This window comes from Peromyscus californicus, unplaced genomic scaffold (assembly GCF_007827085.1).
Source record: "Peromyscus californicus insignis strain IS unplaced genomic scaffold, ASM782708v3 Scaffold_10__1_contigs__length_136768540, whole genome shotgun sequence".
Classification (NCBI taxonomy): domain Eukaryota; kingdom Metazoa; phylum Chordata; class Mammalia; order Rodentia; family Cricetidae; genus Peromyscus; species Peromyscus californicus.
Window position 1 is genome coordinate 33,464,431 of NW_026294391.1, and position 72,089 is coordinate 33,536,519.

The following is a 72,089-nucleotide window of genomic DNA, read 5'->3' on the forward strand; positions in this document are numbered from 1 at the left end:
GGCAAAACTCAAGGGTTACAACTCTAAAGTATAGACTACAAATTAATGTCTTCTGTGTATAAGAATGAACACAGGTGAAGGATGAAAAAAATCAGTGCAGCAATTAAATCTTCAAAAAACCACTTTAATAGTTCTAAGTTATGTTGATTTTGCTGGATTTTCTAATATAATTACTACTTTTTCAATTATTAAGTAAAAGCCTTTGCCATAATATCAAGGAAATATTAGGTAGCCTCAAAATCATACAGCCATTTACACTAAGTAGCAATTATTCAAATAACTCTAAATATTGGGTATTTGCCTTTAATGATACGGGCTCTAGAAGCGAAGTTACTTTAATTGAACAAAACTCATGTATATGTTTCAAATAGTACAGAATGTAGTAGTATTAGACATAGTTTTTTAGAGGAATGTAACCAATAACACACATGTGTATAGTCCATCTATCATATATATTATGAAGGTGTATTCATTACCTTAAATTAGCTTACATAGTAAGAGATAAGTAACCCAACAATGGATATTTACATGTTTAAAAGGCAAAGAATTTGGTAGTTGCTGAGTCTAAGAAGCTGAATGTTTTTAAATCATTATGTACTTTCTTGATGTGCATAGAATTCTAATGGCATATATGAGTATTTTGATGTTATTTATTTAATCAGTCATCATCTAAAATAATATCAGTTTAATTTTTCTACTTTTTATTTTTATTCTTTATGTCTTACAACAGGACTCCTTGAATTTCTTATACCTGTGACTCATCTTCATCCAAAAAATGTTTACACTACCCTGGATACAGAGCTATATAAAAATAGACGACATGGAAATCAATCATTTTTTGACAAGTCATAAAGAGTTTTATTTTAAAAGATTTTGGTATCTCTATATAATTTTGGTGTTTGTTAAAGATGAAAGCAAATTTGCAAACTAAGAAGGTGTATGTGCATATTTATTTTTATATAAGGAGTTCTATCTTGGGGCTGGAAAAATGGCTCTGATAGAAGACTTGAGTTCTATTCAGTATCCATGATGCAACGCCCAAGTCTGTAACTCCAGTTCCAGGGGATCAAGCACACTCATATGGCCTGCAGGGGTACCAGGAATTAATGGGGTACACAGACATACATGTAGGCAAAACTCTTACATACAAAATTTAAAAAATATTTATTTCAAAAAATAGTATTCAATCTTGACTAAATTTGTAACATTTAATACTTCAGAACAGAATCTTCAACATTTGGTCAAAGTTGATAAATTTTTTATTTTATATTTATCAACACTGAGAACAATGTTTCACATAAATATGCAGTAGAAAATAGCAGAATTTTGTTTAGGGACACTTCAGATATTGTTGAAAATTGCTTCCTGATCCCAAGCCAAAATTTACCAATCATTTTTTTTTCATAAAATTCGATTCAGTAACGCAAACAGCAATTTTTATAATCAAATAATTTTAACATAGGTCAACTTAAAGATACACTAATTTGATACTGCATGAGTAAGCACTGGTGGTAAGAAAGTCATAAAGGTATCTGTTTCACACTATTAAATCATTATGTTTATAGAGAAGCAGAAAATGTTATAGGTACAGTAAAAATACTGCAGTCCATAAAACAAAAGTTATCAAGTTTAAGTTGAATTTTTTCAGTCAGAGTGCCTGGGTGTTTAGTGGTTTGTGTGCACTCAGAAACCTTTCCATTGTTGCCAGTGTATTCAAGACCCCCGCAATCAGTTCCAGAACCCCACCTAGGATGGCAGCCCACAGTTTAAGAATCTCTACTCTAGCAGAACGTTAAAGAGGTGGTAGCTGACTTATTCATCTTTTTCCTAATAGCGGGAGAAAATATTTAATTAATTTATTATCAATTAGCATTGCTAAATTCAAAGAAGTCACCTTATAGAATTATATGATTATCATTCTTGCTGAAGTGTGTTACCTTTGTCAAGTGTTCCAATTTTGCCCATTTCTCCACATGTATACAAATCAGTATGATATTCTCATGAATCTAGGAAGATCTTCATTTGTCTGAAGTGCAGAGTTTGGATTTGGTTTTGATGGGATTTCTTAAGAGAGCTTTCTCAGTTATGTTTCAAAAGGTTTTTATTAGACATTGTTTCTGAAACAGACATTTACTTTGGTAGAGTTGTTGGTTCTTAGCATGTTGACAATGTTTCTCCAGTTTCTCTTAGAGTTTATCCCATGGCTACTGAAGTGGTATATTGGACATGTAAGGAAATCTATTATATCTGGCTGCTTTTAAGACCTACGTTTTTTGTTTGTTTGTTTGTTTGTTCTCTGTCTTCACTAATGTACAAGTAGGTATATATTTCACTTTACATGTTCTGCAGAGATTCAATGGGCTGTCAGAGACTTGGAATTCCTTTATTAAAATCATTTTGAAATATTCATTTGGTAGATATTCCGGTATTTTCCAAAATCATGTAACTATTTAAACTTTCTCTATCAGGATATTAATAATCTCCACATCTTCTCAGATGCTTAGTATTATGTGATTCTTCCTCATAATCATATATACCTGGTAATAAGGCTGTTATACCTTCTTTTTGTTTGTTTAAAATTTCCTTATGGTGAGGTCAATCACTTTTTTTATATATTAATTGATCAGTTAGATACTTTTCTCTTATGAATTTTTCAATTCTTTATTGTGTTTTTAAAACTTTTTCTTGTTGGTATCTAGGTATTTTAATAACATAATCTTGAAAGTATTTCTTTCTTTCTTTCTTTTTCTTTTCTTTTTTTTTGGGGGGGGGGGTTTGAGACAGGGTTTCTCTGTGTAGTTTTGGTGCCTGTCCTGTATCCACTCTGTAGACCAGGCTGGCCTCGAACTCACAGAGATCCGCCGGGCTCTGCCTCCTAGGTGCTGGGATTAAAGGCATGCGCCACCACCACCCAGCAAAAATATTTCTTATTAGTTATACAAGTGCCAAATGTCATGTATTGTTTATTTAATTTTATTTGTGGCTTCTTTAGTATTTAACATTTTTTTGGGGCTTAAAATGGTGGTTTATACAAGATTTTCATTTAGGAACATAGCATTCTATGCTTTTATTAAATTATTATTCATTATTGTGCCATGTTATTTTGCCTTTCTTGATTAAGGATTTTAGGAAAACAGAGTTGTTTTTTTTTTATAAAATATCAGTTGTAGTGACCTGAATACACTTCCTGCAGACATGAGAGCATACTGTGAACAAGAAATTCTTTAAAACTTATCTTTGTGAAACATCAGTTTTCTTGGGTATGTGGACGTAGTCTTTTTATTCTATTCCATTAGCCCTTGGTTTATCATTTCACTACTGTCAAAGGGCTTTGATTAATATATGTGTATTTAATCATCCTTAATAGATGGCAATAGAGGAAAGGATCTGACCTTATTATGTTCTTTTATTTTTCTAAATTGATTTTTGGATTCTTTCCTTTCCTATATAAACTTGAACTAACTTGCCAATTTTTATCCAAATTATCAGGACTCTGTCACTGTATTAAATGTATAGACTCATCTGAGATAAATGGATATCTTACACTATTGAATTTTATCATCTCATAAAATGATATAGGTTTCTAGTCATATCATCTTTTATATCTTTGAATTAAATTTTAAAGACTCTAAAATGATTATTATACTAAATTTGCTAAAGTTGTTTCCTAATTTACAATTTTATCTGTTAAAAAATACTAGACAAGATTCTCATCCCTATTTTATTATTGATGAACAATGGGAATACTGTAGAATTTTTTTATAAAGTGCTTGATTTTTCAATATACCAAATGATATTTGTGAAAAACAGAAAGTGTCTGCTTTATTACCAGCATTTATAAGACTGACATTTAAAGCACCTACATTGTCTAGGGTCTCTATTACAATGGTAACTATTAAAGATAAGAGTAAGTAAAACAAACTTGACACTTCTACAATTTCAATACTAAATATATTTACTGTAAGAGTTTATACATAGCATTTTCCACAAATGGCTCTTAGTATTATTGAATGTTTTCCCTTCATTTACAAGGAAAATCATTTTTCCTAGTCTTATCTTTCATTAGTCTATTCCATTATATTCCAGACTTTTTTATTAATGTAATCATTTTATTGATTCCTTGGGAATTTCCCATCACGGATCTCAATCCCACTCATTTCCCAGTCCTCCCATGTCTGCTCTCCACCCTTGTAGACTTGCCCCCCAAAAGAAAATTAAGAAAAAAGGAAAACATTTTGCTCCTCTTTCTCACTTCTCCATCACATATCCATTTGTCATAGTGGCCTTTGGAGCTGCGGTGTGTCATGCAGTATACCCTTTTGCCCAAACAGCTTTCTTTGTAAATGTTCATTGCAATGGGTTGTTGGCCTGGTTCAAGGCCTTGGCTTCTGGTACACCATCAATAGTGGATCCTCATTGAAACTCCTCTAGGAAATCCTGCTGTTTTTGCCCTGAGTCATGAAAATCCCGAGGCTATGGTCTGCAGGACCAGTTCCTTCACGTGCTCCAGCAGGTCATAGATGTTGGGATGGACCAACTCAAAGCCCTGAATGTGGGCTTGGGTGATAGCTGAATTGTTCATTCCGGGCCTCTACTGGGACAGCCCCCACTCAGGTGAGGATCAGGGCCAGCTCTCTAGAGCCCAAGCCATTGGATGCCAGCTCTCCTGTTGCAGCAGTCAATGATGGGGGACAAGAGCAGCTATCACAGGGCTGGCGAAGGCCGGGTGCCAGCTCTCCTGCGTCCACACCACTGGGGTCAGTTTTCCTAGGAAGGGGGGCAGGTCTCTCACTGAAGTGGCCTGTGAGGGGTGGGACCGGCTCTCCCATGGGCCCCAATGATAAAAGCAAGCCATAGACATCAACACAGACCTCAGCTTCAGTAGGACCCCAAACCCAGACTTGGCCGCCTGCTGCAGCTTGGACCCAGATGTTACCATGGCCTTGGATGGCAGTGCAGGCCACTCAGATTGGTATGGTCCTCAGACACCAACAAGTCCTCAGGTGGTAGCCTAGATGTCGGGTATTCGTATGACCTTTGGTGAGAACATGAGCCATGGACATCACAGACCCCAGCTGTGGTAGGGCCATGAACCCAGTCATAGCCCTCAGCTACAGCTCCGGCCAGGACATCACCATGGCCTTGGTATCAACACAGGATACTCAGATTAGTGTGGCCCAGTGGCAGCATGGCCCTGGGACAACAACATGGCCTCAAGTGGAGCCACAGACCACAGGCATCTGGCTTCTGGTGGTAACTTGGGCCAAGGCATTCAACACAGACCCTAGCTGCAGTAGGGCCATGGACCCAGACATGGCCTTCGGCAGCAGCACAGTCCCAGACATCACAGGGCCCCAGGTGGTAGCATAGGCCACTCACTTCAGCCAGTTCCTCCTCAGCTTTGCAGTTTTACTTCCCTTTCTCTCCACAGTACACAAACCACTCCATTTCTCCTTCTCTCCCATTTCTTCACCACATACTTGTTCATCATAGTGGTGCCCACCTGCCAAGAACACAGGACACTGAGAATATTCCAGACTGTTAATCTTGAACTATCCTTGAGTTTTGAGAATACATGTTATTATAAATTTGAGTATATGTACTACCACACTCATTTTAAAATTTTTAAAAATTACACGTTATTTACATATTGTCTGTGGTCATGTATGTGCTATGGTATATGTGTGACAATCATAGGGTAACTGCAAAAATTGGTTTTCTCCTTCAGCCATGTGAGTCCTAGGGATATAATTCAGATTCACAAGCTTGGTGGCCAGTGCCTTTAGCCATGGGCCCATCTTGCTAACCTTCCAATTATTTTCAATTCTATATTAATAAATTAGATTTGCTTATAATTTTCTTCAGTTGTACTGAAATTATCTTGTTTGGTTTCATACTTCATAAAAACAATTAAAATATTTATTATTTTGCATGTGTTTGCAAAAGATGAGTTATTTTCCCTCTAAGTTAAAACTATAACTGATGCTTTCATTAGCATTGAAGAGAACATTGGTTAGGTAAAATGGTGCATACCTGTTATTATCTGAGTCTGAAATTTTAAGAAGTACATATTGTAGTTTCCAGACATGTGAGTCTCTTTTGTGATTATCCATTAATTGTTAATTTAAATTTAAATTAATTAGAGAGAGATTTTTCAGGTTCTTTCTGTCTTTAAATGTCCAGTGTGTTTTTAAAACAATTTTATAGCCTCTATTTATTTAATGCATTGTCTAACATATATTATAGATCAAGTATTATATGTATTTGTTCACTCTGTTTGTTGTGATTTGCTAGTTTCTGATAGCTGTATTAAATATTGTCACATGATTTTAGATTTATCTTGCTAGTCAGACTTTCTATGGGTTTTCAGTTAGTGATGGATATTAATTCAATGCTATGTTACTAAATCAAAGCTAAGTAAGAACTCTAGCACTGAGTTGAACTGCTAAGCTGACATCAGTTATTCTTGAATAAGATACAGAAATGAAAGTTCATCTATGTTTAGAAATCATGAACCATATTGAACAAAAGTAGAAAAGTTTATACTTGATCCTGGGTCCTGTTTCTACATTTAGGAAGAGCTTACAAATTACTAGATTTCCAGTTCTAGTCCTGAATTCTATAATGGCATTTTGGTCAATGGCAAACCATGTGTATGATGGTGATCCCAGAAAATCCTATTTTTTAGAGATTTCATGGACATCTTAGTCTGTGTCAACAGACTTTATTATAGTCATAGAAGTGATGAAATAACAACATGTCTTTTGGTACATATTTCTGTTAAGTGACATGTAACCATATATCTAATTGCTTTGTGTTATAGAACTGATCCCCTCAAATGAACAATAGATGCAAACTATATCTGATTTATTTTTGTGGAAGTATTTACAAAAAGATATAGTTTCCTTAGGGTCAAAAAAATTACTATTTTATAAATATAAAAACATTGAAAGGAAAATATGACAATCCATTAATAGAAGCTGGGGGAGGAGGAAAACAAATTAGCTTTATTCATGAATTTTATTTAAGATAGGAGGTAAGGGTGAAAGAGGAGAGAAGTACATACAGTCCTAGGATGAAGCAAAATGGAACTCATTTAAAGAGCATTGTTTTTATACTTTTATTTTTTTTCTGGTGAGAAAGATCATCTTGTGATTCATCCTAGTGAAAATACCAAGTGATTAGGCATTCAATTATAACTTCTCTACTAGGGTAAGACAACATAATATCTATAAAAAAAAAGAAGTATACTAATGGATACAATGTTTAAATTTTAACTAGTAGGAAAATAAAAAGAAGTAAATTCTCCATTAGTTTGTAGGGTTTTTTGTTTTTTGTCTTAGTGGCCCATCACCCAATACACAGAGATTTATTCTTACTTATGAATGTCCGGCCTTAGCTTGGCTTGTTTCTAGTCAGCTTTTCTAACTTAAATTATCCCATTTCTCTTTACGCTCTGCCTCTGGACTTTTTACCTTTCTTAATTCTATATATCTTTCTTTCCTTCTTACTCCATGACTGGCTGTGTGGCTGGGTGGTTGGCCCCGGGCGTCCTCCTCTCCTTCTCCTTTTCTTACTCCTCCTTCATCTTAAACCTGGATTTCTCCTGCTACTTATTCTTTCTGCCCACCAGCCCCACCTATTTCTCTCTCCTGCCTAGCTATTAGCCATTTAGCTCTTTATTAGACCAATCAGGTATTTTAGGCAGGCAAAGTAACACAGCTTCACAGAGTTAAACAAATGCAACATAAAGGAATGCAACACATCTTTGTACCATTAAACAAATATTCCACAGCATAAACGATTGTAACATACCTTAAACTACATTCCACAATACTAGTCTTGGTTAGTTGAGATTTAACTGGAGTAAATAATACCACACTGCATTTTCACTAAGTAAAAATTCTTCTTTTTACATTCACTGAAACATGTGAATATATGCTGCTTAGATTCTGAGTTTTTTTGTTGTTTTCTTTTTTCCTTCCTTCCTTCCTTCCTTCCTTCCTTCCTTCCTTCCTTCCTTCCTTCATTTCTCCCTCTCTCCCTTCCTCTCTCTCTCTCTCTCTCTCTCTCTCTCTCTCTCTCTCTCTCTCTTCCTTCCTTCCTTTCTTTTTTTTTTTTGTGGATAAGGTCTCACTCTGTTGCTCAGGCTGGCCTGTACTCATGTATATCCTCTTGCCTCAGTATCTCAGATGATGAACTTTCATGTCTGTACCACTAAGCTGAGATGTTTTAAATATTTTAAAGATAATTTCAGGCTTGTGGGTAAGATGGTATATTGAAAGCCACCTCTAAGCCAAATGATGAAAGATAGTCAGAATAAAAAAAGAGTAGAATTTATTTCTATGTGAGAGAGAAATAAAGAAAAGAGATGAGACATAAGCTTACATGAGAAGAAGCAGCCAAGGTTGGCCATAAATCAGTCATGCCACCATGATTACACTAGACCTTGGTAAGCAGCAGCTGCCATAAAGGTGTTCGTTCTATGTGGGACATAGATACCTTGGAAAAATAAGCTAGAGAAAGACTGATTAAACTGCATTAATGTAACTGGGAATTACATACATTCTGCACCGAGAGGTGACTGAAGCAGACAAGCTGTGGGGATGGAGCAACACTAGAAGAAATGGTTAAGTTCATAAGCATATGTGACCTACCAAAGCCAAGACTAAACAACTTAAATACACCTATGACAACCAATGAGATTGAAGCAACAAATGAGTCTTCTGAAAGGAAAAGCCTGTGATCAGACAGTTTCTTGGTTGAATTCTACCAAACTTCTAAAAAATTTTTAATTATTATTATTATTTTTGGTTTTTGAGACAGGGGTTCTCTGTGTAACAGCCCTGGCTATCCTGGAAATCTCTTTGTAGGCCAGGTTCACCTTAAACTTGCAGAGATCCACCTACCTCTGCCTTCCAAGTGCTGAGATTAAAGGCATATGCCACCATACCCTGCTCAAATTCTACCAAACCTTTAAATAAGAGCTAACAACAATATATTTCAAACTATTCCACAGAACCAAAACATTACTGTACATGTTCTGAAAGCCAATATTACTATAATACTGTGGTGATATTTTATTTGTGCTGAAATGTGGTGATATTTTATTTGTACTTTAATAAAGCTTGCCTGGAGATTGGAGGGAAAGGCCAGCCATTTTAAGTAAACAAAGAAGTCAGGCAGTGGTAGCACACACCTTTAATCCTATCACTTAGCAAGCAGGGTCTCTGTGTGTTCAAGGCCATGCTAGGGAACAGAGCCAAGCATGGTGACACACGCCTTTAATCCCAGTACCAACCATAGAGACCTGGAGGTCTGTACACAGACAGACACAAAGTGACAGAGCTGCATAGGAAGAGGAAGTGATGTCGCTGGACAGAGAGCTAATCAGATGGCAGAACAGCAAGGCATATAGGTGCGGGTAGACAGGAAGTAACTCGTATTTGGAAGCTGCAGAGTTGGTAAGGTAAAGTTGGTTGGTGGCTTTCCCTATTTCCCTGATCTAAGACTTTCACCCCTATATTTGGCTCTGTGTTTTTTGTTTAATAAGACCTTTAGAAATTTATCTACATAATACCAAAAGCAGATAAGAACACAACAATAAGCCGGGCGGTGGTGGCACAGGCCTTTAATCCCAGCACTCGGGAGGCAGAGGCAGGAGGATCTCTGTGAGTTTGAGGCCAGCCTGGGCTACAGAGTGAGTTCTAGGAATGGCACAAAGCTACACAGAGAAATGACCCTGTCTCAAAAAAACCAAAAAAAAAAAAAAACCCCACAATAATAACAAAAAAAATATAGAGCAATTTTCCCAATGGACATAGGCACAAACTCTCTCAACAAAATACTGGCAAACTGAATTCATGAATACATTAAGAAGATCAAACAAGTTACATTACAGTGGTCAACAAATACAATATAGCATATAAATAGACTTAAGAACAAAAATTACATGATCATCTTTATAGATTCAGAAAGATATGTGAGAAAGTTCAACATGCTTTCATGATAAAAGTCATGAAAATAATAGAGGGAATATATCTCAAGATGATAAAGGCTATATATACAACAAACCTGTCCTCAACACTATTCTAATGACAAAACAACTTTTCCTGTAAGATGTGAGATGAGACAAGTGTACCTGCCCACTTTCTCTGATATAGTACTTAAAGTCTTAGCTATGACAAAAGAAAAAAATAAAAGGGATACAAATAGGAAAAGAAGTAAAATTTATTTCTGTTTACAGATGTCACCATTCTATACTTAAAAGTCTTTAGAGACTCTGCCAAAAAAAATTCTTAGGTCAGATGAATACTCTCAGCATCGTTGTATGCTGCTTAATCACCCCCAAATCAGTAGCTTTTCTACATGCCTATAATATGCTTGTAGAGAAAGAAACAAGGAAAAATGCCCATTAACCATGGCCTCAGGAAAACTAAAATACATAGTAATAAACTACTCAGGAGGAAAGACCTCTACAATAAGCAGTCCCCATGGACTGCTAGTGAGGGCATGAACTCCTGTACCCATTACGGAAATCAGTGTGGAAGTTCCACAAAAGAACTAAAAATAGAACTATCCTATGCATTATCTCAGTGCCTCTTGGTTACATACTCAAAGGAACCTTTAAGTCTTACTGCAGAGATACTTAGACATTTTTGTTTATTTTTGTCCTATACACAATAGGTAAGAACTAGACTCAGTCTAAATGTCCATCAACTGATGAATGCAAAATGAAAATATGGTACATATACACAATGGAATTTTATTCAACCATAAAGAAAAATGAAGTTATGCTATTTGCAGGAAAATGGATGGAAATGGAAATCATTATGTAAAATAAGTCATACTCAGAATGCAAATACTACCTATTCTCTCGTAAGCAGATTCTAGATTTTTACACACACACACACACACACACACACACACACACACACACACACACACAGTGGTGGAGGTAGGTCTTAAACCTAGAAGGAACTATGAGAAGGAAAAATGAGATCTTCAGAAAGTTGAGGGTGGGGGAAGAAGGTAATGATATTTGATATGACTGCTGAGGGGAACTAGTAGGAGGTGGGCAAGGAGATGATGGACTGGTGTAGTAGAAATGAGGTAAAAAGTATTATGTCACAACAAACCCCCTTGGTTTTGCATTCTAGTTTTAAAAACTAATAAAGATACTTCTAAATAAATAGTAGCCATGAAAATAACAAGAGATATTGCCAAAGAAAGTCTGTGTACTCAGTGTTCTTCTGGGGTAAATTTGTGTGTGTGTGCATGCGCGTGCACATGTGCACATGCGTGATTTATAAATTATATTTTAACTGTGTCCTAAACTCTAAATCCAGTAACACACAACTTCAACATATCACTTAAACCACAGGTTTTGAAAGAACTTTCTGCCTTTGAAATGAACAATCAAATCAATAATGACAAAATAAATGTAAAGAAGTATTTTGTAGATTGACTAGAAAAATTAAAGCCTATTCTTGTCTTATGCCTTACCTTCAAAAAGTGCTTGTCAATGTTTCTTTGCTACAGTTACACATGGTCTTTGCTTTTTAGCATCCTCATATCTGTAGAAGAAGCCAATTAATATCATATCCATATACTTCTAATCAAGGCTTCCCTATTAGTGTTCTGTTGAGTGAACTGTTGCTGATTAACTGAAAATTAGTCAGTGAAACTAACGGTTTCCTCTCTAGACCCCGTGGGCTCATAAAATGTTCATCTGAATTAAAGACAGTTAATTATGGTGCATGAGTTGCCAGTAGAGTGAACTTACTAAGTCAGTGTGAGGAGCCCAGGTTGGGGGTGTTTGATTTGATGCAGGTTGGCAGATCTCTCTTTTAAAGTCAGCTGTTTTCCTCTTAGCTCATGTCTCTTCTAGGCATTTCCAGAAGATGATGTCTGGCAGCTCTTTCACTCAGCTTACAAGAAAAACTCCCCAGTGTATCACACAGGGAAAGGTAAAATAAGAATCCTTTGTCCCTAGTAAACCACATCATTCTTTGGTAAGCATTATCATTTGTGGGCTTGATAAAAAAAAATCATTATAATTTTAATGTGCTTTTAAGTTGAAGTACATTTCAACTAGCACAGACAATGTGTATGAATATGCCACTCAGGTTTTGTGCTGCATCTGTCACAAGGTGATGAACAGCTCTAAAGATGCTTTTCTAGATTGCTGGTCCTTGCACTCTCAAGAGAAAGGAAAGAAAGTGGGGACAAAATTTTCACTAAGAGCACTAAGGAGCATATTTAACTCAGCCTGACAAAAGGATGGATGTTTAGTAAAATGTCAAAGGGAGAAAGTGCATATCTAATGACTATACAATACTGGAACTTGGGTTGTCTTTTTGCAGACTTCAAGCTGCAGTTCTATACATGACAGTGCTTTTATACACAGCAGTAGTCATATCATTTTGATACTTCAGTTAGTAAGTTCCTTGAAAATGATTTAAGATGGATCTTTCTCTTAACGCAAGGTGTGAAGGCTGGCATACCTTATAGAGATATTTTGGATCTCTTTAGCATATTTAAAATAGAGATTGCCTAGCATTTTCTCACATATATTATTCATTTGCATTCTAAAACAAGAGGGACAAGATTTCTGGAGCCAAATAAACTGTTTTGCTAAAAGCATGTTCGTAGTCTTCCATTTCTATTCACTGCTCCTGCCTTATCAAGATACATATGGCTGCAAAGTCCTACTGAAGTGTTTTTGTTTTGTATTGTTGTTTGTTTCTTGTTTATTTGTTTTGTTTGGAGGGGGAATTGCAGGAGAGACTTTTCCTTTCACTTTATATTTTAATTTAGAGTTTTCTTCCAAAGAGATTGTCTGCTTATAGATGTAAAGTTGAAACATCAGAGCCTTATTTCAGGCTGGGCAATATTAAATGCAATTTCTCCATTGAAAAAGATTATTGGTGACAGAAAAACTCAACAAACATTCTTTTTAGTTTTGTGTTTAAAATGTTTCTTCAATGACGAATATAGAAGCTTAAAAATTATTGCAGATGTGAGAATACTAGAAATTAGACAGCCCCCAAACTGTTTTTTTTTATCCCTCAGGAGCCCCTTGAAGCTTGTAATGTCATGTCTTTAATGGCCTGTCAAGATAATCACCAAGATCTGTTAAAGAGCAAGGGGCACTCTGCATTTAAACAGAAATAGCTGAAAAATCTGTCAAGCTATCTACTTCAGCTCTTACCAAGACAGATGTGAGAACCAGGAGAATTAAAGAATTAATGAGGAGTTCAATTAACCTAGCTTGGTTGAAGCCCTGACTTTACCACTGATGGTTTGTGTATTATCACTCCTTTATCATCTCTTGATCAGACCTTTATGTAGCTTTATTTCCAAGGGCTATCATATGCAAGTAACTTACCTGTCTATACAAAAATATGTTAGCTTTGACTACTTCAAGTTCAAAATAATAGTTAAAGAAGAATGAGAGAGGGAAACATTGGAGTATTTCATTTCACACTCTTGTTCATCTCTTGCCTTCTCCCTCAGCCTGGGCTGAAGTAGTAGCTTTAAGGTGACGCTACCTCTTATCCAGCAAGAATGGCTACAATTTGACTCTATGTGTCAACATGTACAAAGTTCATTACCTCCCTAGCACCTTACAATTATAGAAAAAGAAAGTAATCTATATCCCCTAGGCTGGGTGGAGCTCAGTGAGAGAGCACATACTCATTATAGACAAGCCCCTAAGTTTGATCCCTACTATCTTTCCAATTCTTCTGAATTGCAGAATTTATGTAAATTCTGTGGTTTATTTTTCATCATTGTTCTTGGGGGAAGGTTTTTCGTAGCTGACAATAGTAAATCTCTCAATGCCTAAGAGATGACTCAGAGGTTAAAAGCACCTGCTGCTCTTGCAGAGACTCTGGGTGTGGTTTCCATCACAACCATCCAGGTCAGTTCCAATGACCTTTCCTGGCCTCTGTGTGCAGGAGGCATATGCATAATGCACTGACATACATGCATATAAAACATGCACACAGATACAATATGAATAAACAAATCTTTAAAAATTCAATTAAGTCTCTCTGCCTCCCTCCCTCCCTTTCTCCTACTTTCTCTAGAACTAAAAAAGGAATCAAGTTGATCAAGTTAGCATACTGTATTTCAATGTTGACAAGGAGTAAGGAATAACAAGTATCAAAAATTAATTTTCCCCATCTCTGATCACATTTCCATTTGACCTACAATTGATAATATATACCAGACTCTTCTTATTGTCTACTTCCTATGCTGTGCACATTTAAAATATTAGTATATCTACCTTATTTGATTTGGGGATTTGGAGTCTTCAGGGAAGGAATACTATTTTTATGTGCAATGCTCAACAAAATATAGTTAAAATTAATGGAATGATCCATTTGTTACTGGTCTACGATGTCAGAAAGGATTTTAAAATCCTGGCAGACTGTAGCCCACTGACCACATTTATTTACTGGCTATTTTTGCAAAATTTTACTGCCACACATCCATGCTTGTATTGTCAATGTCTGCTTCTACACAGCAATGACAGAATTGGATAGTAGCTTTTGGTACTTTGGATAAGGGACTAGTAGGCAAAGAGAGAGGATTCTAAGGTAATTTGATAGAATTGCACAGAGCATCTTAGAAGGGGAATTACATTTAGGAGAGTTATTTTTCAACAGCCAATCAAAGTAATTCAAGGGAGAATTGCATGAAGTAAATGTGTGAATTAGGACAGAATATTCTAAAAGTGTTTGTAAAAAGTTGATTAGTACTCATTATATTATGTGATGAATTCACTAATGTTAATTAAAACATAAAATGTTTGTTTTAATGGCATTTTAATTATTAGATCCTATTACCTTTGCTTTTAATAAGAAAATTAGTAGGTTGTTTATATTACCTGGATAATCCATGTCTTGGGACATGGACTTAACTATAGCAGAAGTTATGATATAACAATAATTATAATAGTTATTAGGTAATTTCATCCATGTATATGATGACTTTTGGTCACTTTATGCCCCTCATTACCCTCTCTCATCTCCCCCTCCCACTAAAACCCTATAAGTTACTTTGCACAAATTGTTTTCTAGAAACCATTATAGAAACACACTTTTAATATCCCATATTTTGAGATTTATGGAGGTGACTTTCCTTTTCTTCAGAGATGATAAATGTGTGCCGACTACTGCCACTGTTTAATTATAGATGGCTATCTGTGAGGAATGTAGAAATGATCTCAGCTATTTAAACCTCAAGGCAATTTCCTGATATGACCTAAAAGGTGTGCATTTTATTTATGTTGCTATTTTACATACTCACCCAGATTCCTATTTGTATTTAGAAATTCCCATGTGAAATGTGGACAATTATTTTGTAAGAGGATTGAAATAATACCCCATCCCTTCCCATTCTTACTCAAGCTGCATTTATGAACTCGTGCACAGGAATAATGGTATAGGTGAAAGAGGACAAGCTTTTGACTGAAGAGTACTTGTAAGACCCCTTGAAATGTTTCCTTGTGTTATGAAACTGAAAATGGCTCAGTAATGCTGGATGACAGTGTGTGTGATTAGTGTGGACAGTGGCATTTCCTGTGGTCAGGAACAAGTGGTTACTGCACAAAGAGTAAGGATCCAAAGGATGAAGGGCATTGTATTCTATGTCTTTTTTTAGACTGGTGAAAAATACTTTTATTGAAGGTGAAGAAATACACAACACACACACACACACACACACACACACACACACACACACACACACACACACAGCAAAGAGAGAGAGAGAGAGAAAGAGAGAGAGAGAGAGAGAGAGAGAGAGAGAGAGAGAGAGAGAGAGAGAGAGAGAGAGAGAGAGAGGCGGGGGGAGAACAAAGTACACAGAAAGACCCTTTGCAAAGCAGAAAGGTGATTCAGGAAGCTAAAGAGCCAATTTATAACCTTCAAATATATTCTGGAGGTACAATAAATGATAGAATAAAGTGGAAAGATGTAAAGAAGGCAGAGATTTGAAAGAAGGAATAGAGTAGAAAAATGAGGTCTTCTAGGAAAGATGATGCCATATGAATCACAAATTGTGTCTGTGAGAGTAAAAGACTGACTTGCTTAAAATATCCTTTTGTGGCTTTATTGATAGAAAATAGCAAGTATTATATGGATGGTGCTGAGAGAAAAGTCAGTTTAGGGAGTTAGATACTTATAATAGGAAATTAAAGAGAAACATTTTGTTGTTGTATATCTAGTGCCTAGCCCTGCCCAATGTAGTTGGCCTGTGATTTGAGCTTAAGAACAGGAGAAAATAGAAAAATATTGGTGATAAAGGCAGATGACAGAAGGAGAGAGGATATATCCTATAAAGACAGTTCACATAGTTACAAACACAGTTGATAACTGCCACGAAAAAAACCTGAGATACCATCTATCTCTTTATACACAATTGCCTAGACAGGGCTTCTTTACATAGACAGTGGTTCTCAACCTTCCTTTAATACGGTTCCTGTTGTGGTGACCGAAAAACCACAAAATTATTTTCATTGCTACTTCATAACTGTAATTTTGCTACTGTTATAAATTGTAATGTAAATATTTTTGGAGATAGAAGTTTGCCACAGATTGACAACCACTGATCAAAGACACTATCCACTGAGTTTCCTAGGACTAAAACTCTCAGGTTGAGATTTTTAGCAGACATTTATAAAGTGATGATATGTTGAATAATAAGAAACAACAAAATAATCCCATATAAAGTATGCTAATAAGTGGCTACCATTGAGGAAAATATAGTTCAATGTTTTTGAAGGCTTATGATAAACTGCATAGTATGTGCCATAGCATTAGCTTTCTTGAGGAGCAAGGGAAGCTGAACATTTATGCACAAATTTTGATTCAACATTAGTTAACCTGATGACTACTATTAACTTCCTAATGTTCCTGTTTTAGTTAGAGTTTATATTGATTTGATAAAATACCATGACCAAAAGCAACTTGGGAGGAAAGGGTTCATTTTGTCTTACAACTTTTAGTCCATCATCCATGGAAGTCGGAGCAGAAATTCAAGACAGGAACATGGAAGAACGAACTGATGCAAAGGCCATAGAGGCTTACTCAACCTGCTTTCTTTGTAGTTCCAAGGACCATCAGCCCAGGGGTGCATCCCACACAGTGATTTAGGCCATCCCCCATAAATAATCAGTCAAGAAAATACAATGCACCAGTCTGGTGTGTGCTGGTGAAATTTTCTCAGCTCAAGTTCCCTCTTCCCAAATGACTCTAGCTTGTGTCAAGTTGACATAAAACTAGGTAGCAAGCACACTAGCCAATCTTGTGCTCCAGCCAAGCATATGTCCTGTGGCAGCCCACGGTGACTCCAGCTTGTGGCTTGATTCCATCTTGACTCAAGGTCAGAGAGTTCAAGCTTGTCTTTGATCCTTTAAGGCTGGCTAACAGGATGTTTGGCCAAAGGTGTGCTTTCCAGATGGCTTGAGAATTAAGAAGGTGTTTATGCTTGTTTGCTCCTTGAACAATGGTGTCCTTGAGAGGGGGAGGTCTTCCCCTGACCCCTGCTTTGCGTATAAAAAGGCTGTAAGAAATAAACTCAGAGCTACTGTAGTATTGATTTGGAGCCCTCCAGAACCTATCCTGTGTCTCTGTCTTCTTGTCTTCTGTCTGTTTTTCCTAGCTGTCTTTTCTCAGTCCTCACTCCCCTGTTCAAGATTGATCGACAGGTTGGGCGGGACTCAACAATGTCCAAGAGCAGAAAAAAAAAAATCCTTGCAACTAATTGTCAGCATAGAAACTGTGAATTTCAAAGAGATATGAGCAGAATTCTTGTTTTTTTAAGATTTATTTTTTAAATTATGTGAGTGTGTAGGGTATGTGCATATGACTGCAGGTATCTGTGGAGGCTAGGAATGTCAGATCCTCCCAGAGCTGGGGTTATTGGCAATTGTGAGCCACCTGACATGAGTGCTGGGAACCAACCTCTAGTCCTCTGCAAGAGCATGCTGAACAATTTTTTCCAGCCCTTGAATAGAGTACTGAACCTCTATTGTATATGCACATACCCTAACACAGGCATTATACCCCATTGAACCTGTATTTTGAGTTTTCAATGCTCGAGTCATAATTAAAATTAGACAAATTACTTATATCAAGGAAGTAGAGTTTTTATGTTTTGAATTTTATCTCACTGCATAGTTCTGTTGGATTTGACAAGACTCAGATCTCAGTGCTTTCTCCATTGCTTATTGATTGCATTAGTAACTGGTGATACAACCTTTGAAACCAATATTGAGACAGCAAGGATAGGTTTGAAAACACAAATACATTTAGTAAAATTTACTGAGCTGTATCTGGAGAAAGAACTTATTTTATACACCAAAGTGATACATTTTCTTAAAATGATGCTTCCAAGGTCTGTTTTCTATATAAGGTAGATGCTTAATAACTGATTGTGAATATCAATAGGATAATATATAACATAACTCAACTATGATAATGTGGGTTTCCCAACTGTATTATTCTGGAGTAGAAGATAAAAAATAAACAAAAGTCCACCCAAGACGGGGCAGGTTAAGATAGGAACTTGAGGGATCAGGTTTGGGGGTAGGTGTAGGGGGAGAGTACTGAAAGAGATAACTGAAAAGGGAAGGCTTTTGGGGGTCAGGTAGAAACCTGGTACAAGGGAAACTCCCACAAATCTACAAAGATGACCTCAGCTAAGACTCCTAGCAGTAGTGGATATTTGGCCTGAACTAGACAACTCCTGTGATCAGATTGGTGACTACCCCAATTGTCATTAAAGAGCCTTCATCCAGTAACTGATGGAAACAGATACAAAGACCCACAGACAAATATTAGACTGAAGTTGGAGAATCCTGTTGAAGAGAGGGAGGAAGGATTGTAGGAGCCAGAGGGGTGAAAAACATTATCAGAAAACCCACAGAAACAACTAACCTGGGCTCATTGTAAGGAGTCTGAACCAACAACCAAGGAGCCTGCATTGAACTGACCTAAGCCCTCTACATATACATGACAATTGTGTAGCTTGGTTTGTTTGTGGGACTCTAACAATGGGAACAGGGGCTGTCCCTAATGCTTTGGTGGGCTCTTGGGAACCTAGTCCTCATACTGGATTGTCTTGCCTAGCCTAAATACAAAGGAATGTGCTTAGTCTTACTGCAAATTGATATGTCATGCTTTGATGGTACTCATGGGAGGCCTGCCCCTTTTTGAACAGAAACAGAGGAGTGGATTGGGGGGGGGCATAAAGAAGGTCAGTGGAGGGAATTGGAGAAGAAGAGGGAGGAGAAACTGTGGTTGGGATGTAAAATAAATCAATTAAATTAAAAAAGTATGAGTTGAAAGAAAAAAAATACAGTGAGTCACCTATGAGATGGAAGAGTTAGATTAATTACTGGCTAACAGAAAAGGGAAAAAGAACTATAAACTCAATTTCTAATTACCAGTAATTGAATTTTCTAGTTTTAATATTTTAAACTTTCTTATTCCTTGTTCCCCTTTAAGTGCAAAGATTCTGTGCTTTAAAAATGTCTTTAAAGAAGTCATTCATATTGGGAACATGCCACCATATAGTCCTGGTTCTACTCTTGGCTACAACATAATGAAATTCTGCTTTGACCTCTTCATATAGCTTTCAATGCCCCTTAATTTCATATATTATATAAACTCATCATTTTCATTTTTCTGTTTTCTATAATATAGCCTCTTAGGAAATGTGTAACTGCTAGAATATGTACTTTTGTCTTAGAATAAAACATACTGCAGATTTTTTCAACTTTTGTGTATAATTCTAAGAAAAGAAGAATTAGATAGTTTAGACTGTAAAGGAAGAATTCTACTGAGCATGCACAATGTAATTTTAAACAACAATGAACAGGATTATGTTATTTTGAGATCAATGTCAGATTCTACATTTTGTGTTATTTCAAGGTAAAAAGATGAGTTCCTATGGCTTCTTCCTCTATTTAAATTGTCTTTAATTTGGTCACATTAATATTTTTACAGTCATTTTTGATCACTCATGAATCACAAAAAACAGCCAGTGAAACTGAATATGCCTTCTTTAATGATGATACATCTCCCCTAGGAGGTTTTGTGAATTCACATATGTTCCCAGAAACTTTTTATGATGTATTGCCTTACAAAAAATGTCTTCACTGTAATTATTTACATTGAAATTCTCCTTTGCTCCAGACCCTCACATTTCTTACCTACATGAATCAGGAAAAATAACTGAAGGCAGAGCACAGTATGGTTGAAGAGAAACGCCCAGAACTCACAAAGAAGATTCAAAGAAACAAGCAAGAATACTGGCAATCAGCAGAAGAGACAGCAGAATCTGGATAAGACCTACAACCCTGGTACAAGAGCATAGTAAGAGAAAAAATACCCTAATGTCCACCATGGCAGCTCCCAATTTGGGGGCATCTCCTTGCATGTTAAAAGTACAAAAGAGTCACAGCAAATTCTATGAGCACAGGCACTGGCAATTCTAGTAAGTGGAAGGTTCACAATCCTCACCAGCTTTTAGTCTACTTAAGTAAATTAACCTAAAATCTATAGAAGTCTTTAAAAAAAGAGTTTATATTATGTTCCAGCAAACATTCAGGGCTATAGCCAGGAACTGTCTTAAGAAGGAATGTAGCTGTTGAATAAATTTTGTATGCCCTGGGGTCAGAAAATGCTATATATTTCCATCTCTGGGATCCCACAGACATTACACTGCTCTGGCTGTGTGAATAGGAGAGTGATTCTGACTCAAGTTCAGTGGGACCCTACACTGTAAAGGATGGGTGGTATCTAACACAGAGGGAGATGGCTGGCACCATCATTGAAAACTGAAGACTCAGGGAACTTGCCCTCTGTGACTAAGGATGTAGTCAGTTTTTTAGACTCACACCACTCCTATGACTGAAGGCAGATACACATGCAGTTTCTAATTCTGTAGATCCCTGTGCCTGACTCTTTTTTTTTTTCATTTTTTTTATTTATTTATTTTTTATTTTGCAATACAATTCAGTTCTACATATCAGCCACGGATTCCCTTGTTCTCCCCCCTCTCGTCCCCCTCACCTTCCCCCCAGCCCCCCCCATTCCCATCTCCTCCAGGGCAAAGCCTTCCCCACAGACTGAGATCAACCTGGTAGACTCAGTCCAGGTAGGTCCAGTCCCCTCCTCCCAGGCCGAGCCAAGCAATCCTGCATAGACCCCAGGTTTCAAACAGCCAACTCATGCAATGAGCACAGGACCCGGTCCCACTGCCTGGATGCCTCCCAAACAGATCAAGCCAATCAACTGTCTCACCCATTCAGAGGGCCTGATCCAGTGGGAACCCCTCAGCCATTGGTTCATAGTTCATGTGTTTCCATTCATTTGGCTATTTGTCCCTGTGCTTTATCCAACCTTGGTCTCAACAATTCTCGCTCATATAAACCCTCCTCATTCTCGCTAATTGGACTCCCAGAGATCCACCCAGGGCCTAGTCATGGATCTCTGCTTCCAGATCCCTCAGTAATTGGATGAGGTTTCTAGCACGACAATTAGGGTGTTTGGCCATCCCATCACCAGAGTAGGTCAGTTCGGGCTGTCTCTCGACCATTGCCAGCAGTCTGTTGTGTGGGTATCTTTGTGGATTTCTGTGGGCCTCCTGTGCCTGACTCTTGACCCCCAAATATCTATAGCTGGTGGCAAAGATAGCTTTGCGCAACTTGAAATAAGAGCTTACTCCAGGATGGTATGACCATAGTACTAGTACAGATAAACTACATTTTCTGCTGTCACTGGCTATCTCTGCACTGTTGTCAGGACTGTGTATAAGAATGGTGCTACAGCACTGGCTACTACTTCTCCCTAGATAGCATCTAACTCATTGATGCCTTAAAACTGTGGATGCTGTGAATTCTTGCAGAAGAGCTCCCATCCTCAATACATAGGGAAACCTCCATCACCACTTGGAGTGTAGGGGCAGCCACATAGTGACTATCCCCTACTGCTCTCTATAGCTTACTTGATTGGAGGGATAGAGGGTCCCCACTCTTGGATGGTCTATAAATATCTCTGACTGATGCTGACATTGTATGCACTGTGCCCAAAGTTAGTAACTAACTACAGGAAGACTAATCAAGGCTAATATTTCATATACAGCAAAGTGACACAAGACAAATCCTCAGAGAAAAGAAACTAAAAAATGACCATCCCTTAAAAGTGATACTAGTAGCATTTTTTTTTCCTGTGTGCGTATATCAAACCTCAATGATGTAGGCACACAGGAAAAAAAAACAAAGTAATATAATATCTCCAAGGGAACACAACTCTACCAACATAATGTGAAGTAACGAAATTGGATGAAGTATCAAGGAAAATTTCAGAACAGTTATGACATCAAACCAAATACATACAAAAAATTAAACTTAGTAAGATAGGTGAAAGCTATGAATGAGAAATTTCTCAAAGAAGAATTCTGAAAAAGAAGGCTTTTTGGAGCCCAGTGCCTATGGTGGGACACCTTGGGCAGACTTGATGCAGGGAGGAGGGGCTTGGAGCTGCCTCAACTGAATGTGCCAGTCTCTGCTGACTCCCCACGGGAGACCTTGACTTGGAGGAGGTGGGAATGGGAGAAGGGTTGGGGGGAAGGCTGGGGAGTGGGAAGAGAGAGGAGGAGGGTTCTGTGGTTGGTATGTATAACTATACTATATTTCCAAAGGACCTATAAGATAAAAAATTAAATTAATTAAAAAAAAGAAACTTGTCAAAACCTTTTGAGACAAAGAACTTCCAAAGATGCCATTGGATTTGTTTTGTGTTGGCCATCTACTACTACACATGGGGCTTGCTCTTAAGAATGGTTTATATCCTCAGTGAGACTTTATTGGAGAGGACTGTGTTTTTATTCATTCGTTAGTGGTTGTCAATCGGACATAGCTTCTCGGTTAGGGATGGAGACTTGTGTCTACTTCTCTCAGCACTGGGATCCCATCTGGTGCAGTTTCTGTACATGCTGCTATCGTCTCTGCGAGTTCATATGTGTGTTGGTCCTGCTGTTTAGAAGGCCTTTTTTCTTTGGTGTCATCCATCCTCTCTAGCTCTTACAATCTTTCCACCTACTCTTCTGCAGAGTTTGCTGTACCTCGGGGGGAGGGGTTTGATGGAAACATCCCATTTAGTACTGAGTGTTCCAAAGGTTCTCACTCTATGCATGATGTCCAGCTGTAGCTCTCTGTATTTGTTCTTATCTACTGCAAGAGGAAACTTCTCTGATAATGGCTGAGCAAGACACTAGTCTATGAGTATAGAAGAATGCCATTAGGAGTCATTTAATGGCTATGCTTCTTTAGCAGAACAGTAATGTTTGGTTTTCTCTAAGTCCGTGGTTTTTCTGGTCTCTGGTTCTTGGCCACCCAAACAGTGTCAGGGATGAATTCAATCTTTTTGTGTCACTATTACAGTATCATATCTGGAAGGCAGATCATCACTGTAGATTGAAGGGTTTGAAGCTAGATTGGTATTTACCATTCTTCTTTGGTAACATAGAGTACCTACCACTACAATGATCACTAGACATTAGGGGGTTAAGGCTCTAGGTAGGTACCAGTTTGAATTTTGCATGTTCAATGAATTGTGTAGGTGTTATCTTCAGCAGTACAGCCTTACCATCAGTTTATGGAGAGCAACCATACCCTTGACAATAGCCTGGATTGTGTGGGGGATTCCCATTAAGCCCCTTTAGCCAACAACTCCATTAGATGTAACCCATTTCTGGAAGCAGAGGCTTCATTAGATGTTTAAAAATGACCACCACACTGATTTCTATAGTAGTTGTAGACGTTTACATTCCCACCAGCAATGGATGAGTATTCCCCTTATTCCTCATCCTCATCAGCATGAGCTATAATCTGTTTTATTGATCTTGACCATTCTGACTGGTGTAAGATGAAATCTCAAAGTGGTTTCTTTTTTTATTTCCCTGATGACTAAGGATGTTGAACATTTCTTCAAGTGTTTCTGAGCCATTTTGAGTTTCATTATTTTTTGAGAATTCTCTGTTTAGATCTGTACCCCATTTTAAATTGTATTATTTGATTCCTTGATGTCCAGTTTTTTATTTATTTTTATATTTTGGATATTAACCCTCTATTGGAGGTAGTTAATAACAATCTTTTCCCATTTTGTAGGCTACCACTTTGTCTGAATGATGGTGTCCTTTGCCATACAGAAGCTTTTCAGTTTCATGAGGTCCCATTTATTAATTTTTGATCTTAGCCCTTTGCTATTTGTGTTCTGTTCAGAAAGTCATCTCCTGTGCAATGAACTCAAGACTATTCCCTGTTTTCTCCTCTATCAGATTCAGTGTATCTGTGAAGTCTTTGATCCATTTGGAGTTGAGTTTTGTGCAGGGTGACAGGCATGGATCTATTTGCATTCTTCTAATGTAGCTATCAAGTTTGACCAGCAATGTGTTGAAAATGCTGTGTTTATTACAGTGTGTATTTCTGGCTTCTTTATCAAAAAATATGTGTCCAAAAAACTTGTGTCTTGAGCTTCAATTCAATTACATGTTCAATATGTCTGTTTTTATGCCAATACCATTCTGTTTTTATTATTATAGCTCTGTAGTACAACTTGAGATTGAGAATGGTGACAGCTTTTGATTTTCCTCTTTTTCATTTCTCATTTCCTCATTTTATTCATTTTGTTAGTAGTTTCCTTATTTCTATTAATTAATATCTTCATTTTGTAGTAGTTTGTCCCTTTCTTCTCTTTTGTTTTCATTGTATTACTATATTTCTATATCTGATTAATTTATATATTTCTGTTGTTATATACATGTGATTTCTTCTTTTTGAACTGTTGTGGTATTGAACCCAGCCTCTCAAGTCCATTGTTTGGGTTTTGTTAGTGAGCTACACCTCTAGCTCATTTGACATTTCAATCAGCCATTACCTAGTCCTACTCAAACATTGGTGAATATAAACATATATAATTTCAGTATAGATAAAATAATTGTGGTACAAGTTAAATAAATATGCAATCAATCAAGCAAAATATTTACAGAATACATTTTCCCAAATCAGGGATAGATATGGACAAAAAGCTATTTATAGAGATCCAAGTAGATATGACCCCCAAACAATCATTTTCTTGTTGTAATATTATTATTGTGATTAATTTTCCAAAGAACACAGGAATAATATTAAAAATCATAAGAGTGAAAGGCCAAATCACTTACAAATTCAGACCCATCAGAATAGCAGCCGGTTTTTCAGAATATACTGAATGCCAGAAAAGCATGGAGTGCTATATTGAAAGCTCTGAAACAAAGTAACCGGCAGCCTATATTGCTATTTCCCATAAATGTCTTCATCAGAATTGAAAGAGAAATAAAGAATTTTCAAAATAAGCACAGTCTATAGGAATTCATTACCACCAAACCAGCATTAAAGAAGATAAAGTAATACTACATCCAAGGGATAAGATAAACATAACAAGAAGAGCATGGGGAAAAAATCACACCAGATGTATGAGATAGTTAGAAATAAGCGAACAAGACTGACATAGAATTCAACAATATTAATTCTGTAAGCAATCAATCTTCTTCTTCTTTTTTTTTTTTTTTTTTTTTTGGTTTTTTGAGACAGGGTTTCTCTGTGTAGCTTTGTGCCTTTTCCTGGAACTCACTTGGTAGCCCAGGCTGGCCTCGAACTCATAGAGATCTACCTGGCTCTGCCTCCCGAGTGCTGGGATTAAAGGCGTGCGCCACCACCGCCTGGCGCAATCAATCTTCTAAGATGAATAGAAGAGCAAGAAAGGAATATGGATTTAAACCAATCAGAACAATAACAATAAAGTGACAGGAATTAGTAATTATACTTAATAAAAAACCTTGAATGTAAATTGTCTTTTGTAGTTGAAAGATGCACACTGGGTTACTAGATTGAAAATAAGATCTAATAATCTTCCATATGTAAAAATTAACATCATGGAGACAAACACAAACAGACTGAAAGTGAAAGGAAGGAAATGATATTCCAGAAAAAGGAGTCTTTATATATATGAGACAAAACAGACTGCAAAGTGAGTACAAATCAGAAAGTTCACCAAATTTGGTAAATGGAACAATCCATTAGAAATATATGATGATTATAAACATATGGAGCACCTAACTTTATAAAAGTGCTGGACATAACAGGAAAAATAATTATCAATATTGTTACATGGGGAAATTTTCATATCTCTTTCACATAAAAAAGTAGATCATTCAGGTTAAGAAAAGAAAAAAAATAAATGGAGAAACTTCAGAGTTGATCTGCTCCATAGATGAAATGAACTTAACAGACATCTATAGACTATTTTACCCAGAAGATATACACATATTTTAACAGCTCATAGAACTATTTAAAATTCATAAAAAGTTGAAACAATTTCTTGAATTCAATCATATCATAATATAATTAAACTAGAAATTAACATAAAGAGAAACTACTAAACTATGTATATACATGAGAATTGAATAATATATGTTTAGGAAAGGGGTTTGTCATTGAAGAAATCACAAGCGAAACAGAGTCTGTGGGATGGAATCACCTTTAGATGTACAAATGTCTACATTAAAAGAAAGAACAATATCAACAGCAAAAGGAAAGTCACAACAAATATTAGAGCAAAAGCTAATGAATTAAGGGACCAAAAAAAACTGGTATAAAGATCAATGAAACAAAGAGTTTATTTTTTGAAAAGTTAAACAAGAGTGATGAACTTTTAGTGATCAAGCAAGAAAAAGTGAGAGCCCTTAATTAAGATTAGATTACCCAGGTGTGGGTTGTGGGGTGACTCCTATAATTTTATCAGTCAGCATTCAGGTAATGGAGGTAGGAGAATTAACTGCAAATTCATGGCCTGCTTATGATGTCTAGTGAGACCCTGTTTCAGAACAAAACAAACAAACCATCCAAATTAAAGAAACAAGATTACAAAAAGAAAGAGTTATTAGAAGATAACTTTAAGGAATGTATTTAATTAATTAAAAAACTTAGGATAAATGGATAAATGTATATGTTCTTATCAAGAACAAAATAATACATACAAAATCTAAATAGATATAAATATACCAGCAATGATACTGAAGCAGTAATGGAAAGTCATGTATCAGACTTAAAGAGTAAATAGCATTGCTTTTCCATCTATTTCATAAAATAGGCAAAGTTCACTTCCAAATTCATTCTATGAAGTCATTATCCTGATACCAAACATGATAAAGACAAAAAAGTATAGGTCAATATCCATGGTGAACATAGATAAAAACCTCAATATCTTCAATATAATCTTTACAAGTTAAATTAAATGATACATTAAAAATCATATTCTATAATCATGTTGGTTTCATTCCAGCGATTCGCAAATCAATAATAAATAATAAAATAGTCATTTTACTGAAAAACATATGCAGACTCAACATACCACTTGTGAAAACATGAAAATATCAATGAAATTCTTCAAAGAAATAGAACAACCAAGTTTAAAATTCATAGATTGCGCAAAAGACTCCAAATATCCAGAGCAGTGCTGAAGCCATAACACTATCAGATATGCAAAACACTGAATAGGGAATACAGAGACAAACCCACAAATTACACAACTTGATTCTTAACAAGGGGGAGGGTAGAAGGAATGACAGAGCATTATGGAAGGTGAATTAGAACAAAGTGTGGTGTATATATGTGTGTGTGTATAATCAAATGATATAGAAATCCTTCTGTATAATTGATGTACATCAATATGTCAGATAGATATATAATAAATAACTGCTGATTTTTATGCAGCTGCTGGGGACTGAATTCAGATCCTCACACTTGTGTAGCATGTACTTCACTGATGAAACCTTCTTCCATGGCCACATTTAATGTTTTATAGACTTTGAAAGCTACTCTTGTATACAAGTGAAACATAAATGTAAAAGTTTTGTATCAAAAATCAAGTTAGGGACTGGAGATATGGTTTGGAGGTTAATAGCACTTAGTGAGCAATCATGAAGACCAGAATTTGGATTCAAGCCCCCATATATCAAGCTAGAAGTCCTGCTACCTCCTTTAACTCAAATTCTGAGGGATTAACCACTTTCTTCTGGCCTCTGTATATGCACAAACATGTGCTTCTTAACATACATGCACAAATACACAGACACACATAAATCAAATCTTAAAAATAACAAGTTAGTATATATGTTTCAGAATATCATTCACATTTCACCAACTTTAGATTGCATGTTCAACTTAGAAGGAAACACATCCAAAACAAAAATGGTTAGGCCTTCTAACTTCTATGACTATGTAACTGCAAATTAAAACAAATGATAGAACTAAAATAGGTTTGCTGGTCAGCATGTGTAGGTTCGACAAACAGAGATGCTCAGAAGATTTTGACAGCATCCCTCTGTTGGAAATTGGCATTTAGGGTCTTTATTTGTCTGGATGGGAGTATGCAGAAAAGGAAATCTTGGTATCATACAATTCATCATTTTATAACCACACTTTGGCTATTACGCTTTCATTTCAGATTTGTTCTCTCCTAGTTTTCTTCCTGCCACTGTTGCTCTTAATGCTAATTTTAACAGGATTTGATTCTTTGGAATGGCAGTGGAGGGCTAGAACACTGAATCATTGAGATGCATTGTGAAGTTTCCAAAGAAGCTTCCAATGTTCTCTTACCCAAGTTCTAACCACACCTATGTGACTATATCTCATTTCGTACACATACACTGAAATAATTCAGTGTGCTGTAAAGTCCTATGATTGATTTAATTTCCCTATGGTCATTCATCTTGTGGGTACCTTATGAAAAAGATTTGAAGAAAATTGTAAGACTTTATTGTTCAAAATCTAAGTGTTTAATGGGCATGGTAGTAAATGCCTTTAATACCAGCAGTTGTAAGGTAGAGGTAGGCAGATCTCTGTGAGTTCCAGGCAAGTTAAAGATACATGGTGAGTCCAGATACAAAACAACAAAACAAAACAAAACAAATATAAGCTTGTTATCAATGCTTTCTATTTTATCCTGTTTGAAAGAGCAGTGGAGTTCTTTCATTATAGATCTAGTCAAACCAACGAAAAGTACAACAATGTGGCTTCATTACAGTAATGATTTCAAGGGTTGACCAACTGTGGTTTTTCCATAGAGTACATCATTGATTAGTCAAAATAAAAATGATGGCAAGAGGGAATTCTAGAATACTGCTGCCACTAGAATTGTATTTACTTCAAATACAAAACCACAATGTGCGGTTTTATCTCTATAATTTATGATCTTTATTCTGTATGAGAGGAAAGATACACTGGTACAATTCATTAAACCTAATAATGAAAGTGATTTAAAGTGGTAAAGTTAGTATCATCTTACTTTATTTTTACTTGCCCAATGACTTTTCTTTTCACACATCCCTCATATGTAGTCATCTAAGTGGGAAGAAGGAATTCTCACTTCACTTTTACAATGGAATGAATTTTGCCCTTTTAATTAGCCAGCATAAATCGCTTGTGGATTTTTTTCTGAAACTGTCTTTAATTAACATTCATAGTTTCTAAATTAATTGTTGTGGACCCTAACATCTGGCATGTCTTAGAGACATGTTTTCAATGGAAAACAAAGATAATTCTACTTGAAGAAATCTACCTGTGTTTCATAAGTTTTTGGTCATTGCTTTTCTCCTATTACTGCATAAGGAATCCATAAGAAGTTGAATATTTGGTCATCACATCTCTAGATAACAACCCTTGAGCAATGTTTTACAAATATCAAAATTAACAATGACTCATCATAATTTTGAGAAATCTACACCACTGTATATGATATATCTCCTGGATTATCCTATAGGGAAATAGTGGTATATAAATTTCTGAACTTTCTGTTATTTTGAATATAAGAGACCCTACATGCAGGTCATTTACATTCAAAAATCAAAGTAAGGAGTTCCCGAAGAGAACTATTTCCCAAGTCATGTCAAAGATTAAGTATAACCTATGAGATGGCTTCTTTCTTTATAAAACATTGTAACTCTGTAGAGTCAAAGATAATAAATCTTACAGTGAAGGAATAAAAAAAACTTTTTCTGATAGATGAAAAGAAATATTGTCTATGATGTGCACAGACAGGGGCTTAAAACATCATCTAAGTCTAGGAACTTCCAAAATAGAAGATGAATAGAATTATCATCTACAAAGGCTTGTTAGTTAATATTTTTCTGTCTGACACTAAGGTGAATTTTCCGGGAGCAAGTTAGAGATTAGCATTGGCTACTGCTACATAGATCTTCTATAGTCGGCCTTGCTGCTCACCTAAAAATTTGATCTCGTGTGCTTGAATCTGCTTTGTTTAATGTTCCTTCTCTGTATATTGTGTTTATTTTTGTATCTGGAGTTTTCTCTCCAGGTCCCGCCAAGCCCCAGTAGTCTGACAGCCCACTTATAAAATAAACACACAGACTCTTACATTATTTAAACTGTTTAGCCTAATGGCTCAGGCTTCTTGCTAACTGTTCTTATATCTTAAATCAACCCATTTCTATTAATCTATAAGTTGCCACGTGGCTCCTGGCTTACCAGTATCATAACATCTTCTCATGGGGGTGGCTGGCAGTGTCTCTCTGACCTCAGCCTTCCTGTTCCCAGCATTCTCTTCTCTGCTTGTCCTGCCTACACTTCCTGCCTGGCTACTGGCCAATCAGTGTTTTATTTATACAGAGCAATATCCACAGCACTTCCCCTTTTCTTTTTTTTTTCCAAAAGGAAGGTTTTAACTTTCACATAGTAAAATTACATATAACAAAACAATTATCAAGCAAGAATTACAGTTACAATATTAAAGAAGATATCCTATCTATCTTATATTTGTGAGTCTAAGGTTTTATATCTAATTTATCTTTTATCATAACTGAGGAAATTCTAACTCTAGTCTTCAACTACATAAAAGACCGCAGAAGGATATAATATTACCTGAGAAATGGGAGAAGGACACAAGCAACTTTTGAGAGTCTTGCAAGAGTAGACAGAGACAGCTAGCAGCCTGGACAGTCATCCAAAGTTCCTTTGTAAAGTTGGAGCATATGTCTTCAGCCCACAGACCTAGAGTCTCTTAGTCACTTTTCTCTGTTTCCTATAGAATGTCTGGCAGTTTCCTCTGCAAAGCAGAAACCTGAAGGACCATTTCGCCAAGCAAAGTTCAGTGGTCACCTTCCTATGGGTCCTGCATGTCCAGTCAATCAAGCAGTCCAGACAAGAACAGTTTCTTGCCCAAATGGCTTCATTTGCCAAGAAGAAGATAAACTCCTTATAGAGTGTCTTTGATGCCCATCCTCCTCTCTCAAGTAAATTGGTGCTGCCAGAATCAGACATGTCTCATTGTCCAGACAGTCTAAATTTTTAAAAGATATTTTAAATGCCATATTCTGTAGGTCTTTGAAGTGTTTGAAGATTACCTGTCTATCTGAAATATATCTATGTATACCTAGAAAACTTAACTAACATGCTACAAGTTTGACTATCATAGAAGACTAATTAATAATCTGTATTTCTTAATTATCCATCACGATCTAAATGAGTTACATAAACATAATATTTCAAATGAGAATATATATATATATATATATATATATATATATAATAACAAAACTAACTTTAAACTTGTATCAATAAACTAAAATCCATAGCAATGTAAAACATTTCTAAACAAGTTGTTATTTTTTAAAAGTAGGTTCATTAATCTACACTTTCATCCTATCATATCTAAACTATCCCCTTTTCTTCTTTAGAAAGAGATTGCATTTATAATCAACCTGTTTGAAATAAAAATATTGGTTTTTCTCTGTCCCACACCAGAGGGCTCTTCTGATATGGGACAAAAGAATCTCTCAACCTTTTTTTTTTAGCAATATGTTTGGGTTTAACCAATTCCATCTCCAAAGACAGCTTGGTATATTTGGGAATTTGGGCGTAGCTTCTCTTACTACTTCCTGCTGGAGGGGGGCGCTGTATCTTATGGAGACACAAAGAAAATTTTAGGATTATGGGGTAGTCCGTGAGGGTGTATCATCTGAGCCAGTTGCCTTGAAACCATTCTGGATGTTGGATCATCTGGGCCATGGTGTCATCGGAGAACTTTCTGGGGGTCTTGGCTGGTCAAACCTGATGTATCTTAATCTGGAACAAATCCATAGCCTCTGGCTTTCTGTGGAAACAAAAGCAGAGCCTCCTTTTTAAAGCAACATATTTTTACATCTAAATTTTGAAGTCAAGGTACCTTTAAAATATACGTATTGGCTTAACTCAACAGCTTTTACAATCAATTTTTTTTTCTGCAGTTAAAAGTCCCAAAGGCAACACAATCCAGATTCTATGTGTAATATCCATCTTTACATGGCTTATTTTGTATACTACCTTTACTATCTCTTTAAAGACTTTATTTTTTAAAACTATGTATTTCTTTCTATAACTGTATATATCACTTTCTTTCCTCTTTCAAGCCTAGGTATATTTTACACACATTGTAAACTATTCCATTTGAATCTGTCTTATTGTGAACCTATTGCTTTAAACTGCAGCATTCTAAGACTAAAACAGCCACTGTGGCTGCTGGCTCCACCCACCTCAGCTTCCCAACATGGCAGTGGTACAGTTTACTGCCAGTTCTGGGCCTGGAGCCATGTGTACCATCAACTATCAGAAGCAGCTCTATCAAAGCAGCACATAGCCCAGAAACCTCTTTTTTTTTTTTTTACTAGCAAAGGCTAAATCTATCATGCCAGCAGTGTAATGTGTCACTTTCAGAGGCCTCATTCCCACCATATTGTTGGTCAAAGGCACACACCAGGAACCCCGCCATAGTAGCTCAAACCCACAGGCTGCTGTTAACTTGAGAGAGACAACTAGGAAGCTGTTTTTAGCTCCCTTTTAGAATCTTTTTCTCAGGTTTTAGGTGGAAACTCTATGTAGCTCGAGTTTTCCTGCCTGGCCCACAGTCAGGACAAATCTCTCTCACCCGCTAGTCCCACAGTCTCTCAGACCCGACCAAGTAAACACAGAGACTTATATTGGTTACAAACTGTATGGCTGTGGCAGGCTTCTTGCTAACTGTTCTTATAGCTTAAATTAATCCATTTCCATTAATCTATACCTTGCCACGTGGCTTGTGGCTTACCGGTACTTTACATCTTCCTTGTCCTGATGGCGGCTGGCAGTGTCTCTCTGCCTCAGCCTTCTACTTCCCAGCTTTATTCTCCTCCTTGTCCCGCCTATACTTCCTGCCTGGCCACGGGCCAATCAGTGATTTATTTATTGACCAATCAGCAAGACATTTGACATACAGACCATCCCACAGCAACTCGAGCCGTTGGGCACCATTTGTAGCTGGAGTTTTCTCTCCAGGTCCCACCAAGCCCCGGTAGTCCAACAGCCCACTTACAAAATAAACACAGATGCTTATATTATTTGAGACCCAACTTTGTTCCTTTTCCCTTTATCTTGTCTGGTATTCTCTGCTCCCCAGTGTCTATGCTAATCTGACATTAGGATATAAAATATTACTGTTTGGAAGACCAAGAATGTTAGCACTAAAATTCTAACGTCTACAAAGTTGAGCTTTGTGTTCGTGTATGTATGTGTGTGTATATACAAAGCAGGGGATGGTCATGGGTGTCATTTCTCAGTTTATGTCAACCATTTTCCTCTTTTCTTTCTTCATTCTTTTCTTTCTTTTCTTTTATTTGAGTCAGGTCTCTTACTGGCCTGGAATTCACCAAGTAAGCTAGCGCGGCTGACCAATGACACTCAGAGGTTCTTCTTTCTCTGTCTCCCTAATTCCGAATTTATTATCACACACCACCATGCCTAGCTGTTTGTTTTATTCTTTTACAGAGGTTCTAGGGATAAAATACTTTATCCAAGACAAATACTTTACCAACCAAGCCATATTCCCAAGTTCCTTATTCTTTATGTTGAACATATTCCCAATATTTTTGAAATAGGGTTTCATGTTGATCCTTTATTTTAACAAGAGAAGAGATCCCAGAAAGTGTGTCTTTCTCAAAGCCTTATAGAAGTACATTGTACAGTGAATGGAATTTCACAAAATGATTTCTCAGGTTTATATTTAGCCCTTCTCCTATTGATGAAATTTGTTGTCCAAGTGAATTAATCCCATTATAGCTATTTAAAGGAAAAAAATGAATTTTTTTCTCTTCTTGCCAGTGTTTAGAATATAAACACTCTAAACTGTATCCTAGAGACATAAAGCACTGTTCAAATAATGGAGCAAAATGAGATAAGTTAAATATGTGAGACTGTCAGAGAAATATTCTTTTCCATAACCATCTATTGATGTGTTATTTAAACTGTATCAAGTTGACAACAGATTTCAGGGAAGGCTGACTTAGAGGTCTGGGATAGAGTGAGGTACCATAAATGTCAACATAGTAAAGAGGCCTCCATGATATCTTAAATCAGTGGTTCTCAACATGTGGGTCATGACCATTTCACATTTGTTGCATACCAGGTATCCTGCATTTCAGATGTTTATATTATGATTCATAACATTATTAAAATTACAGTTACGAAGTAGCAACAAAATAATTTTATGGTAGGGGGTCACCACAACTTGAGGAAATGTATTAAAAGGTTACATCATTAGGAAAGTTGAGAACAACTACCTTAAATTATTAGCTACCTTCTGCATAAAAGTATCACTGAAAAATGCCGATGTATTGGTTGTAAGATGTTATGGGATAAGTTTTCTTCATCAGTCAGTTCTAGTTCAGAAAACTTACTACATATCTCCAACTTCTTGATGATGAGGAAATAGTAACTTACCTCCTTGCTAACAGAAAATAATCACAAAATATTTCATAGATAGTTGATAAATGGACTCTGGGCCATGGTTTATAACTGCAACTGTCAAGAAAGTACCTACACTTTCTAAATGCCTGAGAAATCATGCTCTAATCCAGCTATCTTGTTGAATACTCCAGTATTATGTTATCTATACACTGAAACAAAATACTGTTGTAGCAGATTGGGTTATTTTTCAGGAAATATGGACTTGCTCTCATTATAGAAGGAGTATGTCTGCCCATCCCAGTGATGTAGGACCTACTCATGTGATCCTAGCCAATAATATGCTGGCATATCTCTGCCATTTCAAGGTCAAGAGTAGGCTTTAGACTTGCATATTATTGTCTGCGCTATGGGAGATTTTGATCTCTTCCAATTTGATTAAAACATGCCCAAGTAGCTTTTTGTTCTATTTGTTCATCTCTAACAGACAAGTATACTGAGCATGATTCAAAATTAATGCCTAGATAATCCTAGTTAAAATTAGTTTATATCAGCTGGACTCCAGCTGAATCACAGATAATAAATTCTTCTTACTGTAAGCCATTGAGCTTTTGTGATTGTTGGTAGCAATAGCTGTCTAATACAATAAATATTACATACATGACTTCATTTGTTGCTTTGTAAAGTTTTGCTTGCTTTCTATCTGTATATACTTCACCTTTTTTTAGGGAGTAAAAACCCATGATTTAATTGTCTGTATAATGAAATGGGCTTAGATATGGATCACTTGGCTCTTTCTCTTCTTATCGCCTCCCAGTTCAAAATGTTTGCATCTCTTACTAGCCAGCATTCTCTTAGATCTGCAGTTAGGCTCAACACACTCCAGTCTCAGCACAACATTCTTTGTAGTTTTAGCCCTTTTGCAGGAAAATAGGCTTAGTTTGTCAAGCATAGCCACTGTGTTTCCTGTCATTACGCCACTTTCCCTGGGCATACAGAGAATCCTTGCCCTTCTTGTACTGTGGCACTTTGTGAAATTGGTGCTTGCCACATTTCTTGTAGAATGTCCGGCGGGTCTTAGGAATGTTCACCATATTTATGGGAGTGATATCAGCAAGGAAAGAAAGAAGCAAGGCCAGAAATGGAAGTTTATAATATACTTTGTTTTCTTAGCTAGATTAGAAGACACTAGTCTTTTATATTCTTTGATACTACCCCAGTCCACACCACTGGAAATACTGAGTGCATTCTGCTTACAGAAACTGATGTTTCCCTTCCACTGCACGTTAGAGTAGGTATTTACTGGGCCATTGCTAGTTCTTGGTGATAAATGCTACATTTCAGTGGCAATCTCCGAATATGTTTTAGAGGCACAGAGGCTAAACAACTCTACAGAATAACCAGAGGAATTGAACAAGCGGAGAATTCATCATTTGAGGGCAACGGTGGCATTTTATAACACTTTTCCATTCATGGTTGGAAAGCTTTCGCACATAACAGAACAGGCCATTTTTCCCCCTCATAGTAAAATTGCTGATTTCAGGAGCATAAGGTCTGAAAAAGTTTTCATAAAACAGTGCTTTTCCTCCCTTGTTTTTTTTCTCTATGAATCTGGTATTTAGTGCTGTTTCAAGTCTAAAGCTGATATATTGACTTTTATGTTTTTAAAAGAGGTATAAACAATAGAGGTTAGGTAGGCACATGACATTAATCTGTGATCAGTTCATTCTTTCCCATATATTTTCATGGAAACACACAGTCCTGGAGTTAATTCTGCCTTTGCTGGAGTAAGAAGGTCAAAGAAATAGGGCAGAGCTGTAGGAAGCCAAGGCTATGGCAAGCAAAAGATAAACAGGGAGAAAAGTAAGAAGAATCATTATTTGCTTAGAGGAGTTCTGTAGGCTACAGCAGGCAGGTAGGTGATCTAAAAACAGGGCTAGAAATACAGAGCACCAAATTAATCAAATATTGTCTGAGTGAGTTCCCTTCCTGAGACATAGTTTTTTTACTCATACCTCTCACCTCCCTCCCAGAAATCTAACTAACATTTCCATTAATTTGAATGGGGAAAGCAGGGATAAACTATAATTCCTTACTTTGATGGCTAATCTGATCTTTGTCATTGGTACGTAAAACATGAAGGAGTAATATATGTCATACACTTTGAGTGTTAGAAAAAAGTATCTAGTTTGCTTGTTTGAAGTGAGTACAGCTTACTCATCTAATGGAGGAACATTTTAACAATACCAAGTACTGAAACCAGAATTTTTGCTATGAGTTGGTAAGCATTTGGGGCATGAAAGATCATTTAAAACTATTTTAAACAAAAAGGTGATGAGATTTTACAAACTACCAAATTGTAGCTATCAATCAGTAGTGGCAGATGAGTGCTTAGCCACTCTATTGAAAAGATTAAATTAAATCTCTTTCTTGCCTTGAATATCTGAATCAATTTGACAGGACACTTAAAGCAATGGTTGCCTAAAGAACAAACTTGTCCTGCAGCAGGTGAATGGAGTCTTCCTACCAGGGAGAATTATTAACAGTAATTAATTATTTTCAAATTTAGGTCTCAACAATGACAAAGCTCTGGGAACATTTTATATAGTTTTTAATATGACATTTCCAGCCTTTAATATTTTGCCTGGATTTATTCCTTGAAAGCTTGCTGTGTAAAATCTGGATATGTTTGTCATTATGGAACCACTCATAGTTAAGATTTCTCTGAACTCATTAAAGAGAAAGATGGAGAAAATAAAATTTTTCTTTTGTAGAAGAACTCAATAATCTAGTACAGATTCTTCAAGGCTTAAAAGAAAAAAAAAACTAGAACAAATTCAAAGGATTTGGTTACAAAGGAATTTAGGTTACAGAGAGGCAATTTTTAGTTAATTAATTAATCAATGGGGGTAGAGCAACACAATGGCTAAGAGCCTCCTTATGTGGTGTAGTATAAGGAATATAAGACTCTTTGATATATTATAGTACATCAGGATTAATTAATGGGATTAGGTGAGAAAATATAAGTATCTGCATTTAGCATAACAAAATAAAAGGGCATACCCAAAAAGGCAGTGCCATAACCAAATGTTGATCAGTTTCTAATGCCCAACTTTCCTGTTTTCATAACAGCTCCACTGCCAGGGTAAAAGTTGAGTCTATTGTAGCTAGCATTACCTGTCGATGCTTGTAGAGGCATTGGGCCATGTGTTCACTTCAGCAATAGGTAGCCTATGGATATGTGGACCTCATTAATACCCCAGTGTTGTGCTTGTGATTGCAGGCTATAGGCTCTAGTTATGAAACAATTTGGTGATACTGGTGGCCACAAGTATGAAATATTAGGTGCAGTGATCTTGCTAGGATTCAGGCAAAGTACTGCAGTGCTTGGCCTTAAGTATGACATAAATGAAGCATCTGGGCCTACTGTGACATTGGGACCCCAGCCATAGGCTTGTGGGGATAGACTACAATCTCTCCTTTCTTGCTTCCTTCTGGACAATATACCAATGATGTATGGGCTATGACAGCCCTATGTTACTGAAATAGTGACTGTACAAACAGTAGACTTCTGGGAAATCTGGATCTGAATACCATCCAGTGCTGAAATAATGGAATTGACCACAGGCTTAGAAAAAAAACTCACCTGCTTATAATTTCTGAAAAAGACGTGCATTAACAATTTAGATTAGGGATTAGAAAAAATAATAATTTCTTCAATATCCATTTGTTGTCATATATCAACAAGCATCAAGAACTTTTAGGAAACCAAGACCTTACCTAGTACTCAAAATAAGGGTACAAGAACTGATGTGATAATGATCACTACAAAAAAAAAAAAAACCTCTCAAAGAATTTTAAGGATCTGCTTTTGAATCAAAGGCAAAGGAATATTTCAATAATTTAATAGAGAAACATAACAAAGAAGAGAAAACAAGCGGAAAATTGTTGAGTTTAAAGATACTCTGTTAAACTAAAACATGAAGGAAGATGTCAACATCAAAACAGATCAAATAGAAAGGAAAATCAGTGAGCTCAGAGGCAGGCTATTTCTTTGAAAATACACAGTTGTAAGAGAATAAAAAGAAAATAAACAAAGAGAAATGAATAAAACTTACAGAATTGTGGGCTACTATTAAAGAGAAAATATTAGGTTATTGTGATTCTATGAGGACTTCAGAATATCAGAGAGGTAGAAAACTTATTAAAAGAAATAACAAAACTTCCCAAACCTAGAGAAGGATATGAATATCCAGATATGGGAAGGTCAAGGGTCATCAGTCAAATTGAAAATAACAGAGTCTTCATTAAGACAGCTTACAATCAGTTTCTGACAGGTAAAAAATAAACAATAAACAATATTCTCAATGCTTCAAAAGAATATATACAAAAAATTAAAAGGTGTACCTTTTGCATGACAGTGAATTTATAGTTAAGGATGATGAAAGGGTCAACTCAGAAAAATAAAATGACAATTTTAAGTGTATACACACCTGATATAAGCACCCAATATATAGAATAAGTATTAATAAATCTAAAGGGCATAGGAACTCCAATGTAATAATTGAGCACTTCATTTATCATTTATTTTTTTAATAGCCCACATTAAGCAATGGACAGCTTGTTCAAACAGAAAATCAACAAGGAAACAACAGTCAAATGGGACCTTAACACGACAAATAGGGTGTTTGGCCATCCTATCACCAGAGTAGGTCAGTTTGGGCTTTCTCTCGACCATTGCCAGTAGTCTATTGCAGAGGTATCTTTGTGGATTTCTGTGGACCTCTCTAGCACTTTGCTTCTTCGTATTCTCATGTGGTCTTCATTTATCATGGTCTCTTATTCCTTGTTCTCCCTCTCTGTTCTTGATCCAGCTGGGATCTCCCGCTCCCCTAAGCTCTCTTCCCTTAACCCTTGCCCTTCATTTTCCCCACTCACATCCAGGCCCCAAGTGGAGCTCCAGGAGTCCAATTGGTGAGAAAGAGGAGGGTTTGTATGAGCAAGAATTGTTGAGACCAGGATTGGAAAAAGCACAGGGACAAATAGCCAAATGAATGGAAACACATGAACTATGAACCAATAGCTGAGGAGCCCCCAACTGGATCAGGCCCTCTGGATAAGTGAGACAGTTGATTAGCTTGATCTGTTTGGGAGGCATCCAGGCAGTGGGACTGGGACCTGTCCTCAGTGTATGAGCTGGCTGTTTGGAACCTGGGGCTTATACAGGGACACTTGGCTCAGCCTGGGAGGAGGGGACTGGACCTGCCTGGATTGAATCTACCAGGTTGAACTCAATCCCCAGGGAAGTCTTTGCCCTAGAGGAGATGGGAATGGAGGGTGGACTGGGGGGAAGGCGTGGGGTGGGTGGGAGGGGGGAGAACAAGGGAATCCGTGGCTGATATGTAAAATTAAATTAAATCATTAAAAAATGGGACCCTAAACCAAATGGACCTAAAAGAGATCTATGGACTATTCCATCTGGTAGCTCCTGAATATATATTTTAATTTTTCTCATCAACACATAGAATATTCCCTAGGATAGATGATATGAAGGACACAAAACAGGTTTGAACAAAAATTTAAAAATTAAAACCACACTCCTGATCCTAACATGATAAAGCTGGAAATCAATAACAGGAAAATTTGGAAATGATGTAAATACAATGGAAATTAGATAATTTACTTCAAAACAATAGACACAGGAAGAAATTAGAAAGGTAATTTTTTTTAATTTTGTGAAACAAATTCATATGGACAGCAATATACTGAAACCAAAGAGATACAGCAAAACAAAGGCCCTAGATTAGAACCGACTATAACATTTTCCTAAGCCAATAGCATTTCTCATTATATTTTAAATAAGTGTTTCTAAACTCACTAATAAGTGCAACTACAACCCTTCATTAAAGAAGCTTCTTTTTGCAATAGACTGAAGCTTCTACAGAGATCTACAATAGGCTACAATGCAAACAGTAAGTGACCATAGGGCGCTCAGCCCCAGTTGGCCCATCTATAATACAAGACCTACACCTAAGGCTTGGGGAGCATTGCAGAATAGGGCTGGAAATATGAGTAAGAAGAGAACCAGGGTGCCTGCTGCTGGATGGTGTCTTCTACACTTCACAGAGATGGTATGCCTGTCAAAGCTCAATAACAGTTGTCTAAAAAGACCAAAATAGTGCTTACATAAATTGACATGCAAAGATGGATAGGAGAAATTTCAGAGGGTCCCAAACTAGATAGTTACAGGTTAATGAGAGAAGGAATACTTTTTCACGATAAAAACTGAGCAAATTAAGCTTTGAAAAACTGCTTCTCAAGATAATAAAGGAAATTTGTAATAAGTCAATAATTAAGCTTATACTGAAAATGGAAAACAAACTTTGTAAGCACTGAAACAAAGGCAGTGCTTATGTTTGTAACAGGAGTGTTTTGTGTGTACAGGAGTGTTTTATGTGTACAGGAGTGTTTGTAACAAAGGCACTATAAAAAGGTGCTTGTGCTTTTCCAGGCAAATGCTGTATGTTAGGTTATCTAATCCCAAGGGGTCAACTGTAAACACAGATACATTAGAACAACACTAAATGTCATCAGTGTGTTTTATATATATATATATATATATATATATATATATATATATATATATGTGCATATGTGCATATGTGTGAGATTTGTGTGTGTGTTTGTGTGTGTGTGTGTAGAACAAAAATTATAAAAGTACAGGAGAGATCTTGAACATAAGAGGTAGTTAGGGGGCATGGAAGAAGTTGGAATAGTGAGAGAGATAGGTAGGAATGATGGAAATATAGTACTCAGGTATGAAATTCTCAAAAAATAATTTAAATTTAAAAAGGTAACTCATAGCAGTCATTACACACATCAATAAAGTACAAATGTACAACATATTACTACATCTCAAAGAACCAAAAAAACAAGGGCAAACCAAATCCATAGTTAGTACAAGGATGGAAATAATAAATCTCAGAGTTGAAATAAATATTGACTAAATAACACTATAAATGATAAATACAACCAAGAGTTTGTACCATGAAAACAAAATGCATAAGACCTTATGCAAATCAAGGAAAAAGAAAAAAATCTCAAATGAAATCACAGACAGAAAGGGAGATATTGAAGGAGAAAACAGATATAAAAAAAAAGCCCACTGGAAATCATTGTGAACAGATACACGGCAACAAATTTGACAACCTAGGAAAACATGGCAAATTTATAGACACAGGTATTTGCAGAGACTGGAGCAGGAGAATTAGAACCCATGAACAGACCTATCACAAGGAATGAGATCCATCAAACAGAAAACACCTCCACTAAATAAAAGCCCAGGAAAAGATGGTGTTGCTGGTGGATCCTACCAAATATTTAACGAACTGGCACAAATTCTCTTCAATTTATTCCACATTAGAAAAGATGTATAAATTTTTCAAACACATTACATGAGGCAGAATTATTTTCATGCCAAAACTTAATATGTTTTTCTAAGATGAATATACCCCTAGTATTATTGATCAACTTAGATGTAAAGATCTTCAACAACATAGAAGCCAATTGAGTCCAACAGCACATTTGAAGATTATTCACATTATTCACTGTGACTAAGACTGATTCATCTCAGGGATACTAAGGTAGGTCGGTACATAGAAATCCAAAGGAGTGATACACTGAATAATCAGAATGAAGGCTTAAGTCATATATATGGTCAACTCAATAGATAGAGAAAAAGTATTTCATAAATTCAACATTCTTTCATGATAAAAACTGATCAAATTCAGTTTTGAAAAATGCTTCTCAAGATAATAAAGGTAATTTGTAATAAGTCAATAGTTAAGCTTATACTGAAAATGGAAAATAAATTTTGTAAGCACTGTAACAAAGCAAGAATGCCCATTTTCACCACTTTTGTTCAATATAGTTGTGGAAGAGTTAGCCAGAGTCATTAGGTAAGAAAAATAAAGGGAACCGTAATTGGAGAAGAAATTGCCAGTTTGTTACTGTTTTCAGATGGCATGACCATATATATGGACAACTGCAAGTATTCCACTCAAATATATTTCAACCAATAAAAATGCAATAAATACACAAAACAAATATGTAATTATCTGTTATTGGTTGTGTTGTTATCTGTTAATATCAAATAATCCAACATAGAAATCAAGAAAATTTTTGGAGGTCTCCGTTGAGTCCCTTACCTAGAAGGTTGATGAGTCCTGCTGAAAAGGGAGAGGAAAGGTCATAGGAGTCAGAGGGCATGGACAACTCCAGGAGAACATGGCCTACTGAGTCAATTAAGCAGGACTCACATAGGCTCACAGATACTAACACAGGCAGAAGAGTCAGAGACAGAACTTTCTCATAGTGGGTTGCCATGTCCAGCCTTGAGATGAGGGCTTTTGCATTGACTTATTGTATCTTGTTTTGTCCTGTTCAACTGTCTTCTCTTTGGGGCCTGCTCATTTTTGAAGAGGAAACAGAGCAGGAGCAGATCTCGGGGAGATGGAAGTGGGGGATAGCTGGGAGAAGTGGAGGGAGGGGAATCTGTGGTCGGGAGGTATTGTGTGAGAGAATAATAGTTAATCAGAAATACAAATCTATGGTGATGAAATTTAAAACCAAAACATGTAGAAACACACCCTATGTTCATTGGCAGAAAGCATCAATATTGCTAAAATGTCAATCATATGCAAAGTGATCTACAAAGTAAATGCAAGTGTCTTAAAAAATTATATTCTTCACAGAACTAGAAATAAATGTGAAGATAACATAAAACCACAAAATCCTCAATAGCCAAAGCTTTCTGGATCAAAAAAGAGCAAGGCCATAGTTATTACATTACCTTTCTTCATAATATACTAACATTTTGCATAATATTCATTATATTGGCATAGAAACTCTTACGCAAACCAGTGGAGCACCATAGAGATGCTAAAAGTAAAACTAAGCATCATCTGTACCCAACTTTTTTTTTTTTTTTTTTTACAAAGTCGCCAAGGATGCACATTGCAGAAAGGACAATCTTTGATAAACGGTGTTGGGAAAACGGTACACTCACACAATGTAGAATGAAACTAGACATTATCTCTCACAATTTATAAAACTGACTCAAAATCATTTAAGGAGTTAAATACAAGCCGTGAAACTGCTACAAGAAAAGTTACAGGAAACATATTAGGGTTTATGATAGATAATGATCTCTTTTAGTTTATTTCCAAATCCAAATAAAAGCAAAATTTTAATGATGTTACTCCAAACTAGATTGCAGCTATACAGGAAAAAAGTCAAGAGTACACAGACCACCCAACGAACGTGAGAAAATACTTGCAACATACACATTTGATAAGGGGTTACTATATAGAATAAATAAGGAATTCCAAAACTTCAACTACAGGGACAAGAACAACCTGAATATAAAATAGGAAATAGCTGTAAATAGACATCTATAAAAAGAAGACATACAAATACCCGATGCATATATAAAATCTTCTCAACATCACTAACAATTATGTAAATATAAATCAAATACACAATGAGATATACCTCATTCTGGCTAGAAAGGCTATTGATATGAAAGGTATTACAATCTAGGCCTGTCAGAATGTAGAGAAGGATCCCTTCACTTTGTTAATAGGGATGTAAATTAGTCCAATCATTATAGCAAACACTGTAGAGGTTCCTGGGAAAGCGCAAGTGAAACTATTTGATGACTTATCAGCCCCACTCCCAGGAAATAAAATCAGCATGTTGAAGTGATTTCTGTCCCTCTATGTCCAATGCAACACTATTCCTAACATTCAAGAAATGGAAAAACTCTGTTGACCTACTGATAAGAAGAAAACAAAAAAGAAAATGTGGGGTGTGTGTGTGTGTGTGTGTGTGTGTGTGTGTGTGTGTGTGTGTGTGTGTGTGTGTGTGTGTGTGTATGTGTAATGGGATGCTGTTTAACCACAAATTAGAACAAAATCCTATTATTTGTTACAGTATACATGGTAGGGTAAATTAAGTCAGGCACAGTAAGACAAGTTTAACTTGATCACATATGTGGAACCTAAAGCAGCTGCTCTTACCAAAATTGAGAGTAGAATAGTGGTCAGTAAGTCCTAATGTGGAATTGCATAATAGGGTGACTATAGATTTTTTAAAAATATACGCTGTATATTTCAAGAAGTTTGAAAAAACATGTTGGAAGTGGAAGTTTTCAGCATAAATGGTAAGTGTTTGAGAAGACAACTATGTTTCAACCGAATTAAACATCATGCAATGTACAAGTGCATCAAAGCAATGCATGATGTCTTACTAATATGTATAATTTTTATATTATGTATCAAAAGCACAGAAATAAGAAACTAAAATCTTCCATGTTCTAGTCTATTTTATCTCTACATTCCACAGTAATTAGTTGGGGCTTTGAGGCATTGTTAAGAGTATAGATGTTTCAGGAAATTTTGTAGTCAATGAGCAATATTTGCCAGCTAACAAATCATGGCAAAGTTTGCACGAGATTGTTGGAAACCTCTGCCTCCAGAATCCTTTCAGTTTAGAGACGTGGAGCGCTTTCCTTGTCATTCCACTCATTAGTACAGGACATGTGAGTGTATCGAGAAGAAAAGCAAGAGCCACTTTCCTGCTCAAGAAGGAGGGGACGTCTAAAGAATGTTGGAAGTGGAGACATGATATGATTTTCCAACAAATCATTTACCTCACAGCTCTTCTTGGTATTTGGAAATTAATCTTGCACTCTCTCAAAATTCCCCATGAGTAGGTAAATGCAACAGAAATACAGACTTGGCAGAAAGCCGCCAGAGAGAATACACTGGTATGTCACAGAGCATTTCTAAATGAATGGGGGAGTCTTAAACTGCATATTTTACAACACATAGCAATTGCTCTGAATCTTGCCATTAACAGCCTGAGAATTAGTTTACAGATGGTAATCTCCGTTGAGCATTTATTTTTGTGTGGGAAGCATGGAGGAAGTGTAGTTTTCAATCCCCTCCCCCTAGTTTGCTGCTGAATAAGGCAGGCCTGGAGTCCTTCTGCACTGTGCAAGAGGTGCAACTGGAATTCATGAAACTGTATCTGACATTAATAATTCAGGGAATGTCTTGAACAGCCAAGTGTTTGGGAGAGGCTGAAATAAAATTCGAAAAGATCAAGTTGAAAGCTAAAATGTTGGAAATTCCCTTTGCTGTTTATAAAACTCCTGCAAGTCAGTAGGTTGCCATCAACATATTTGTGTTCAGATTCTAGCACCTATGTTGTCCTAAATCTAAGGCAATTACTTAATTTAAAACTCAATCAATAAAGTAATCTTCAAATTATAATGATTTCTTTTCACATTACAACCCCCTTTCACAGTCAGGGTTGCTGCATTTCTTTGCATTCTTTGAAACAGAACAGTGTATTACAGCATCATATGGTTCTGCCTGGGAATCAGGAAGAAAGAAAGATAAAAAAAGAGACTAAAATAGGCAGAAATAATTGTTCTCTCACCTTTGAACAGCAGAAGAGAGGGGAGATAAAGGACTCTGACTGGAGTCTGATCCCTTAATTTTGTGTTTTGTGTTTGGTCCACTTAAAACTCTTTCTAGTTTCATATTTTCTTCTCAGTAGTACTCCTTTCAAATCAGTACAAATTCAGGATATTGCTCAATTATGGGGAGGGAGCCAACTTAATGATGATACTGAAGGAATGAAACAGCTCAGGGAGGAGGGAAATAATGGCTTCAAGGAATTAAATACCTGCTGTCATTTCTCCTACTGTCAGATAATCCGTGTACAAATATTTAGATGTCGACTTGCTAATACACACCCCAGTCACAAACATTAATGACTGCCTCTCCCCACTCAATGTGAAAGCATTTGGTTTCCTGTGACTGAGAAAACTAATTCTACAGGGAAATTCCCTTAATAATAGCTGAGAAACACAGACAGCACTAATGATGGTTTAACATCGTAGAAAAATATCCAATAGCTCAATTTATATAGTGCTTGACATTCACCTGTACAAAGCCTAATGTAAGACATTTCCTTGGAGTAATTCATTCCTTGATAATTGTTTTTAAACATTAAAAAAGCCCATGTCACCTACCTTCTCAGATACTGAATGTCAGCATTTATATTTAAATTGATTTACTTTCTCTTTAGTCCTTGTGAAGATACAGAGTTATGGTTATCACTCATAAAGGTTTGATTTTTAAAAACTCTCAACACCAAATCACCTAGAGGTGCCTTTGCTTTCATTTATTCTGAATATCTGCCTGTTTTCATCGTGATTCCTGTTCTCTGTCTTTCCCCCACTTCTTTTATTCTGAATTCAGTTTTCATCTGATAACTTGAGAGTGCCTTAGAACTGCCATTCTCAACAAACCCATTTCTCAGTCTTCTTTGTTTTGTTCCCATTGCCATGAGAAGCTGATCCAAATGCCCTCTGCTCCATTTCTGTCTGGTTACTAGAGATTAGTTGTGTTTCTGGATTTCCTAAAAGGCACCCATACATATCTTCTGCAGATTCTGGTAATCCTCTTCTTTTCTGACTAGACTTCAACAGGAGTAACAGATGCTCCCAGTGTTGCTGGTGCTAGCTCACTATTCATTCACACACCCGCTCCCAGAAAAACAAAAAACAAAAAACAAAAACAACCCTGCACAAAGCTTTACAAACACAGGTACTTCCTCTTGCTAAACTCCCCTTAAAGTCACTAGGGTTCAGAGTGTCAGCCATTTTCTGCCAGCACTGTGACTGCTAAAAATTCTGCTTTGCATTATTTTCTTGCACCTTTGATGTCAGCCATTCTCACCTTGTCAATTCCCATCTTAGTAGAGAGATCCTAAGGTAACCTTTGCTAATCCTTGCCTTCTGGTGTTCATGCTCTTAAATGATCCTCTTCCTTTGAATATGGGTGGAACTTATTACTTGCTTCTATCTGACAAAATATGGTAAAGCTGATATAAATCTGAATCTAATGATTCTATCATTTTATACAAGACCCCATCTTGCTAGAAGTACCTCTGTCTCGTCCTCTCTCCACATTTTAATTAATCTCTTCCTGCTCTCTTTCCTTCATTTTAAAGAAGCAAATGACTACATTGGAACCTGCTATGTGAACTATATTATTTTCCACAGGAAAATAATTGTGAACTATGTGTAGGATCTGAGGTCTATGCCTCACAGGTACAAGAAACTGAATTTTTCCAACCATCTAGGTGATCTTAGAGGTGGATTTCTACTAAGATGGGCCCTCAGATTACAGATAGCACACAGGGCTGGAGAGATGGCTCAGCCGTTAAAGGCTAGGCTCACAACCAAAAATATAAGAGATAGAGCACACAGATTTTAATAATAGCACATGGGAACAAGAAATGAGTAACCTCAGTGTACCCATGCCTGGAATCTTGACCCCCCCAAAAAACAATGAAATATTTCATATGTGTTCTTTTGAGCTGCAATGTTGTAATTGTTGTAAAACAATAATGAGTAACTGATATATCATTCATTCTTCGAATATAAGGCAGTTGAATATTTCTACAGAAAAAAATCATGAGTGTTAACTGAAGCCACCTCTCATGTGTACACTACATGATTTGTCTTTTATAGAAGATTCCCAACACTTTTTTTAAACAAAAGATGTTCAAAATAGTTTTTTTCTGATTCTTGAGCCACCCCCTCATCTTCTTTCAGAGCAGTTTGAGAATCCACAAGGCAGAAAACACAATAATGGGATATTAATTTTGGCTACAGCAAGTAAGATAGAGTCTTTAAGTTTGAGGTGTATCATCTATGGGTTCAATTATCTTAGGCATTGTACATGACATTACTGCTACCAAATTAATTGATTAAATAATATGGACCCACATATGGAAACCTACTACAGTAGAGGTTTCTTATAATGTATATGTATATGAAAGAACTCTAAATGAAATTACCAAATAACTGAGAAGATAAATCCTCAACTAGACATCTCTTACCACCAAGTGAAACATCCAGTTCCAGGAATAGGTTACATCTGATTGAGTTGTTGGCTAACGAGGCCCCATGGAAACACATGGACAACTCAGGCTTTGACCAAAGCTATTGATTTCTCTCCACAAACTAATAGTATGGCCCTGTTGCTGAAGACAACTGTTATATATGTCATTGAACATGGAAAAGTTGAGTTGGAATCTACCTAGAGACTTCACCCTACTGACTAGTGTTCATGGTACTGGAAGGTAATCCGAACATTACCAGAGGAGGAAGATAAACACAAACGCTTTGGTCTACAATGTTGACATGCAATAATGGCACTAATGTTTTAGGAGTAACCAACCATTATCTGATTGTATTTAAGGCCCACTCCATGAGATAGAACCCATGCCTGTCACTGATCAGGTAGCCAAGAATCTGAGACTACTTAGGCCATGGACCTAGGGGGAAACCAACATCATTATTCTGCTAAAGGAACATAGCAATAAAATGACTCCTAATGACATTCTGCTATACGCATAAGTCAATGTCTTGCTCAGCCATTACCAGAGACTCTTCCTCTTTCAGTAGATGGGAACTAATTCAGAGATCCACAACTGGACTATGTGCAATGAGTGAAGGACCTTGAAACAGTCAGTCCTAAATGGGATGTCTTCATCAAATCTCTACATTCAGGCTTTAGGGAACTATGTGGAAGAGAAGGCAGAAAGATTGTAAGAGCCTGAGGGCATGGATGATACCAAAGAAACAGTGCTTTCCAAATACAAGAAGACTGATGCACAGGTGAACTCACAGAGACTGCGCAGATCCAAACCAGATGGGGTCCCAGTGCTGAGATGGGAGAGTAGACATGAGCTCTCATCCCATACCAAAAAGCTATCTCCAATTAACAACTGCTCACAAAAGAATAATTACTTCATCCAAAGGAGTCTCACAGGGTATACAAACAACACTAAGAGCAGGTCTCATGCCAAGCAGTAGATGGGTAACACAAAATGAACTCAAAGGTATTTTTGAGATTTTCTGTCTCAAATTTCTTTGGGCATTTTTTTTTAACCTTAGTGGTTTTTCTGTTTGTATAGTATGGTTTCTGATTTTGAGTTTTTATGGTGTGTGTGTGTGTGTGTGTGTGTGTGTGTGTGTGTGTGTGTGTGTATGTGTGTGTTCATTTCTTATGCTCTTATATATATTTTTTTCTATTTTTTAGTTAGTTTGTTCATTTTGTTTTATCCTTGTTTATTTGTCTTTTTTATTTGCCTGTTTGTTTTCTTAAGAGAGATAGAAAAAAGAAAGTATGGAGTTGGAAGGGTGGGGTGGATCTGGGAGGAGATGAGAGATGAGAGACCATGATCATAATACATTGTATTAAAATAACTTTATTTTCAATAAAAAAAATTTTAAAAATGTGGATCCAGGACTGTCTAGCATAGAAATTGACAAGGTAAGAATGGCAGGGAAACAAGGGTGTAAAACTTTTAGTGTAATGCAGAGTTTATATCAGTCACGATGCTGTAAGGGAACCACTGGCACTCTGAGCCCCAGTAACTTTAGAGAGTTTAGCAAAAAGAAGTACTTGTGCTTATAAGGCTTTTGGAGAGGTTTTGGGAAATCTTAAAAGAGTGAACAATGGTAACACTGGGAGCAACTGCTGCTCCTCTTTTCAGTCCAATCAGAAAGGAGAGAAAATGTTACTGGAATCTTGAGCCAGGTCTCAGTTGGTAGACAGAGGGCTTGCATAGGGCACACAAGGCCCTGGACTCAATCATCACACCACAAAAACCCTAAACCCCAAACAAATAAAGAAACACAACAAAAACCAATTGTAAACTATTCACTGTAGCATTTTGTCAATAATTTCTTTCTTGTTTTAGTTTCTTCTACCTTGGCATGTTTGCGTTCTTCTGCTACAAAACTACCTATATATAGTTTACTTCTTACTGTAATTTATTTAAATAATTGTTGTAATGATAACCACTTCTATCAGTATCCAACTTTCTTCTTCCTGGGATGCTGGAGGATTATATTTATCAGCTATAATATGGAAAAATGCCCTGGCTCTTAGAAGCATCATAAACCTGAAAGAAAACTCTAAGAATGACAGAAACTGTGTGGGACTTTGTGTAAGTGGGAAATAACTCTTTCTCATTTTAAATTATTGAATTTTTTTTTACCTTAAGTACTTGGACTGTCTTGGCTGATGCAGGGATTATTACTTAAACTTCTTTCATAATATTCTTTCTTCCATACTTTATTCATATTATTGTCAGTATTATTTATTCTTCATATTTCGTCATTATCTCTATGCCAAGCTTTCTAAAGTAACAAATTTGGGTGAACTCTTCAATGAGTTCCAATTTTGTGTTTTCAGTTGTTCAGTAGATATTCACTCACTAACATCCTTTTGAAACATGAAAATGCCACATGTACAAAACTATCCATCTGAACAATTTACATGTATTTCAGATTCAAGATGTTCAAAGCTTATCTCTAATCTTCTTTCTTCTATAGCATTTCATTCAGCATTTGATTTAGATTCCAGTCTTATCTCATTTTCCCATATTGTTTCCCCACTAAATCCTGTTGGGTTTGCCTCATAATAATTTATTCAAACTCCTCCTTCAATTTCATAATAACCTACCACTACTGTTCCCATTCAGAATTTCTTTTTCTTTGGCTAATGCAATAAACAATCTTATTAATTTTCTCATCACTGTAACAGAATAGCTGACAGAAACAACTTACAGTGGAAAGGATTTATTTTAGTTTGTGGTTTGCTGGGACATCAGTCCATCATATTGGAAAAGTCTTGGTGGCTGTGGTGGCTCTATCTTTGATAGAGAAAGTTTGCAGCATGGCTTGTTCACATCGTGACAGATCAGGAAGCAGAGAGAGTTTGGAAGAGAACCAAAGGCAGATATCAGTATTAAGGGCCACCTTTCCCCTGCCAGTGATGCACTTTTACAAGCTAGTCCACAGTCTCAAACATTCCATAACATCCTCCAACAGTGACATCATCTGGGGACCAAGTGATATTTTAGAGTCAAACTATACCAAGTTTCCAAGCAGCTTTCTTGTATCCTATCTTAATTCCTTCAAATCTTCCCCCACTTCAATCAGATGGCCAGGTTGTGGTTATACCCTTCTTTAGAGCACCTTGTTCTTTTCTCATGTTTCATAAGATAAAGTACAAGCTTAACATGGTAGGTAAGGCTTTCCATTAATATGCTCACCTGCCTTTATTTTGGTCTCCAGCTTCATACTGAGTTGTTTTACTCACAACTAACTTACACTAAAGGCTCTCACTAAACGTTTTAAAAGTGTCTCATTGTTTATACTAATATGTTCAAAATATTTTTTATCTTTGTATTGCCTATCCAGTGGAAAATGACCTTTTAACGTGGGCATTCAAGGTCCTCCACATCAATTCTGGAATTTCACCATTATGATAGGAAATTTAGTAAATAGTTCACATTAAGGATAAACAGGGCAAGAATTGATTAGGTGACTCATACTTCTGTACTTTCAAATTAATTTCAAAATGAATTAGGCTACAAGTGTTGACCAAGTGATCCCAACAGTACAAGGTACAATGAGTGTTGAGGCCTGGGAAATTTGCTGACACTACAATCATTTTTACACATATAACTCTCACCTATTTTGTGACAGACACCTTCACATTTAGTAGAGCAAGGCCTGGCAAGTTTAAGAAGCTCCCTGAAATTTTCAGAATTTGCAAAGATCAGAGGTAAATTTCAAAAGCAAATCTCACATATTTGCAAAGTACAGGTTCCTTCTAGACTCTTCACACTGGATATTACTTATGTAATAATCATATTCCATTCATATTGTCCTGTGGAGCCAATGCTCACATACTTTTTGAACTACCCATTTATTCCTCACAGAACTATCTGCAAAAGTAGAAATTATCCAAATTGTGTAGAACTGGAATCGCATGCCATATGTAGGTATTGAGTAACTATTCTGACTAAATGTTAACTAGTCTGACTAAAGAACTAAATTTCAACTCTATTTAAATTTAATTATATAATTTAGCCACATATATCTATGTTTAAGGAGACAAGCTTGTGTTTTTCTATTGTTTTAGTATCATGTTATTATTTGCTTCCTAAAAGGAGTTTAGAACCTTCTTCCGTTTTCTATTTTTTTTTTTTTTTTGGAATGATTTGAGTAGTATTGGTTTAATTTCTTCTTTGAAGTTCTGGTAGAACTCTATGGTAAATTAATTTGATACTGGGTGCTTTTAAATTGGGAAACCTTTTTATCACTGCTGCAATTTTATTGATGGTTATAGGTCTGCTTAAATAATTTAATTTATTTCTTTTTGGTTTAATCTTTGGTATATGGTATGCATTTAAAAATCCATTTTTTTGTTTTTCAGATATTCCAATTCTGAGAAATACAGCTTTTTTTAAATATTCATTTTGTATTAGTGGTGTGTGTGTGGTGTGCGTGTGTGTGTGTGTGTGTGTGTGTGTGTGTGTGTGTGTGTGTGTGTGTGTGTGTGTGTGAATATGAGTACATATGGCCATGGAGATCAGAGGCATTCGCTCTCCTGAAGATGGAGGTACAGGTAGTTGTGAGCTACCTGATATGGATGCTGGGAACTGACCTCTGGTATTCTGCAACAGAAGGAAATTCTCTTAACTACTGACTAAACTACCTCTGGAATAGAGGATATTTAAGGTATGTCCTTATGTTTTTCTGAATTTCTTTGGTGTCTATTTTAATGTCTCCATTTCCATCTCTAATTTTATTAATTTGAATGACCCCCTACCTCTGTTAAGTCCACTGAGGGTTTTTCAGCTTTTTTTTTATCCTTTTCAACAAACCATTTATTTGTTTCATTGATTGTTTATATTTTTGCCATTTCCATTTCATTAATTTCTGTCCTGATCATTTCTACCCATCTACTGCTTCTGGGTTTGGTTTGTTCTTGTTTTCATAAGGTCGTCAGGTGAATCATTAAGTTATTTATTTTAGTTATCTCAGATATTTTTTGATGTTAGCAGTTGGCTGGTACTGGTATACACTAGTTTAATTTTTAGCTTCATTAAGATTTGTTTCAGTAGGAAAAAGATAAGCATATATTTAAAACTATATTTTCATTCCAGTGGTACCATTTGGCATGATTTTGGTGCCCAGGAGATATTTAATAATACCTGGAGACATTATTGGTTGTCATATTGGGGAAACCTGCTACAAGCATCTGATAAGTAGAGACCAGGATGCTGCTAAATGCCCTATAATATGCAGGGCATTCTTGCTCCAACAAATAATATCAAGCCCAACATGTTGGTAGAGTACTGATTGAGAAATCTACTCCATTCCCTTTGAATAGATTTAGAATTCAGAAATTTAAGGACACACAGTGTAAGCAGGATAAGTGGTCTTCCCTGGGGAAAAGCATACCAATTGGTTATCCAACACCAAATGATCAGCCTTAAAAACATACATACATGTAACATTGTACAGACTGATCAGATTATGTTTAGATATTTAAGAATATATACATACATACATATATGTATGTAACAACAATTAATCTAAAAAGAAATCATGAATTTGAAAGAAAGCAAGGAATGGTATATGGGAAGGTCTGGAGGGAGAAAAGAGAAAGGGGAAATTATGTAATTATATTGTGATCTCAAAAATAAAAGAAATAATCAAAAGAATTTAAGGATAATGATGTCTCCATTTTTTGATGGAAGAAACTTAAAGACAATGGACCAACATAGTAAAAATCTATTCCATCCTTTAGTATTCTAGGATGAATCAACAATGTGAACTCCAGTCTAAAGAAGAATATCAACACTAGCCACAATAATCCCAGAGTAACGCTGATGAAAGGCACCCTTGAGGAGTTAATTGGTTGATGACTGATGATTTCCTTCTTTGCAATCTACACTCTAATAGTGACCTAAACATTATTGTTTAATTTATGTGGATGAATTGCAGAAATTGTTGTAAATGCTTTACTCGACTTTTTGATTACATTAAGTCCAAGAGGCCTGAAATCCATTCTGCATGTCAGAATTCCTTGGCAGGCTTCTTTACTTTTCAATTTTTTAAATATTTATTTTTAATAGACACATAGTAATTACACATATTTATGAGGTAAAATGTGATATATAGCTAGTATTTGCAAAGGAGGCAGGCTTCTGTAAATGGATCAATGCGATCTGTCATCTGGTTTTTATGGTATAATTTGTGCCACAAGTTGGACTATGTGCTGTAGAACTGTAGTTCATTTAATCCATAGTCACGTCCCCTTGTACTAATGCCTTTTAGTCTTCTCCTTCCCTTTTGAACCAAGATCACCTTAGGTCTCCTTACCAGCACAATGCTGATTCATTAGTGGCTCCTCTGGTTAAACGGTCCATCCTATTAGATTGCTGGGATTCTCAGAGCCATAAACCTTTGTTTACAGAAAGTCTTCATGATTGTTTCCTATAGGGACTCTCTGAGCATCATCCTGCTCATGTGATATGACCCTGGTCATCCCAGTCTCAGCCTTCTTGCTTACTGAGTGATCAGAGGATACTTTTAGTCTACTTCCTTTAGAGTCAGAGGTGCGTAGGAACTCTTAGAGTCTCTTATTTATTTGCTATTTAGGATGGTGTCTTTTAACATAACCATCTAAATTATTTCCTTCGGTAAGGAGGGCCCTCTTGGCTACTGTATGACCTTTGCAGTGTAGACAAGAAGAATATTTGGACTATATGCATTCTGTGTCTGTTCCTCTTTTGGGATCCATTGTCTTAGAACTACATCATAGGGGCTATTATGAGCCTTAGCCTATTCTTCTGACAGGGAATCGGTGGGTTTTGAGGCCAATAATTGGTTGGAGCTTAGGAGAATCTTGGCATTCTTTGACTGTGACTTGTGCATTGTACTAGTATCCTGTGGTTTCTTCTAGAACAGTGGATCTTAACCTTCGTAATGCTACAACACTTTAATACAGTTCCTCATGTTGTGGTGACCCCAACCATAACATTATTTTGTTGCTACTTCATGACTGTAATTTTGTTACTCTTATGAATTGTGATGTAAATATCTGATGCATGACCCGCACAGGTTGAGAACTGCTATTATAGAGTCTGCCCTTGGTGTCTAACAGATGTCTATCCTGTTAAGGAAATGAGAACACTTTCTTATACCTTTCCCCCTTTTTGCTTAGCTAAAGTAACATTAGCCCACCAAGGCATAAGACTATCCACTCCGGCTGGGTGGTGGTGGTGCACCCCTTTAATCCCAGCACTCAGGAGGCAGAGGTAGGCAGATCTCTGTGAGTTCAAGGCCAGCCTGGGCTACAGCATGAGTTCCAAGATAGGCTTCAAAGGTACACAGAAAAACCATGTCTCGAAAGACAAAAACAAAAAAACAAAAAACTATCTACTCCTCCTTTTGCTAACCAGAGCCTGCAATATGTCATTTTGACTTCCAGCTACTTCAATGGTTAGCCAAATAGAGTTATTTATCTTCATGAGTACTTTATATTAAGTATGTCTTTAAGGTTATGAAAAGCTGATAACACCTCACCCAAATGGAAATGACTGATGAATAAGTAAATAAAATTCAGGCCATAAAAAGAATGGCAATCTGATATATATATATATATATATATATATATATATATATATATATATATATATAATCATGCATAAACCTTAAACAATTCATGTAGTTAAAGGAAATAAGATGCACAAGGCCACTTGTGTGGTTCCATTTGTACTAAAGTCTAAAATAGGCAAATCTTTTGAGAAAGAAATGGATTGGTGGTTGCTAGGGAATGAAGGCAATAGGAAATTTGAAGCTATAAAATTATTTTAAAAGTGGTGGAAATATTCTAGTATTGCATGGTGCTTATGGTTGTCAACATTTTGGCTATTAAAATGGAAATACATCAGTTGTTTAATTTAACATAGTTAAAAAAGGTGTGGTGGTACATACCTGTGATATTGGCATTTGAGAAATTGAAACAGAAGCATGGATCAAGGGTAGCCTGTGTGATATAATAATCTCTGGGCTATCTTAAGTATCTTAAGCTACATAGCAAGGCTGTATCTCAAAAATATTAATTTTATGTTATGTGATTATCTCAATAAAAAGTAAAATAAAAATATAATTGTTCAGTATGGAATACTTTTCAAATTCACTCTGATGAAGATATTTTTATACTAGTGTTTGAGACTCAGAGTAAAAAATATGGACTGATAGACAATTGCCACAAACTTCAAAATTAAGCATTCCAACCCATTAAGCACAAAACAGCCAGTCTTTCAAAGATATGCTGAAACAGATGATTTCCATAAGACTACTCCAGAGTTACTTTGAGAACATTTTATTGGACACAACTCCCTGTAATGTCATAGATCCTAGTAGAAGAATAGGTAAAATGATCCACTATAGCTCACTCTCAAGCCACCTGGGCAAGTGGTATTAGCCAAGTACTCTTTATGTGTTCAACTAATGTCAATTCTAATACATTCTCTTTACTAACAAGAAAATAAGTAAAGTATTGATGGAAAAGAGTAGAATAAATCAACAAGGAAAGGGCAGAGATAACAAATAATTTTGCAAATCTTTTTCTATAACTCTGGACTTGGCCTGTGAGTTATCATTCTTCCACAAGTGCACATTCTGTTTTCAAGTCGTGAAAAAACATGGAGAAAACTTAAATATGTGACATTGAGTAAAAGAAGCATGTCTTAAGAGGCTGCAGATTGAATTATTTCAACTATATGAGATTCTTCAAAAGGCAAAATAAACAAGACAGTAAAATAATCAGTTGTTGGAAAGAGAGGAATGAGTAAATGACCATAAGGAGATTTCAAGGTAGTGAAACTACTCTGTATGCTGCTATAATGATGAATACATTTCATTACACACTTAGGCAAATGAAGAGTGAATGCCACCAACAGTGAACACTCCTGTAAACTATGGAGTCTGCTGATAATAATGTGTCAATTTGGTTCATCAATTATAACAATTGTGCCACTCAGGTAGGTTATTGATATGGGTGAGTCTATGCATGTTTAGTGGCAGAAGATGTATAGGAAACATCTGTACTTTCTTCTCAAGTTCACTGTGAACCAAAAAGGGCTCTAAAAAATAAAGTGTGTTAGAAAAAAAAATGTGCTCATTCCAAGAGATTACTTTAGTCACAACTGTAATCAGATAATGAAATCATGCAAGCAAACTTCCCATGGTTTATGTCAACAAAGATATATTATCCTTGAAACTTTGATTGCCAAAGGGACTGCATTTTGATTATCAAAAAGGTATTCTTAAATTAGCAGTATAAAAATAGACACAATCCCTGGATAAATGAAATATACATGGATAAATTAAAATTACAGAACAGAAAACGGTAACATTTTTCGTTTTGTAGCACAAAAGAAATTGTCCTCCAGTTGTTTCCATTGCTGTCTTGTCACAAGTCTTATTTTGCTATTTCTAGTAACCACTTATTAGGACTCAATTGCTCTCTTAATTTATTCAGGTATTTATAGAATACTTAATGTATTCTTAGCCACAAGGCTATGAAGAAAACACACACACACACACACACACACACACACACACACACACACACACACACAAGGTCCCTGCTTTCCAGAAAATGCCATAAAGCAGTAGAAAAGAATGGGAAATATGCACCATAGGGTAGTGCATTAAAAGTTCTGATTGTTTAGAGTGTTGCAATTGGAGAAAAACTTCTCAATAAAGTTGATTTTATGAATCACATTTTTGAGAGAGTACAGAGTCTGAAGATGTAAATTGATTTCTTAACAGTGCTTCCCACTCTGTCCAGAATGTGTAGACCACTAAAGATAATCCTGTTACTGTTCTAACAGTTAATTTAATGTTATATTTTAGAATTCTACCCAATTTCCTAATTATTATTCTGGATCATCCATTTGCCATAGTTGGGTTAATTATCACACATTTAAGGAATGCAGCCCTTAATGACTTATAGTAAGAAAAATCCTACCAAGAATATCTTTTTTCTCCACTGTTTAATAAGGCTACTGCCCTTTTATTATAATTTTGTTCCTTATTACTATATGTGGATCATCACAAATTTCCCTGCTTCTTTGCTTTCCACCACACATTTTAACACCTTAAATAAGACCCTAACAGAGTATAACAGTATAACCTACTATGGTAAAGCTGGACTTAACTTAAAAATACAGGAATGATAAAGTCCAAAGAAACACATTAATGTAATTATGTAGATAATACAGTAGTTGCAGAAACAGAAACACATTTGCTAAAGCTGAGCATTTAATGGAACTTTAAATAGAAGTTTTCCACACACACATACATCACAGATACATCATTATAGTATTATTTAATCTATTTAAATCTTTTTTGTAATATCAGGAACAATAGAAAATATTCACATTCAGTGTTTTTATATAGTAGCATTGTGAAATTTAAAAAAATATTCTTTGAAATTTTTTATATATGTATACAAAGTATCTTGATCATATCCACATCTAAGCTCCCTCCTCCATCTACCTCCAGGATCCCCCATCATATATACCCACAACTTAATGTCCACCTTACTATTTATTCATCCATTTATTTATTTTGCTAAGTTAGTTTGTTCATTACTTTTAACTCTCCAAGTCCAATGAATGCTGCCCATATTGTACATGAATGTGGGGTTATCTACTGGGCAATCAGGAACATTTCAGTGTCCACAACCCCAAAGAAAATTCACTCTCCATCCTTCAGCAGCCATCAGATGGCAATAACTTTTCAGCGAGAGATGGGGTTGTGTTGGAAGTTTTAACTAGTTTTTGATACAGATTTTGTGTAGCTAACCATGGTTTTTGTGAATTGGTAGACAACAGCCATGCCATGTCTAGAATACAACATTTCATGATATTCCTTCCCATCCTTCAGCTTTTATATCCTTTCCAGCCTTTCTTCTATTATGTTTCCCAAGGAGGGGAGGTTGTTGACATAGATATTCCATCTATGGCTGAGCACTCAGAGTCCCTTTATTTCAGCACTTTGGACAGTAATTAATTTCTGCTTAACCACTACTCATTGCTATAAGAAACTTCTCTGAGTAAGCATGGAAACAGTTTGAAAACATGGCCACTTATAATGCCAACATCAATAGGTTCTCTCCTAAGGTCTATGGGACCTATTCATGGGATTTAACAATGTTTTCAGTACAAGCATCAGTCCTTTTCTGTGGAGTAGGCATTAAATTCAATCAAGAGATTTTCATCCCTGAACAAAGAACTACAGACAACTAATGACTGAAGAGAGAGGGAAATTAGCCTTTCCCTGGGATGAGCCCCCTATTGGTTATTTAATATTATGGTGGTTTGAAAATGGCTCACAAAGAGAGTGCCACTATTAGAAGTTGTGGCTTGCTGAAGAAAGTGTGTCACTGAGGGGGTGGGCACTGAGGTCTCCTATGCTCAAGCTACACCCAGTGTTACAGTTCACTTCCTGTTTTCTGTGGATCAGGATGTGTAAATCTCAGCTCCTTCTCCAGCACCATGTCTACCTGCACACTGCCATGTAACACTGTGATAATAATGGACTAATCTTCTAAACTGTAAGTTACTCCAATTAAATTTTTTTCTTCATAAGAGTTGCTATGATCTGCATTTCCCTGATAATTAGGGATGTTGAGCAATTCCTTAAATGTCTTTCAGCCATTTGAGTTTCCTCTGTTGAGAATTCTCTGTTTAGTTCTATAGCCCATTTCTTAATTGGACTGTTGGGCATTTTGATGTCTAATTTTTTGAGTTCCTTATATATTCTGGATATCAGTCCTCTGTCAGATATGGGGTTGGTGAAGGCCTTTTCCCATTCTGTAGGCTGTCACTTTGCCTTGTTGACTGTATCCTTTGCTCTACAAAAGCTTCTCAGTTTCAAGAGGTCCCATTGATTGATTGTTTCTCTCAATGTCTGTGCTACTGGTGTTATATTTAGTGATCTCCTATGCCAATGCATTCAAGACTACTTCCTACTTTCTCTTCTATCAGGTTCAGAGTAGCTGGATTTATGTTGAGGTCCTTGATCTACTTGGACTTAAGTTTTGTGCATGTGATAGATATGGATCAATTTGCAGCCTTCTACATGTTGATACCCAGTTATGCCAGCACCATTTGTTGAAGATGCTTTCTTTTTTCCATTGTACACTTTTGGCTTCTTAAGCACAGGGACAAATAGCCAAACGAATGGAAACACATGAAATATGAACCAATGGCTGAGGGGTCCCCAACTGGATCAGGCCCTCTGAATGGGTGAGACAGTTGATTGGCTTGATCTGTTTGGGAGGCATCCAGGCAGTGGGACCGGGTCCTGTGCTCATTGCATGAGTCGGCTGTTTGAAACCTGGGGCCTATGCAGGGTTGCTTGGCTCGGCCTGAGAGGAGGAGACTGGACCTGCCTGGACTGAGTCTACCAGGTTGATCTCAGTCCTCGGGGGAGGCTTTGCCCTGGAGGAGGTGGGAATGGGGGTGGGCTGGGGGGAAGGGGAGGGGGACAGGAGGGGGGAGAACAAGGGAATCCGTGGCTGATATGTAGGACTGAATTGTATTGTAAAATAAAATAAAATAAATTTAAAAAAAAAAGAAAAAAAAGAGTTGCTATGATCATGGTGTCTCTTCACAGCAATAGAAACCCTAACTAAGACAGTTTCAGAGGTTTAGTCCATTATCATCATGGTGGGGAGCATAGTGGCATGTAAGCAGACTTGGTACTGGCTACATCTTGATCAGAAAGTAGTAGGAATGATACATACAGGAAAGTTCTACATCTTGCAGGCAACAGGAAGTGGTATGAAACACTGGGTGGCATTTTGAGCATATGTGAGACCTCAAAGCCTGCATTCATAGTGACACACTTCCTCCAATAAGACCACCTACCCTACAAGGCCACACCTCCTAATAGTGGCATTCCCTTTGGGGATCATTTTCCTTCAAACCACCACAGTGGGTATTTTGTATATATGTATGTCTGTAAATCACATGTGTGCAATGCACACAGAAGTCAGAAGAAGGCATTGGATCCCCTGGAACTGAAGTTACAGATGGTTGTGAGCTGTCTTGTGGGTCCTTGGTTTATAACTCAGGTCCTCTTGAGGAATGGCCAGTGCTCTTAGCCATTGAGAAATCTCTCTGACACACTAAACACCTTTCTTATTTTTATTTCCTTACAAACTAGTGGAGTTTCATAAGTCATTTTCATACATCCTTAGTTTTGTTTAACTCACCCCAGCCTTCCTTTTCCTTAACCCCATCCCTACTTAAACTTTAGTTCCCAGTATTCTTCCCCTGTTCTTTTATATCACATACATTCTACCATGTGCTCTTACTTTTACTTTAATTGTAAGATCTTACTTAAGTGGACTCTTTTATTAATGAAGTGCTTAATATAAAAGAAATGAGTAAAAAAATACACAATATTATTATTATGAGATGAAATGGTTACACACCTAGAAATCAGAGACATGCAGCTAAAAACAATGACTCGTCTTTGTGAATGTTTATTTATGGCAGTAGCAAATGATAAATACCAGAAGCCAAGAATATTCTATGCATTCATAATAGAAGTAAATAAAATACCCTTAAAAGTAAGAAGGAAGGATTAAGACAACAAAAGAAAAAAGTGCTACTCTACCAAGACTCTAGGCACCACCGTCTCTTGATGGGGGAAAATGTCTTTCTGTATGCTGCGAATATGTGTTGTTCTGATTGGTTGATAAATAAAGCTGTTTGGCCAATGGTGAGGCAGAATAGGGTTAGGCAGGACATTCTATCTAGAGAAAGGGGAAGGAGAAAGGCAGAAGAGAGGAGCCACTGCCAGCCACTGCCATGAGAAGCAAAATGTAAAGATACCAGTAGGCCACGACCCACATGGCAAAGTATGGATTTAAAGAAATGGGTTAATTTAAGATGTAAGATTTAGCTAGCGAGAATCCTGAGCCAACAGGCCATACAGTTCATAATTAATATAAGCCTCTGTGTGTTCATTTGGTTATGAGTGGCTATGGGACCCTGAGGACATGGGAACTGGGTAGGCACAGAAAAACTACAACTACAGTCTCTCACTAGATTACTACAATAGATTTTAACTTGTCTCCCTGACTCCATTCTTTTTCTTTGCTGCAGCTTCACAAAAACTAGAGAATAACTTTTACAAATGTCAGATCATACTTAAAAATTCTTAGAAGGGTTCTCATCTAATTCACTAAAATGAACCAATTTTTAAAAATTGCATTAAAAATATATAAGGCCAGGAGATGCCTCAGTTGTAAAGTTTTTCACTGCTGAGCTTGATGACTTGAGCTCAAGTTCTGAGACCCACATGGTAGGAGGAGAGAGTCAACTGTAAGTTGATTCCGACCTCTACATATGTACCATGGAATGTATATACACTTACACACACACACACACACACTAAATAAGTGTAATCAAAGAAATAAATATATAGAAGCAGAATACATAAATCACAAACATTTTCTTGTTGCATTGAAATGGAAAAGTGTTATCTTTTATAAGACAGAAAGACTGAATATTTTCTGCTTTTTCTCTCTGAGTTATGTTTTATACGGTCTGAAATTCAATTCTTAATCCTAAATGACTTTTCTGGAAATTGACGATTTTATTCTAAAGGTCAACTGTAAGAACAAATAGTTAACCTTTATAAATACACTTTGGAAATATGGATCTTCACAGAAGAATGCCAACCTCCAGAACAGATTATAAGTAGAAATAGAACACACATAGCAATTCAATTTTTATTTAAAACTTTTTCAAAGGTACATATCTGTCATGGAAGGTCTATATAGTCCAGCAACTAAAGAAACTATATACTGGAAAGTGTTGAGAGCATAAACATTCACAGACATTTGCTCATCAATGTTCATCACAGCATGATTCACAAGAACTCAAATGAGAAACAACCAAAATATCCACAGAGAGACAAATGCATAAATATGTGTTATATTATATATAATAGATTATGGCTTAGCTTTCATAAGCAATGACATCTGATACACATTAAGATGTAAGTGAACCTCAAAAACAGTATGCTAGGAGGAACAAGTCACTCACAAAAGAAAAACATAATGGATGCTTTGCTTTAATGAAGTACATGAGTTACAGGAATTCATAAAGTCAGAAAGTGGAAGCTGGGGGTGAAAGAAATGGCAATTATTGCTTAATGGGCACTGGGATTTGGGATGAGAAGACAAAAATATTTTGGAGATGGATGATAGTGATAGTACCTCAAAGTTCACCTAATTTTATTGTAACAATTAACAGGATTAAGATGATAAGGTGTTCATTATGTAAATTTTCCATAATAAAATATATGAACTACCAAATTTATTAACAATGTATTCTAACAGCACACACACACACACACACACACACACACACACACACACACCAGGAAGGAATATATATATGTGTATATATACAATATATAATTTCAGTAAGGATTTTATACTATATGTAACATAGTATTCATCTGAAGATAAACAGAAATATGTGGAAGTAATATAACCCAAAGCAATTACCAAAATAAGCAATGATTGTAGGATAATAATCCAAAAAATGAGGTAGCATGCAATGAAAGTATTCAACTAATTCAAAGAAGGGAAGAAACAATATTAGATATAACAAAGAAATAGGAAGATTATAGGCTTCAAATCAACCATATTAATAATTAAATTGAATGTAAATGTTCTGTTGCCACAGTTAATATGTAGTGATTATTGTAGATAAAAAATAGAAGATCCTACAAAAAACAGTATAAATATGTTGACACAAGTTGAGGTTGAGACCAGCCAGAGCTACACAGTAAGACCCTGACTAAAAAAGATGAAGACAGTAAATAAATTAACAAATAAACTTTTGATACAATGGAACACATTTCTACATATAAAAGTTTACAATGAATTACATTGATCATTTATCAAAATTATTGCAGAGGATGCTGACTTACTAAGCACAGGAAATATATAGTTACAAAGGAGAAGATATGCAAATAATATTTTATAATCTATGCAAAAGGAAATAAAAGGGCTTCTAGAAAAATATTTGCTGCAGAAATGTCTCAGACTATTTCTATTCTACAAAGGGTCAAAACATATGAACCAATTCTCAAATCAAAGAATTATTAAGAAAAAGATGTGAAAGACAATTCATAAGAGAGAAAATGTGACAAGTTATAATCAAAAGGAATAGCAAAGCCTTACAAATAGTGTTAATGAGTATGAGTACATTCATGGCAAATCTTATGCTGTCTTTTACTATTGCCACTTGAATATTAGTAGAATCTTTATGGAAACTAATAGCTTTTGTTTTGAATAACTATAAAACTATTTAAAAATTTTAGACTAATAATTTTCCTTTTGGGACTTTTTAATAAGGAAATAATCCATATTCTAGAAATGTTTTATGCAGTAAAATATTTTTAGAATAAAAATAAAAATTTAAAATAGTCCTAATAGCCAAAACATGAGAGAGTAACAAAATTAGGATATAATGGTTCAATAGAATATTTTATTAAACACTAAATACAACATAAATTTTGCACAGCAGTGTGGAAATGGTATATAATTCAGAATTTAGAAGAAGTACATTCAAAGCTCCACACCTGCTTGGCTGTCACACAGTGAGTTTAGAATCCGTAAGAGAAGGCTTCACCTCAACCTACAAATTAGCTTCAGTCTTCTCCACTGCTGAAACTGACACAGGTGTGGCTCTGTAAATCTCTCCCTCATCAGTTGAAAACTAAACAGCAGAACCAAATGGGGACAAACGCTGGTGTGGGTGCAGAGAAGTGGAAGACTTATTCATTGCTGGAGAATGTGCAAACTGGTTCAGCCACTAGAGAAATCAGTGTGGAGGTCTTCACAAACTTAAAAATAGATTTACCATATGATTCAGCTCTACATTCTTGGAAATACTCTCAAAGAACTCTACATCTTACCATAGAAAACCTGCTCATCGATGTTAATTTATGCTCTAGTCAAACTAGCCAGGATGGGAAACAACCTAGATGATCATTAATAGATGGTCTGATGACCAAGATGACCTGATAAATAGACAATGAAAATGTGGTTCATTTTTACAATTGAATAGTATTTATCTGTTAAGAGAAAAAAAATATTAAATTCACAGGTAAATGGATGGAGCTGGAGACAACCATTCTGAGTGTGGTAATCAAGACCCGGAAAGACAAACATCATACTTTGAATCTTCATATATGCATGTTCCATTTGGAATATACACAGAGTTCAGGAAATTAATATGGTGTCATGGTGGGTCTTTCAAGGTAATGAAGATTTAAATCAACAGTACAAAGGGTTAAAAAGTAATAATGGAACAAGAAGAGTGAAGTAGAGTGAGGAAGGGAGGGAAATGTAGAGAAGGGTGTACTGAAAAGGATAACCAACACTAAAGACTTTTCAAATAAGCTAATGGAAACTTTCTATCATAGAAGCTTCTTAAAATATATGCATATGCATATATAAAAAGAGATAAAATGGAGTTACCTTATAATGGGCAACAGTACCTCTACTAGACACCATAGGTAAACAAATAAAACTCCTAGTGCCAGGAATGTTCCTTTTGTACTCGGTTAGTAAGTTCTCGTGGATAGACAGATCCTCAAACATTACAGGTGATTGCCAGCTCTTGGTTACTTTCTAGAACTTGATGGCAGGATCCTAATGCTGAAGGCATTATGTATCTGAGTAATAGAACATGGAAAAATTAAACTGATACTCACCTGGAAGCTTCATACCTACTGTCTAGTTTTCTTTTTTTTCAATTTATTTATTTTAATTAATTAATTAATTTTATTTTTCTTTATTAAGAAATTTTCTACACACTCCTCATGCTATCCACAGACCCTCGCCTTCTCCATCCTCCCATCCCCCAGCCCTTTTCCCCACATCCTCCAAATCGCATCCTCCCATCCCCCACCCCACATCCCCCACATCCCCCAAATTGAGGTCTCCCATTGGGAGTCAGCAGAGCCCAGCACACTGAGCCTAGGTAGGTCCAAGCCCCTTTCCACTGCACCAAGGCTGTGCAAGTTGTCACACCACAGGCACCAGATTCCCAGAAGCCTGCCTATCCCGATCCCCCCGCCTGGGTTCCCCCCAAACGGTTCGAGCCAAACAATCATCTTCCGTGTCCAGAGGGCCTAGTCCAGTCCCATGGGGGCTCCACAGCCACCAGTCCACAGTTCATGGGCTTCCACTAGTGTGGTCCATTATCTCTGCACGTCCTCCCATCATGATCTCAACGTCCCTCGCCTGCAGTATCTCTCCTCTCTCTCATCAATTGGGTTCCCAGAACTCAACCTGGTGCCTGGCCGTGGATCTCTGTATCTGCCTCCATCAGTCATTGGACAAAGGCTCTATGATGACAGCTAGGTTATTTGCTAGGCTGATCATCAGAGTAGACTGGTCCAGGCACCCTCTGGACCACTGTCAGCAGACCAAGGTGAGGTCAACCTTGTGGATTCCTGAGAGCCTCCCCAGTACCCTGCCTCTTCCTATTCCCATGATGTCCTCATCTATCATGGTATCTTCCTCCCTGCCCTCCCACTCTGTCCCTGTTCCAGCTTGACCCTCCCATTTCCCTATGATCTCATCCCCCACTCCTCACCCTCTGCCACCTCCCCACACCCAGTCCGCTCATGTAGATTTCATCCACTTCTCCTTCACAGGGTCATGAAAGAGAATTACAGACCAATCTCCATCATGAACATTGATGCAAAAATATTCAATAAAATACTGGCTAGCCGAATCCAGGAACACATCAAAACAATTATCCACCATGACCAAGTAGGCTTCATCCCAGGGATGCAAGAATGGTTCACCATACGAAAATCTGCCAATGTAATACACCATATAAACAAACTGAAAGAAAAAAACCACATGATCATCTCATTGGATGCTGAAAAAGCCTTTGACAAAATCCAATATCCCTTCATGATAAAGGTCTTGGAGAGATCAGGAATACAAGGAACATACATAAACATAATAAAGGCAATTTACAGCAAGCTGATAGCCAACATCAAATTAAATGGAGAGAAACTCAAAGCAATTCCACTAAAATCAGGCCCAAGGCAAGGCTGTCTAGTTTTCATAGTGCTGGAAGATGCTACTCACACTACCAGAGAAGAAAAGTAATCATCAGTCTTAATCAGCTGTGAACCTTGGGAGCTACAATAACTTTCAACCTGGCAAGATATACCTATTGGTTCAATAGTGGCACAAGTATCATAAGCATAACCAATCACTCTCAAATTTAAGTTCTGCTTCACAAGATGAAACCCATACCTGGCAATGTTATAAGGACTCAAAACCTGTGGCTATAGACAGATCATAGTCCTTATGGGAGAACCTACCACTATTATTTTTGCTAAGTGGCCATAGCATTAAACTGCCTTTTAAGTGACTCATTGTTACACGCATAGATTAGCATGTCTCTCAGCCCTTATCAGAGAAGCTTCCTTGTTGTAGTAGATGATAATTAACACAGAGATCCACAACTGGTCAAGTTTCAGAAAATAAGAGACTATGGAATGCTGATCCTTAAACAAGACATATATATCACACCTCCTCTTCTCAAAGCCCAACAATCACTGTGGAAAGATTCTAAGACCCAGAGATGGTGGATGGGTACAAACAAACTGTTTTCTTCATGCAGCAGCGAAGTTTTACATATGAATTTAATTTACAGCAGTTGAGACATCATGCACAAGACCTATAAAAGGTCTTGTAATACAGACAAAAATTCTAGAATGTTGAAGGAAGATAGGCATAAACTTCCTTCCCTATCTTGGGATCTATGGGCAATTCATAGTTACTGGAAAAAGGAGAGTCAGTTTTCTTTAAGGTGTGTTTCCTGGTTAGTTGACCATCCTCCAGTGAAGGCCACACATACAAGAGCATGTGGGAAGGATAAATAAGACTTGACAGCGTGTTTTTAAAAATTAAAAGTGGAATGAAAGAGATACCGTGATAGAGAGAGACATCATGGGGATAGGGAAAAACCGAGTGCTAGGGGAGTTCCCAGAAATCCCCAAGGATGGCTCCAGCTTAGACTACTAGCAATAGTGGAGAGGGTGCCTGAACTGGCTTACCCCAGTAATCAGATCGGCGAATACCCTAACTGTCATCCTAGAGCCTTCATCCGGTAACTGATGGAAGCAGATGCAGAGATCCACAGCCAGGCACCAGGCTGAGCTCCAGGAGTCCAGTCAAAGAGAGGGAAGAGGGATTCTATGAGCAAGGGCATCAAGATCATGATGAGGAAACCCACACAGACAATCAAACCAAACTAGTGGGAACTCATGAAATTTAGATCAACAGCTGTGGAGCCTGCATGGGACTGAACTAGGCCCTCTGCATAGTGAGACAGTTGTGTAGCCTGATCTTCATGGGGGGGGGCCCTGGCAGTAGGATCAGAATCTATCTCTGGTGCATGAGCAGACTTTTTGGAGCCCACTACCTATGATGGGACACCTCCCACAGCCTTGAGGCAAGGGGAGGGGCTTGGACCTGCCTCTCCTAAATGTACCTCTCCATGGGAGGTCTTATCTTCTTGTAGGAGGGAATGGGGGGTGAGTTGGGACAGGGAGGCTGGAGGGGTGGGAGGAGGGAAGAGGAGGATCTTTGATTGCTATGTATAATGAATAAAAATTTTTCTTAATAAAAAAATAAAAGTGGACATAGTAAGACAGGTTGAGAAGGGTGACAGATTTGAGAGGAGTGCGAAGGGAGTGAATAAGATTAAAGTATGTTGTATAAAATTTTCAAATAACTAATGAAAATGAGAAACAAATCATACACTATAATAAAGTAGCCTTATTCTTAGGGATTTAAGCTTGGTTCAACACATGCAAATCATAAATCTAATCCACCATATAGATATACGTAAAGACAGAAATCACACAATCATCCCCATAGATGCAGGAAAGGTATTTAACAAGTTTAACATGCCTTTATGATAAAAATCTTGGGGGAATTAGGAAAAGATTGTTATATTCCCATAGGGGATATGAAAGATGTACTTTTATACAATGAAAATGTTATGACACCAAAAAGAAAAAAGAAAATTAAAAATGTACCATATTATAGACAGACCTTACACGCTCCTGGACTGGCAGAATCAATGGAGTGAAAATGAAACAAAAGAGAGGAACCAGAAGTACACCCACATAGCTGTGGCCGCCTAATTTTTGATAAAGGCAAAGAACATATACTGGAAAGAACTCAGCCTAGTCAACAAATGGTGCTGGCAGAATTTCAGGCAAATGAACTCAGATCCACATCTTTCATCCTGCACAAAAATAAAATGAAAATCAATCAAAGACCTTCATTAAAAACTTGAAGTCCTGCAACTGCTAGAACATAGAGAATACAGTCCTAGCTATAGGTATAGGCAAGGACTTTCGGAACAGGATTAGACATCCACAGGATATAATCTCCAGAATCAACAAATGGGGTTACATGCAATTTATACATTTCTGCACAGCAAGGGAAACCATCAGCAGAGTAAACAGACAGAATGTGTGAAAATCTTTGCCAGCTGTACCTCCATCAGGAGTTTGATGTCTAGAATATATAAAGAACAGTAAATGTAAACACAAATCCTCCTCCAAAGCCCTGCAAAGCAATGAATTGTTTAATGAACTGACTGCTCTTAAAAGAAGTAACACAAATGATCAATAATTTTCTTGATGTTCAACATCCTTTGTCATTATGGAAATGCAAATTAAGTCTGCTTTGAGCTTCTCTCTCACTCCAGTCAAAATGGCGATGATCAGGAAAACAAATGACAACAAATGCTGGTGAAATGTGGGAAATAAGAATCCCTAGTCACTACTGGTAAGAGTTTCAGTAAAGCCACAATGGAAATAAAAAAATCTAACCGTACTACCATATGACCCAGCTATATGATTCCTGGACGTGTATCCAAAGGACTCTTAAGTCTTACCACAGAGATACTTGTACAGCCATGTTTATTGCTGTATTATTTGCAAGAAATGAAAAATTCAAAATGTGGCATATGTGAGCAATGGACTTTTACTCAGCTATAAAGAAAAATGAATTTATAAAACGTTTCAGGAAATGGATGGATTTATAAAGTATTAAGTTAGGTGGTTCAAATTCAGAAAGACACAAAGCCTCCTTTTCTCTCATGTGCAGATGCTAGCTTATAAAGTTTTATATATAAAATTAACTACGGAGCTATAGAGATAGAGACACTGTGGTACTGCAACAAAAATATATGTATAGGCCATATATATGTATGTGTGTTATGTACATATGTATGTATGTGTGTGTGTGTCTCTCTCTATATATCTATCTCTAGAGAGGGAGAGAATGGCTATGACAATAAATAGGCTGCCATGGGAGGAGAACAAAAGGTGTTTGTAAAAGGAATTGGACAATAGTGCACATGAGACATGAAGGCAGAAAGGTGGTAGTGGGAGGGCACAAGAAAGGAGAGAAGAGGGGGAAGAGAAATAAGAAATACAAATTGTGTTTGAAAAAATGTTATGATGAAACAATTTTATTTGTATGCCAATGAATATAAATCTCAAAAAAGAAAAAATAGTAAAGTTTATGAATTTCTAGGTCTAAAACAAAATACATTTTTAGGCACCAGAAGTGAGAGATAAATAAAAATGGTGGGTGATTTTTTCTCATATTTTTAACTTTAATGTTTCATATATTTATATTTATAATTAATAATAGTTCACAACAAACCACCTAATAGTTAAAATGTTTATAGTTAAGCAGCAATATAAGCAGAAGGACTTTGAATATTGGAAGTGGGCATGAGCATTTTGAGGTTAATTTTGTATAACTTGTTTTCTTTTGGGGTACATGATTCTCCAAAGACCTTTCTGTACCTCAGCTTTTATGCTCTTCAGTTCCCCATCAGTATTAATTGAATTAAGCTGGGTTTTGACTAAATTTTTAGTCTATTTGTGATGACTACAAAATGCTAAACTAAACTAATCAGTTTATACAAACTGATCCAATTGATCAATTCAATGAAAAAAGTCAAAGTGCTAATTGTGCATTATATTTCCTCAAGAAAGCTAAGCAGATCTTGGTTTCTTAGGGATTCTTTCACATTTTGATTAGGCCATTTTTGATTAAAGAGATGAGGTATAGCACTGATGAGGAGCTGGCTGTTATAAAAGGTTCAAATTGAACTTGTAAGGTCCTTGGAGTCAACTTCA

The 72,089-nt window shown here is 36.5% G+C and overlaps 1 pseudogene; it reads right to left on the bottom strand.

The window, feature by feature from the left end:
• Positions 1 to 35,600: 35,600 nt before the first annotated feature.
• On the bottom strand, positions 35,601 to 35,922 carry LOC128114139 (60S ribosomal protein L36a-like; annotated as a pseudogene).
• Between the last annotated feature and the right edge of the window lie 36,167 nt (positions 35,923 to 72,089).